This window comes from Passer montanus, unplaced genomic scaffold, assembly GCF_014805655.1.
Source record: "Passer montanus isolate IOZ18808 unplaced genomic scaffold, ASM1480565v1 scaffold21, whole genome shotgun sequence".
In the NCBI taxonomy this organism is placed as follows: domain Eukaryota; kingdom Metazoa; phylum Chordata; class Aves; order Passeriformes; family Passeridae; genus Passer; species Passer montanus.
Genome location: NW_024366703.1, coordinates 13,888,054 through 13,960,142, shown reverse-complemented (window position 1 = coordinate 13,960,142; position 72,089 = coordinate 13,888,054).

Genomic DNA, 72,089 nt, shown 5'->3' with positions numbered 1-72,089 from the left:
TGTACAACTGAAGAGGAGCATAAAAATAGGTTCAGACCAAGGTTCCTCTTTTGTTTGTAGTAGTGGGTGGATCCTGAAGGGTGGTATTTCCCTGCACAGCCTCCCTTTATCTTTTAAAAATAAAGATACAATCTGAAATTCCATGCAAAGCCTTTGGAATTCTTATGCCTTTGGTGTCCAAATGGCCTGGTGCTCCTGCAGCTTCCCAGCATTTGTACCATGGGCTGCCCTCGGAGTTAAACTGCAAACCAGAAGATTTGTGTCTTTGCTAAGAGTCTGGGAAAGGATATTTTTAAATCCCAGCAGGGCCCTGGGGAGGCAGGGCAGACGGAAGGACAGTGTGTCCATGGAGATGGTGCTTGGCAGCAGACAGGCTCAACCTGATGGCTGTGCCAGGGCTGGCACCCCAAAAAGGAGAGGGAGCAAGCACTGGGCTCTGCCAGGCACTGCCAGAGCCCTGAGATCCAGCAGATCCAGGCAGGAGCCCTGGGGAGCCCTGCCTCTGTCTGTAAGCTCAGCTGAGGAACCACCAGGATCCCAAACCTGTCTGAGCATCTCTGAGCATCCCTGCCTGCTCTGAGCATCCCTGCCTGCTTTGAACATCCCTGCCTGCTCTGAGCATCCCTGCCTGCTCTGAGCATCCCTGCCTGCTCTGAGCATCCCTGCCTGCTCTGTCCATCCCTGCTCTGAGCATCCCTGCCTGCTCTGTCCATCCCTGCTCTGAGCATCCCTGCCTGCTCTGTCCATCCCTGCTTTGACCTACCCTGCCTGCTCTGAGCATCCCTGCCTGCTCTGAGCATCCCTGCCTGCTCTGAGCATCCCTGCCTGCTCTGACCATCCCTGCCTGCTCTGAGCATCCCTGCCTGCTCTGACCATCCCTGCCTGCTCTGACCATCCCTGCTCTGAGCATCCCTGCCTGCTCTGAGCATCCCTGCTCTGAACATCCCTGCCTCCTCTGTGTTCCCCATGGAGCTGGGGAATTCAATCCCACCCCCTGAGGTGCCTGGGTCTCCCTTGCCTCTCCCCATCCAGCTCCTTGGCAGTGAGCAATCCTGTCCCTCAGTTATCACTGAGCTGTGTCAGCTGCTGCTTTATTAGGAGCTGATTTCATGTTTTTCTCCAGGAAGGATCTTACATAGCTGAGGAGAGATCACCATGGAGCTTCTTGGAAACTCCTGGGTGATGATTCCTTGTTTACAGCCACACCTGGAGCTTTGTCAGCTGGTTTCCAGGTGCTGCCCTGTGCCCCAGCTCAGGGCTGTGCTGCTGGGGCTCCTCAGCCTGTGCAGGCTGGGTGCAGCATTCTGTGGCAGTGCCAACACACTTCACCACTCTGCAGAGAGCAGCTCACACAGTGTGCTTGCTGTGGACACAGTCACAGAATGGTTTGGGTTGGAAGGGACCTTAAGGCTCATCCCATTCCACCCCTGCCATGGGCAGGGACACCTTCCACTGTCCCAAATTGCTCCAAGCCCTATCCAGCCTGGCCTTGGATATTCAAATTTAGGCACTGTTGTCTTACTGCAGCCCTTGGGCTGCTGGAGAAATGAAAAAGTGGATATTTTAGTCCATTCCAGCAGCAGAATAACTAAAGTGAGGTATAATTCAGTGTCATGGAATTTTGTTTATGAAACTTTCATGGAAAAAAACAAGGTTTCCAAAGACAGAGACAGCTTATGAGGGAGAAATGGATGTGTTTGCATTTCAAACCCTTGCTGGCATGCAGATTGCCAAGGACATGCTTGCTAGTGGTGGACAAGAGTGGTGATGAGGACATTTTACTGCTGGGGAAGGAGAACAGAAAAGGCATTGCTTGAAGGAAAAGTAAGAGCAGAGGTGAGGACATCGAGAATGTAGAGATGAGACAGAGAAAAACTGATTTAAATCCATTTTCTATATAGGCAGAACAATTGATGGTATAGGCCACTTAGAAGATATAAAAGCACATGCACAAATGTAAATGCAGATTTCCCATATGTCCTTGGATCCTGATCCTTTAAAAAGACAAGCTCATTATATCCTGATTCCGCTGAAATCAATGAGAAGACTCCTGCTAGTTTTATCTTTATTTATTAATTTTTAATAATGATTTTATTGAGATTATTGAGACACAAAAAGCCATTTTTGTTACTCAGGCAAAAGAGCAGCTGACAAAACCGAAAATATCTATTTATAAGTATGTTCAATTGTGAGAAGATTCCTCTACCATTCAAATTTCTGGAGGGTTCATCTTTGTTTTCCTCAGCAGTTTTGTCCTGGTACCAAATGATTGTAACTTTCTGGATGAGTATGAGTGCTCTTCCCTTTTGAAGTAAGTAGGATACAAATAAACACCATAGTGTCCTAAACTAATGGACAGCTTTTCTCTAAGTTTAACACCCAGATGTTACAAAAATTGAAAGTGCATGCTACTGAAAAGCAACTGATTTTGGAACTGATTTTATATCAGGTAAAAAAATAGCAATGATAATAAAAAAGGAACAGTGCTGTGATTTGGGTGGCTTTTTCTCTAAATGAGTGATGGTCCTAAGAGCCTAGCTATGTATTGGAAGCAATATATTTGGATATTGTGTACTGGAAGCAAAATGGTCCCTTTGAAAAGTGTACTTGTAAGCCTTTAGTGAAGTGGAAGTGTTTCAAATACATGGAATACATCAGTATTTGAACAGTTTTAAAACCTTATGGTTGGTTCAAAATGCTTCTTAGTGCTGTTTCAGCAACTGTAGCTATCAGAGCCATAAAGCTCAAGTGTCTTGCCCTTGTTGTAATAAAACATCTAAACCCTCTCATTTTACCGTTTCTGATTTCTTTTTCCCAGAAATTGTGAGAAATTTAAAAAATGTTACTGTTTTATTTTGGCACTTGCCAGGTCTTGCCCATTTCTAGATACGTTTTGCTGCTGCTCATAAAAACCTCCCACCATCAATTCATCCATGCAGAGCCCAGATGTTTCATTTAAAGTTATTTTGGTTGTGGCCATGGCTGTGGTGTGGAGCAACGCTGCTGCAATGACAGTGTCTGCAAGAGAGGGAACAGAGGTGAAATCCTTCCCAAAACAGGGTTATTTTTTATTAATTGAGTTTTAAAAATTGCCAGAATTCCTTCTCTTTAAGGCAGCAGACAGAGCTGCTGTGTTGTTTTTCAGCAATGTCTCAAAACATCACAACACTGGAATTCAAAGATGTTCAACATGCTTTGGAATAGAGTGGTGTACGAGGGTCAAAGTTACTATGAAACGAAACAAATGGAAATAAAATAATTGTTCTCAAATTCTGGGACTTACACAAATGCAGTCATGGTGTCTTTGACTTGCCATGAATGAATTTTGCCAGAGACACCATGCTAATATTTTAATGTGTAAATCCATAGCTGTATAATCCGTGCTGGACTGTCTGGTGGTGGTGCTGCTTTTCATTGTGTTTCTTTCAGCCTCACTCCAACCCCTTTCTCTCCCCAGTTCCTTTCAGATTTGCATCAGTCAAAACACAACCACACTTTCAGCACTTAGAGACTTTTTAAACAGGACAGAGATGTTTATGTCTAAATGTTTAGATCTACTCCTGGAAACACTATATGGTGTGGCAAACACCACTCAGATCTTTGGGATTTTATTAAATGCTACCTGAAATGCTGTCTGAGGGCAGGCTTTATACCTCTTGCTCACTGGATGCAGGCAGCTGCATCTATTTGAAGGAGGGTTTTTTGTAAAATATTCTTCATAATGAGAAAAAAGATCATGGGTTAGATTTTTAAGATGCTTCATTACAGTGTTTTTTCATATCACTCATTTTTATGTCTTTGCAAAAGAGCTGAAATATTTTCTCATGGAGGCTTCTGTTGTTTTCCTCCAGTGTTTGCTGGCATGTGAAGAAGAGATCAGACACATTTTTATCTCATTGTAAAGAGGAGACCTCCACTGAAACCACACTGGATGCTCCAGGGAAACCCTTTAGTTTAAGGTCAGAAATCAACCTGGATTTAGGAAAAGGAGCAGAGAGCAAGGAGCAGGGTAGGGAGGTGTGGCTGCTCACCCAGCCCCACTGCTCCTGTTGCTCTGCAGCAGGTGCTGCTCTCCGCTGTCCAGTGAGCACCAGCCCATAATAACCCGCTGTTATTTGAGCTATTTGAGCCATTTTTCTGCTCCCACAACTTGGTTGTTGAGCTCCTGTAGACACAGAGAGCAAACACAGAGACTGCCCACACTGGCAGAGGGTTGAGTGTGGTTTGAAGCACGTTGGCAGCACTGGCTGTGGTTGTAGCAGTGGCCAAGCTCTGCCCTCCTCCCTTCCCATGGCTCTGAGCAATGGAAAGCCCTGGTTTTTTATGTAACCATAATGTTTAAAACCAAAACAAAAAAACCCCACAAACTCAAAAAAAACCCACAAACCCCCCCCCAAAACCCCCAAACAAACAGAAAACTCAAACAAGAAAAAAATACCCCAAAAACTGGACTAATCCTAGGACAGCAGGAGTCCTGAAGTGATTTAGAAAAAAAAAAAAGAAAAGAAAAAGTAAAAAAAAAGAAAGGTGTATGAAATATGAAAATCTGGATTGGCTTTTACTTGCTCTGTGGAAAACCAGGAGATAATGTGTATAAACAGGGAGGAGAGAGATGTAGCAATAAGCCAGAAAAAACCCACCAATATGAAGCAATTTAAAGCAGATGGGACAATATTTCTGAATCAGAATGGTGGGAAAACAGCAAAATCTTTTGCACAAAAGTTCCTCGTGGTACTCTGTGCCATCAGGGGTGGAACTGTGAGCTGGACAGGGCTGGCTTTGCCTTGGTCTCACTGAAGCAGCACAGTCTGCACATGGTCTGGGGCTGCAGCACCTCCACTTTTACTGATCTCTAGTTAATCACTCAATTTCTCTCGTTTGTGACTTTGTCCTGCAAAAGATAGGAAATGTTATTTCACAGTTTATTCAGAAGTGAATTAGAGAAAGGTGGCACAGACTGTTGGGAGTGCCCAGGGGATTGGGTGATGCCTGGCTCTCCTCATTACTGCACTGAAGGGGTTTGGCACTCCCTGCCAGGCTCTGAGCAAATCCCTGCTCCTGCAGGGTCTGCTTCAGCTTCTGGGCACTTTTAGCTGCAATATCTGTCAGTGTAAGTGTGCAAATACTGAACTAAAAATGGGGAAAAGACACTTTTCCTGCCATGTTGGTGCCTGAGTACCTCAGTCTCTTTGATTTATTTCCTTCTTAATGTTAAAGGTGGGGAAGAGGTGGCTCAGGAGAAGCCAGAGCCCAGCCAGCAGGGTGGTACCTGAAGGTGGGAGAGGAAAACCTGTCCCTTGGTGCCCTGTGTGCCTGTTGACACCCAGCCATGTAACAGCTGCTCTGCTTGCTGGCTTCTCCTTCCTGATGTTTTCCAAGCAGGCTGCTGTTGGCTGGGAAGGCAGGGAGGAGGGAAGCAGTGAAGCCACATTTGCTGCAGGTGTTGCTCAGAGATCCAAAAGATCACTGTGATCCAGCTATTCCATGGAGGCTTTCAAAGCCAACGCTGCAGGGCTTGCTCCAGTTTTAGTCTTTACATTTTACAAGCATTGCTGTGACATTCATCCCTCTAATTCCTGAACCTGCTGCATCCTCCTGTGAGAAAGGGCATTTTTATCTCATTATTTTGGTGGGGCACTCCTGAGGTAGAACATGGCTATAGAATTTGTTCATAATCACCTGCTAGGGCTGTGAAAGAGCCAAGAATAGGTTTGTTTCCCCATAGTGGGCCTTAATCACAAAAAAAAAAAAAATCCTTCCACTCCAGTGGAGCAGGTCACGTCGGGGAGCTGTGTGCATTAGTCCTGCAGCTCATAGACCTCCCTCATTAAAGAGTCACATGCTGCAGCCTGAATGCCAGGCCAATCTTCCAGCCGTGTGCTTTCAGGCTGGAAAGGCAAATGCTGGCATGGAAAAGCTCAGCTTTCATGAGGCACTGTCTGAAATCAGCTAATCTCCTTGGAGAGCACACAGGAACTGGAACCACGGGTTTGGGGCTGGGGATTGCTGGGGGACACGGCCACAATCCTGGGCACAATCCTGTCCTGGCTCTGCTGGACCCAGCAGCAGCCCCCCACTGGCTGGGAAATGATTTTAGCAAAGCCAAGAGAGAGATGAAACTGCCCAGCACAGATACTGACAGCAAGTAAATAACAATGCCCTTTGGGAGCAGTAATGAATAAAATACTCGTGACCTTTGGTGTCCTCAGGGAGCTCTGCGCTCCCCAGGTAGCTTTTGTCAGGTGTCACTGCCAAAGCTGAGAGGGCTCTGATAAGTGATGAGCTGCTCTTGAAATATTTCTTCTCACATTACTAAACCCCTTTCATTAGCAAGTGGACAATTTGTGCTTTCCCTCTCTGGTGACCTTTGCTGGCACGTCTTCCCCGTGTGCCTCACTTTCTTCTGACTCTGTTTCTTTTAACTTCCCTCTGACTCCCTTTTCCAGGCCAGCTCTGGGGACCTGCTTTTCCACTGCTTTGGGGGTTGTGCCCACATTTCTGTGGGGTTTTGTGTGTGCATTTCCTCAGGTCCTTCCTCTGGGTTTGTCAGCAGCAGTGGCCACAGCAGGATCCTCTCCTTGCTCTGGGGTGAGCAGTGATGTCCCCTGTGCCTCTGCAGGGAGCTGCGAGCTGTCCCCATCAGCTCAGGAGATCTTTGCAGCCCTGGGCTCACCTGGGGGTACAGGATACATTGTGGAGGGCCAGAATCATCTCAGGTTTCATGTCTTCCATCCACTACCTGCAGCAATAGCTGTGATGGTGCCAGTCTTACAGGGGCTCCTCTACAGCCCGAGTGAGGGATGTTTTCTAAACATCTCTAGTGACCATTCATTGCTTCCCAGCAAGTGTGAGCTGCTGTTGGTCACTGTCTGATTTTTTTTTTAGCACAGCATCAGGAGATGCAGCTGGAGTGTCCTGCCTGGGGTGTGTACATGGTGTTGTAGGACTGGCATGTCACTGGCTCTGATTACGTTAGGGGTGTAGAGGAAAATAACTCAAATGTGAAAGGAACTTGTCTTAAAATGAGCATTTTCCTAAATGGATTTGTTCCTGTGATTCACTGCTCTAGTGCAGGCTTTCAGCCTCCCCAGAGCAGCTCCTTATTCACTCATTTCTGCTCTATTAATAAACACACACGAGTACTTAAATGGAGTAATGTACCTTGCAGAAAGGGGAAAAAAATAAAACCCAAGCAACACAACTTGCTGTCCCCATGGGAGAAAAAAACCCAACCATACCTAGACAGGTAAAAGCAGTGCCATTCCAGTAGATTCTTTTTGTTTACTGAAATGTATTTTATTTGTTGGCTTACCTCTTGAGGCTGTGTGGGGCTAGGGCAGTTTATACACTCTTATTGTTTAAGGTACACAACATCATTTCCCCCCAGATCTTTCCTTTCCTCTCTCTCTTCATATGTTGTTGTGTTCCATATCTGAATCAAACTGAGTACTAATTTTTTGAGGTTTTTTTTGAGCTGAGGTTAAACCAGTATTTAACAGGGGAGCTGGCTCAGGGTTGGAGTGTCACAACACTCACTGTGAACAGTGTGAGATAAAACAATGTTGGAGCAGGTCAGAGTGAAAGAACAGGCTGTGTGACATTATGAAAAACATTATTTCTGAAAACTTTGTACTTTTAGCTGAGGTTCCCTCTCCTTAAATGGCTGTGATGTAGATACGGAGTGGGTCAGCACCCCTTTTCTCCCCAGGTTTCTCCTTGCACATTGCAGTTTAGCTGGGATTTTTCTTCCACACTGGAAGAAACCTCACAGCAGCTCTGAAATTCCCCTTGCCTGGGGAGCCCTGTCAGGAGGTTTTCACCTGCGCAAACAACAGGCCTGAAGGGACCAACCTCCTCTGATCTCCTGGACAGGGATTGCATTTTACACTAATATTGAACTATGGTAATGACGGCACTTCCAAGAAGTTTTCCTGTTAGGCTGTGCTTTGTTTCCAGGGCAGGGTGTGTGTCTGTGTGTGTGGGACAGAAGGACAGCTGCCTCCAGGAGTGGCACTGAATCCCTGGAGCATGAAGAGTACCTGAATTTATCTTCTCCCCCTTGGAGAGTCCAAGCTGTGCTTCGCCCTCATTGTTGGGGTTCTCTTGTGCCAGCAAAGGGCTCATCCCTCCTCTTCCTCCCCTGCAAGAGCAGGGCAGCCTGCAGCTCCTCCAGCTCGCCCTGTCCCCTCCTGCTGCCCTCCCAGCTGGTGCAGGGGGCTGTGTCTGCCAGAAGGGCACCTCTGGCACTGCTGGGAGAAGCAGCAGAAGATCCTGGCTGCCCCCAGGCTCCCTTTGCAAGGGGGAAAGCAAAGGATCTGGAAATGAGTCCAGTGTATTAATAAGCCAGGCTGCCCCACATAGCAGGAGTGAAAGTGGGACAGTGAGAACACTGCTAATTTTACACAGGCCCAAGGGGATTTTTTTTTTTTTCCCAGGGAGTGTGTTATCATTATTTTGTGTCCTAAAGGGTCTAAAATTAGGGCTTGTAGGAAGCAAGACATAGTTGGAGGCTTCGTCCCATGTAGCCCAGGCCTGGGGAGAGCTGGGTCTCCTCATGAACATGGCCATTCCAGGTACTCCCCAGCCTGGCAAAAAAAAAAAAAAAAAAGAGGTGGAAGCAGAGGTGCAGAGGGGTCTGGCTGCAAGTCTTGTGCCCCTGGAAGGCGTTAGTCCCAGTCTGGCAGCGAGGGATGTCCCCTCTGCCCCCCAGTGACATCTGGGCCTAGCAGGGCTGGCCTGCTCCCCTGCTGCAGAGTGGGAGCTGTGGCCAGTGTTAAATCAGGGATGAGCTTTTCAGCATGAAGGCTTCCAGTCACTTAATTACAGAGAACATTTGCAGCTTCTCTTTGAATCCCAGCACTGCACCCCCTTGCACAGACAGACCCGGAGGGGAGCAGGGGACACATTGGAGGCTCCTCAGCCCTGCCAGGCTCCTGCCTCTCCCACCACCCTGCTGGGCAGCAGCCAGGGCAGCCCTGGGGTGTCCAACACCCTGAGCACGTGGCCTTGGACAGGTCTGGGGTTTGGGTCACGTTTCCCTCAGTTTTGTCCCCCTAACACCTGGGCTGGGTCCCCATCCTGCCATCCAACCCAGCAATGCAGTGCTCAGTCAACGGGTTTGTTCACATGCTTCAAGTTAAACACTTCGTTAAGTGCTTTTGCTTAATTAGGCCAGACCACGTTGCTCCTTGTGGGACTGAGTGCAGAGTGAGGCACACCAGATTAGAACCAATATTTTCAAGCGTAAAGCTGAAAATGAAGCACTTAGCCCCCAGTTCTGCAAATAATTAAGCACATGGGTAATTACTGATTTCATTCCATTCATCAGTTGTGTTGATTTCAGTGGGGCCATGAGATGCTGGTGGTTACTCGAGTGTGTGCAGGGTTGGCCCCCAGGTTAAGAGATCTCAGGGACTGGGGAAATGGATGTTTGCAGTGTCTGGCACACAGGGTCTGCGATGCCTGCACACATCCCTGGGTAGTGCCAGAAGAATCATAATGCCACATTTAAGTACTAATGATTTTTAAAGATGCTGAGCCCTGGCCTTACCCATGGAAATGTGGCCTGGGCTTTCTGTGGCAAGCAAGCCTCATCATTAATGGGGTAAATGAAACAGCATTTGATATCTGAACAAGGAAATCTGTAGCCTTGTGTCCACCTGAGGTATTATTTTGCCCAGGGAGGCTGTGGACTCCCCATCCTGGAGATGTTGAAGATGAGGCTCTCAGTGACCTCATCTAGCAGAAGCTTCCCTACCCATGGCAGTGGGGTTGAAGCTACATGATCCTTAAGATCCCTCCCAGCCCATACCATTCTGTGATTCTCTGATTATTTTCCAAAATATGAGTGTTAAAATAACTGTTTTCATTACTACAGCTCCTAACCCAAAAGGAAAATAGTGAAATGCAGGCTGAAGAAGTTTGACTCAAGAAGTCAGCAAGAAGGACTTCAGCTGATATTCTTTTGTCTGTTTGTTTTTCCCTGGGCACCATTTGTTTAAACTCCCTTTTAAACCAGGCACAGCTCTTATCTGTGAGGAAACACTAAATTCTTGGTATAATTTTGTTCGCCTGCAGATGATTTGGCAGCGATGTTTACAGTACTCACCATTTAGGAAAAAAAACCTGTGAAGGGAGGGAGGAATAGGAGGGAACTGAACGGAGCTGACCCAGGAGAGGCTCCTGCCACTCCACGAGCAGCTGTTAATGATGCCTTTGATAAGGTGCCATGCTGAGGGGACCCCAACATGATTTCTTCTCTGTATGCAGAGGGCTGCAGCTTTAAGCTGATTGTGTGTTCCCTGGGGGGTGTGACAGTGCCATGTTCTCAAACAGAGCCACCACCAAGCACCTCGTATCACAAACCAGGCTCATTAGCATAGCTCAGCAATTAAAGCCCCGCTCAGTCTGCTGTCCTGAGATAAAGAACTCCCAGTTTCTGGCCCGGTTGACTTTCTCTGGAGATGAATTGGCTGACAGCTTGCAGTGGTGACGTTCTGTCTCCTGAGTACAGCTGTTCACAAGGGTGATCTTTCAGAATGTGACTTTTCCAGAGCCCAGCCAAGGGTATTAGCACCAGCTAATTACAGGGAGAAGCCAGGGGCGATGGTTTTCCAGGAGTGGGAACATCACAGGTCCCAAACAGCTGGGTAGTGCCAGCGCTTGTCTCTCCTGGAAAACAACAGCCCTGCTGGAGGAGAGCTCCCCATCTGGCAAGCTCTTCTAATTCCTGTAATAAATGCAAATGATATTTATCTTATTTATTTTTTACTAGACTTTAATGAAGTTTAGAGAGGACTGGGCACATGTGGCAAGGCAAGGGGCTTCTCTCCAGAGCGAGCCTGTTGTAATGTTTGATCAGTGACATTGTGTTACAGGAGCTGTCTCCAGGTTAGTTTGTTTTCAATTTTATGAACATCACTTTCAGGAAAGAAGATTTCTTCTGCTTACATCTCAGTGCAGTGATCTTTTGCTGTTTGATTTTGCTTCTCATGGACTGAGCTTATGTAAAACAAAAGCATAGCAGGAGGTCACCACAGACAGAGCTGCTCAGCAATGCACGGGGACAGACAGTGGAGGGATGTGATGTGGGCAGGAGAGGGGACAAGAAGGTGTCTCTGACTGCTGCCACTTTGGAGAATGAACTCTTTGCGCAGTGATTGTCCATGTAAACCTTCTTTTTCTCTTACTAAAAAAACATTTCAGTGAGTACGTGGATCCCCATAGAGCTAATTTAAGGCCATTAACAACAGACTTGCTTTTCTTAATTACCCTTTGTAGAATTATCTCAGGATTCCCCGGGGTTCTTGGTCTGCAGGTTGAAAAGTGTCTATACATTGAAGGACAAGGTGTCTGATGATGGTGGTTGGGAATACAGAGCACAATTTCTGAATTAAGGATGACCCGCTGGTGTTTGTTTTGTCATGTTCCCTCTTATTCACCCAGTTTATAACCATAGGGGACACTGCTCTGAGTGAGAGCCAGTGGAGCACCACGGCCCAGGTGGCCACAAGTTCTGTGTTTGCTGCAGAAAATGTTGGTTTTGGGTCTGGGCCAAGCAGGGAGCCAGCCCAGCACTGAGTGGTGAAGGATGAGAACTTAAGACTCTGATCTCTGTTTGTGGCCACATAAATGGCAGCAGGAGCCTGGTGTGTCTGGGGCTGTAAGATCAGCTTGTGTTGACTCTTTTGCAGCCAACAAAAGTGCTGGTTAATCTGAGTGTGGCTACTTTGAAATGTCACTGCTGTTTTGTCAGTGTTGGCTCAAGGATTTCTTTGTGTGGATGGTGGTGGGGAGGGAATAAGCTGTGTACACTGATGGTTAACTACATGGTGTATTTCTTCCCAAGCTTGTGGGATGTTTTGGCTCTTTTCACAGCTTGTGTCTCCTTGGCACAGATGCTGGTAAGTGTCTGAGGAGCTCTGAGCTCCATGCACATGTTCAGGTGTATCCATAGAGAGCAGAGACGTGGCCAGTGGGAATCCAAGGAGCAGAACTGCCAGGTCCACTGCAGCATCTCCCTCTGCTGCTGTGTGGAAACAGACCTGGGATTCTGGGATTCCAGGACTGCTGCTTCCTGCTGCAGAGTAGGTATTGCCTGGCAGAAGTGCTTCAGGAATTAACAAAAAGCAGAATTGAGACCAGCAGAGCAGGCAGTCTCAGCAAACTGTCCAATGTACATTTTTCTTCATTATTTTCTCACTGAACCACGATGATGTCTGATGGAGCATTATGGATGGGGAGAAGGAAGGAAGTGTTAGCAAAGCTTTAAAACTAGCCACTGCTCTGGCTAATGAGGCAAAAAGGATTTTTTTCTGGCTGTAGCAGCAGCAAAGTCCAACAAGAGAGAATTGGTTTTAAGTTGGAGTGAGGGAGTGGAGAGTGCATGAAGACCCTTACAGCGTCAAACAAAAAACCTTTCACTTTATAGATTCTCCTTGTCTTCTTGTCTAGAAAATGAGCATCCACATGGCCACATAAAACTCACACACACTCACTGCATGGGTGGCTTGCACATGCAGGTGTGTGATGGTGGCTCCTCTAATTTGTTGCGGCTTTGATCCAAGAATGTTTCTGGTCTTTGGAAGATGAGGAAAATGAGGAACTGTGCTCTTACTGCACATCTGGAAAGAGCTGGAGACAGGAACCCTGACACCAGATAGAAATACACAACTTTTCACTCAAACCAGTTTGGTGAAGGCAGGTTTTGACCTTTTCAGTGTAATTGTGAAACCATGAAATGGTAAATGAAGGCTACCATGTGCTGTCCCTGTGGCAGTAGTTTCTCAATTATATTTTGGACAGATATGGTCACATTTTCTTCTGAGTGTCCCAGACCTCACTGCTGGAAAGGATTGCATTTAGTGCTCAGCTGCAGGCTGCAGCATAGCAGGGATCCTATGGTGTGAGCTTCAAAACAGCCCAGGCTGGTGCACTCAGCATCAGTTGCAGAAGTGCCTGGAGGTGTGGACAACTTGAAAATTCTCCAAGATTTTCTCCAGAAATCACATAGCTTCGCGGAGTGCTGGCTCTCTGTCTGGGTTAAAGCAAAGGGTTGGAGATGTAGCTGTGCTTGGTGGGCAGTGAGGTTGCAGTGCCTGGTTGGGAGCTGGTCACAGGTGCAGTAAAATGGAATATATTGTGCTCTGTCATGGTTTCTGTTACCACAAAACAGAGAGAGAGATTCCTTTGTGACTGTTATCACACACTGGTGAGCTGAGCATTTACTGCTGCTGAAAATGAGCACTCAAGCAGCATTGCTCACATCAGGTGAAACACATGGGTGAATAAAGAGTTTGGATTTTGCACTGCTGAGTTGCCAGGGCTCCATGCAGGGAGAGAGCTGTGCTGCCAGCCTGGAATCCTTCCAGGTAACCAAATCCACCTGCTAAATAGGACAGAGGGGTTTGCACAGACCTGGCCATAAACTGGACAAAGCCCTGCAGGAGCTGACGGTGTGCAGGTGACCCGAGGTCCCTCCATGCTCCCTGGCTTTGGAATTCCGCACCAGAATGTGGCTGCAGAGGTAAACACCAGCTGGCTGTCATGTGAAAGGGAGGCAGATTAGTGGAACTTGACAGCTCCTGGATACAAGCAGCAGTCCTGAATCTCATATTCCTTTAGAATGAGGAGATCAAAGAGCTGTGATTTGGAAGCAGCCAGGCAGCCTGTCACGGTGCATTAGGAGGGAACAACACCCCCGAGTCCAGGTGAAAATGGCTTTTGTGTGATTTGGTTTGTGGCTTTAGGATGGGAATCCCAAAATGCCCCTGGATTAGGCATACAATACACAAGTCCTTTGTGAGTTTGGCTAAGTGCTCTGCTGCCTGATGGAATTTGCCACCCTGGGCTGCATTCTCCAAAGCAGAGAATGAAGAGAGAGGCCCTCTCTCATGGGGGCCAGGTGGGGAGAGCTAAGGGGGTGCTGAGCTGGAGTTGGCACCTCTGTCTCAGGGGCTGGTGCTCAGCCTGGGGTCACCTCTGCTTTGGACTGACAGCTGTGAGCTGCTGGTGGAGCTGGGCAGGACAGCCTGGCCTGGCACCACGGCTGGGAAAGAGCAAGAGGCACAGAGCCACCAGAGACCACAGCAGCTGTGCCAGTGCTGTCCTCCCCCGTGGCTCCCCTTGCCCTCTGCATGGAATGGCCTTAGGGAAGGATGGATACACAACTCTTGCACACATCTATGCAAGGATTTCTTTCCTAAAGTACCTCCAGGCTCCTTTTTCATGGATTTATGCAAGGTCTTTTGAACCCATGTACACTCTTGATGCTCACATCCATAGGATTATAAGTGATGGCTGTGTGGTTGAAATCTTTCAGAGGGACCAGCCCTGAATGCCAGACTTTCTGGAGGATTTCTGTGCTTAAGTTACCTCTGACAGGATGCTCAAAAGTGCTTTGCATAAAGCCTGAGCTCTTCTTTTATTGGAGCTGCAGGTGCTGATATGGCCATTTAACAGGAGTAAAAATAACTTAACCAAAAGATGCCCTTTTATTAAGCCATCACTGAGCCTTAGGTAAAGTGTTCTTATTCTATAAATAGATGTCACTTTGCCCTAGGAACAGCCTGGTATTTTATTAACGTTGTCTCTTCACTAGAACCTACCACCTATCCTGTAGTGCTAAAATGGGAAAAGCTCTTAACTTTTACAGCCCATCTCAGTTCTTTGCTTCCAAGTGCCTCTAAGACCATTGCATTTGGTTTAAGGTCCAGTTATGACTTTTTTTTTAATGGACACTTTTTGGTTTTGTTTTGACTTTTCCCCTGCTATTGATTTGCAGTGCTACAGAAAATAACAGCTGAATTACATTTGGCTTCTCCTGCTTCCTTTCTCTTTGAGATGAGGTTACAACGACCTCATCTACCTAAATCAATAATGTGCACCCAAATCTAATAAAGATTTAGCAGGGCCTGTAAAATAGCATGTAGCCCAGATGGAAAGGGAGGCCCTAATGTCCAAGCCACTCATTAGCTATTTATCAACCATTAATGATGAGAATAGGAGTGGTGTGTGGGGAGAAGGACACAGAAGCAGGACAGCAGAGAACCTTCCTGGATATGAGGAGGGGACAAAGACTGTACAACACGTGTGCAGGCTGCCCTGACACTGGCTGGGGACAGGAAAGTACCGAAAAAGTGGAATTTCAGTGGGAGTTTACTTGCAGAATCAAAGATTTTTAGACAAACAAAAAATCCCCTGAAGTTACTGTTCAAGAGAATATAACTAAGAGTTGAAATACATCTGGCTTCCCATCAGCTGACCCTGCATCCCTTTGCAGATGTGAAAGCACAAAAAGCTGAATTTCCTGGAACTGAATATTATAACTTTTTTGATGTTTTTTCAGCAAAAGAGAATCATCTATGTGATAGTGGGCCCAACTCTTAATCAGTGGTACTGTTAGCAAAAATCCACAATTTCCTGTTTTCTGCTTTAATTCCAAGACTTTTCTTTCATCTGAAGGAAATCATCATGTTTTGAAATAAAATGAATTCATGAAATGAATGGCCACCAAAGTTTTTTTTTCACCAAGTTGTCTGAGTGCAGAATAAGGCAGGCAGTGAGTGCAAATAGAGAAATATAATTTTTCATCACTGTTTTTTTTTTGTTTTAGTGGTTAAACGCTTTTATATGGGTTTGAAGTTTTCATGCTTTTCTTGGGGGAGAGCTGTTGATATTTCTTGGAGATGGGAAATATTTTTTTTAAGAGCTGGAGCAGTAGCACAAAAAGGAATTTGGCATCTCTGGAGTTTGTGGTATGCACAAATACAATCATGTTCCATGAAACAATATTTCAGATTCCAGCAATGCAGAACATAGTAGCCATTTCAAAGAAAACAGGAAATAGAAATAATTAGTCAGGCAGGAGGAAGAATCCCAAACATGACTAGGATACCAAATGCTTCACAAAGCAGTCTCTTTGTAATTTGTCTTTTAATCTTTGAATATTCCTTCAATCTTGCTCTGTAGGTAGAAAGCCAGAATCTGTAACAGTAAATTTGAATTCTTTTTGATGAAGGCTGACTTCAAATTTATCTGTTAAGCAGCTGCAACGAATCTTTTCCTCTTCTGTAGTACTGACTGTCCCTTGCTGCACATCTGTGACCCGGCCATGGTGCAGAGCCAGGTGCCCCTTCACAGTGCTCACTGTGGGAGCTCCAGTCCCTGTCCCTTTCCAGCATCTCCCGTGCCTCCAGCTCTGCTGGGTGCAGGGGAAGGAGCTCAGCAGTGCTCCCTGCGGGCCTGGCCCTTGCTGGGAATGGGCCATTCACAGCAAAAATGCTGTGCAGCATTCTTCAGGATGGACTGAGGAATCCACTGCATCCTTTGCCAGCTCGCTCTTGCGGTTAAAAATCTGTGCTGTATTTTCTGTTTGAGGTTGTCTGGCTTTAGCTTCCAGCCATGGGTTCTTGTTAAGCCTTTCCCTGCTGGATTAAAGAGCCCTTTATGGCTGGTATTTTCTCTCCATGGAGGTACTTAATGCCCTGTAATCAAGTCACCCTTGGTCTTCTCTTTGATAAGCTCAATAAATCCTGCCCATCAAATTTCTCACTGGGAGCAGTTCCTCCTCCCCAGCCTTTAGATGGTTTGGTGGCAATTTTCTTCATCTAATTTTGGCAGTTTCTTGGAAGACAGTAGAGATCCAAGGGTTGTCTGTGGTCCTTCTGCCTGACCCACCACCACCAATGGAGGAGCACAAGGGCAGCCCCAGCAGTGCCAGGGGAGCACAAGTGCTGAGCTGAGTGACTGCAGCTGCAGAGGTGCTTCCAGAGGCACCTTGTTCCTCCCATATTGACTAGTATGGAGGAAACTACTCAAACTCGTGAAAAATTAATTACCCACAAAAATCCTTATCAGCTGTATTTATCACTCACACAAAGGGGGAAGTGTGGAGGGGCTTGACAGCTAGTCTGCAAGCAAAACTGAGTTAGTATAACAAATAACACTTGGTGATTTTTGAGTATATCCATAGCAAAGAAGAAGACAAAGCTGTCAACATAAGAGCAAATTAAAAAAGGTACATGGAAATTTTTGTAAGCTAGACTACATGCATACGTAAAGTGTACACATGCCTTATTAAATTTATGTAAAACTGTTACCAATTATATTGGTGCTAATTACTTTACACCAATAAATATAAGTTATTATGATGTAGTTAGTAACTTAAAATCATGCTTTGTTAAGAGTGTATAACCTAGAGAGCACACAAAATAAAAACTTTTCCTTCTTAAACCCTAATCACGTGTGTGTATATCACATCCAGCCTAACAGTAACAGACTTGCAGGGATGTTGGCATCACCTGCATTCCTTGTCCCTTGCTCTGTAATTGGAATAAATACATTTTTATGGATAAACCCAGCTTACCAGACAAGTCATTTAACTGTATGATTTCCTCCAGGGAAAGCCATGGATTGTCCATGGCTGTGAGGACCACTGTGGGACATGAATTTATAGAGAAGTTTTAAAGTTTGATAGCAGGTTTATACAGTAGGTATTTGTATGTAAATTTTGAGATAAGAAATGTTAATTTAACAGACCACTTTTGCAGAGCTGTGGAAATAGCACCTTTTGAGGAGCGACTTGGGAAAGGAGAGTTCTCCATGACCATGGCTGGCTCTGGTTTGGCAGAGAAAGGTTTTGCACATGGAAGGGATGGCTTGGCAGGAATCCCATGACACACCAACCTTCCCTCTGTGCTGAGGTTTTACAGCCAGAGGTTCTCCAGGAGGTGCTGGATGAAGGGGAGCCCCATGGGGTGTTCTGCAGCTTCTGTTGTTTTTTCATGGTGAAACGTGTCCTGTTTTTTGACTCAGTGCAGCTACTGGTTCTGCTGGTGGCTGCTCTGCTCCTCTGAGGGTTTGCATGGCTCACAAACAGGTTTTGGATGGAGTGTAATAATTTCCTTCTGCAAATACGCTCATGAATGCATGGTAAGTTTTCTTTGTCTGTCTTTCTCCATCAGGACTGCAAAGGTTTGGGTTTGTTGGGTTTGTTTCCCCACCCGGAGCAGTAAATCAACAGGCTGTAATTAAAGATGTGAAGAAGCTCCTTCATTTTCCAGTCCAAAGTTTCATTTACTGAAGCATCTCTAACTATCTGGCAGCTGAATCACACATTTTCACATATTTTTTATTCTCCTTTGTGGAGCAGGACACCACATGCAGAGACTCTCAGTGCTGCTGAGTGTATCTATCAGCCCAGGACACCTGTGGCTGTTCCCCTTCCCTCTTCCAGAGCAAAGCCTTTTTCACAGCACTGCTCCAGACCTGGATTTTTCCATTCCCTGGTTGCTACTGTTGTTCTCCTTTTGTTTCCAAAAAGAAAAAGAAAGAAAAAAACCCAAAAACAGATGGCTTTAGTGCTGTTTACCCCAGGAAACATTTTGAGCATTCAGTAATAAAACTGGGAGGAAATCCTTCACTTCCTTTATGCCTCCTAGCAAGTAACCACATCAATATGAAGTGAGGATGTTTTTGGGTACTAACCCAATGTCACTGATCAAAACACAGCCATAAATACTTTCAAGATGCAGCCTTGAATCAGGATGGTGGATGAGGAAAAGCCACTTCTGTTTTGGAAAGGAATTTTTTCCTTCTGCAACCACTTTCTAAATTGCACTGACATTTAGCAATTAACATACAAAAGCTTTTGTATCCGCAGGATCATTTTTCATGTCAATAAACACATTCCTTTGCTTTTTGGTGCAATGTTTAATAATTCTCATTTCCTATAGGGGAAGAGAGCCCTTGTACTTTATTTGTATTACACAAATTACATGGAAGAAACAAAGCCATATCTGATCATAATTATTAAATTAAGAACATTTGCATAAATCCTTTTTTTCCCTCCCCTAATCTAGTTTGCTGTTGGTAAACAGTGTGTTATCTAGGTTTAGCAAAGCATTTGGTTTCTAGCCAGATTTTTGCTTTCCCCTTGTCCTTTTTGAAGTTCTCTTGGCAGGCAGGATCTGCTTCTCCTAAGCTATCTGTCATCACACAGAGTGGATTCCAGCTTCAGACAACAAATGAGTTGCTATTCTGGATGCATGGGCTGAACTGTCATTAAGTCACTGCCTCTCTGCTCTGAGGTTTTAGGAATTGTCTCTGTTCCAGCCCGAAGCTCTGCTCTAGGGGCTCTTCATGAATGGTTTAAGTGGAAAGTTCTGTGGTGCTCCCTGTTTGGTGGGTCCCTGGGCTGAGGTTGTGGGGACAGCTTGGTGTGTGGGACTGATAAAAATGGGAAAAGGACTGTCTGGTGTCCATGGGAGCCCCTCAGATTTCCATGATGGCAGTTAGGATTGAAGAGAGAAGAACAAACAAAGAATAAATTAATTTCCTCCCCAAAACCCTGCCTGGAAGCGAGGGTGTGTGCTGACAGAAATGATCTAACACCTCCTACAGACCAGAAAGGACTAGAAACACCTGAAATACCCATGAAATGTTTGTGGCTGGCAAAGTGGAGCCCTGGGCTTGCTCTTGTGCTGTGGGGCTTGTGCTCTGTCTTGGTAAGCACGAGCAGCCTGAGGTGGCACAGTGCAAGTCCAGCAGGGAAGGTTGGTTTCTGCTGGGGCCTGCAGAGGTACAGAGAGCGTGCATGGGAGCCTCCAGGGACCTTTCTTTCCTGTCAGATGGCTTTCTGGGGGTGCTGGAGGCGTGTGGATTTGGGTGGATGGATATAAAGGCTGGGACAATGCCAGGCTGCTGTTAGTTAGAAGTTTCTGGGTGGTTGCTTGTAAGAGCTTTGGTGGGTTTGTGGGAGAGGCTATGGACTCCTCTCCCATTCCCAGTGCCAACTACTTTGGACCAACCTGATTTCCTTCTCCTGCCACCATCTTCTGCTGCTCCTCTCACTTCTTGGGGGAGTCCTTTTACTCCTCCCCAGCTCTGCTGTTGGTTATTCATTTTCAGGATTATTTCTTTCTTTACAAGGGAGAGAATTCAACAGCAATTCCAATCTTCACAACAGAGGTTTTTGCAAGAAATGGAAAGGACACTTGGTGTTTTTGAAGGCAGCATTTTGACCATCTCATAAATAGTAGCACTTTACTGCTCTAGGAAATCCTGTCAGATCCAAGCCTGGAAATCTTTTCCTTTAAAAGCTTTCTATTTAGCTGCTGGATACTTTTCCTAACTGGAGATGCAGCAGGCTCTGGAAAAGATGGTGACAGCCACGGGAGCAGGGGTCACCCTGCTGAGATGTGCACATCCCAGGTGAGATGTGCCCTCACTGCTGTGCCCTGGGGCTGGCTGCCAGGTTTGTGTGTCCAGAGCTGCAGCTGCTGGCTCTGCCTGCTCTGTTGGGCTGTTAGGATGGGCTGCCTTGTGGCCCTGGGCTCTGTCACTCGTCCCTTCCCTGCCCCATGATGTGGAGCTTTGCCTTGGTGAATGGGGGGAAGAAGGAATTCAGCCATGAGTGAAACTGGAGCTGAATCTGGGGCACACCAGCTCCCGCCTTGCAGGTACCTCTGTTGGTGCCAGATGTGTCTCCATGGTGCCTAAATTTGGGGCTGGAGCAGCTGGGCATCACCAGGTGGAGAGTCCACTTCCCCAGGGTGCAGCTGGCTCAGAGAGCAGCCTTGGGGGCTGCCACAGCACGTCCTGATTGCCTGGTGGCTCTGACACACAGAGGGGTTGGCACCGTGCGGTACCTGACAAATCCTGCACAGGAAGGGTTTAGGGAGTGTGAGGGAAAGGAGGGGCCCTGCATTTGTGGTGTCTGGTCCCAAGTACCTTTACAGACAGGAGGCTCACATTGATTTAAATGGGATCTGGACTGACCCCTAGTAAATGAGATCATTTGCAAAATTGAAGCCTTTGTTTGCTTGCTGGATTGGAGCCTGACTGTTGCTGGGGTCCCAGAGAGAGAGAGCCAGGCACTTAACTTGGAAATGACTTTACTGCAGTAATGTCATTACCTTTTATTGACCAAGCATTTTCACAAGTGGTGAAAGGGGATTATTGGGAGATTGGGATGAATGTGCATTATGTCACTTTTGAATCATATCCTGTTTGCAGGGAAGATGTGAGCCCTGATGAGTGAGCCAGCAGGCAGAGGGGGTTTGTGTGTAGGAGCTGTGCTACTGTGTGCATAGGAGCTGGGGGCTGCCTGGATGAAAGGTTCTGGTGGAAAACTCCAAAGCCATATCAGAGGAAATGCTTTCAGTGTATCTAAATCAAGATGTATGGGCTTTTATTTTTGCATGTGTTACATATCCCTGAGCTCTTTTTGCTCAACTGACAGTCATTAGACAAAGCTGCATTGCTTTGCAATTTACTCATTGCAGGGCTGTGACTTAATTGCTAACAGAATAATATTTTTCCTCATATGCAATTTATCATTTGTTGGATGTGCATCCAGCTCCTGCCATGGCTTAAAGTTGCAGAGAGGTGTGCCACTGTTCTCCAGGCACTGACAGCCTTCAAACAGCTGCTGAGCACAGCCAGATGTGAAGTGTTAGCACTGGTGCCTGCAAAAGCCTTTCCCTTGCACCCACACTCAGCTAGGAAATGAAATACAAGATCGCTGTGACATCTATAAAACATTCTATCAGCACGACTTGTAAGTTACCTGGAAGCTGAATTCCATTTACAGGAATGGCAGCAGAGTACACTGCCTGCATTTCTTTCCCCCAAGAATCAGTTTCTCTGATGGACTGCATTTGTGTTTCATCATGTGTTTCCATCACACTTCTGTGATTCTGTGTTAGGGAATCTTGTTTCCATTTGTGGTATTTTTATAAGGCTTATGAAAGTAAGTGATACTAAACCAGGAGGTTTAAGAGAATGGTTTTCAGGCAGAAACAATAAGACTGGAAAAAAATTCCTGTGTTTGTTAATATTCAGTTGCGTTTCAGTCTTTAGATCCTAATATTCTGCATTGGAGGCTATTCTAAAATTCATTGCTCAAAAGGGAACCTTTTGGCATATGTGTCTAAATATACTAAAACATTTCTCCTCAAAACCACCTAAATTACTTTTCCCACATTTTTGTGACTTTGATTGCACTGAACATGCCCAGCTTCAGTGATTCTTACACACAGGAATTCTTGGTAGGATCATCATAAGATATATGCCCTGATCCTCCAGGACTAGTGACATGAGCAGTGTGAGGATCTGAGGGTGAGCTTAGGGCCAGTCCAGAGAGCTGTAGAGGAATAACCTTGCAGTAAGGAATGCTGGGTCTTTCATTCCAACAAAATTTCTCCTTCAGTGCCAGGAGTGATTCTCTTGGATGTTGCGTTCTCATCTAAATTTATATTTGGTAAAGCAGAGGATCACAACTCACACTAATTATTTTGGGAAGAAGAATACGACTGAAAATCAAGTTTCTTTTATTCAGATATTTAGAATATTGATTAAATGTCATGCTTTAAATTATATAATTGTATAGTAATATTGTATACTAATATATAGTAAGATAACTGTTTTTTCCCTCCCAGTTTGTGATTAGGAAATAGCATTGTGTTCCTGCTTCTTCTGCACTGAACCTCCTCCTGGAGGCTGTGGTGATCCTCTCCCTGTGGCCACAGGAGCTGTCCCCAGGCAGAGGTGCAGTGAGGGCTCTGTGCCTGCTCAGCCCGTGTCCCTGCCTGGCTCTTGCCCATTTTTTGCCTGCTGTGGCTGCTGGCTTTGGGCAAAGGCACTGTTTGTGTTGGGTCACAGGGGCACCCATGGCTAAACAGATTGTGCAGCCTAATCCATGGCTGTGGCATGAAGTCACACATCTCCCCAAGTGATATTTTATCTAATCCATTTCTGGCTTTAAGCAGATTATAAATTTCCTTCACTGAGTTTCTGTTTTCACAGAAATAAAGGAAGAGTTGTGGATGAGTTTGCTGCTAAGATTTGTGTGTGTGCGTGTATGTACTGAGGATTTATTTATTAGATTTCTAACCATAAACAGTTTAATGTTTTTGAATTACTGCTCAGTCTCATTTAGTTTGGTTGTGACCTTGAGCCATACATTTCCAGGCTCTTGCTAATGGACCTTTTAAATGATGACAATGACATACACCAGGCTCTTTGATAGGGGAACCACTGCTGCACTGCATATTATTTTAATGTTATTCTACAAAATAACCATTATAATATCGTTATTATTTTTTAACTCCAGTTTTATTTTGTCACACCAACATTACAACAATCTACATCTGAAATATTTCCTCATTTGTGCAAAGCACATTTCTCTGCCAGGGGTAATGAAATGACCAAGCAGTGACCCTCATTTTTATGTTTCTCCTACTGTGAAGAGGAATTGAAGATGAAATGTAGAAGCTAATAGCTGTGCAGCCCCAGTGAATCTAGCAAATCTAAAGAGCCCAGCCATGGGATACATTTAAATATTAAAGCAGTTTTTATGTGCTCTAAACAATATTTGATGCAGCTCTCAGTATGCTTTAATCTGGCTAAATGGTTATTGTGTTATGTGTCCTAGCTGTAAAACTGTCGAGCTCTTTTGTGGTCAGGATCCTTCTCCCACTGCAATTTAGATTTGACATCGATAAACATAAAGGACCATTCTCCAAAATGTATCCTGAGCAAGTTAATCCTGCATGAAGCAGGGTGCTTAGAAACCATCCACATTTATTTAATGCTTCCTTCCTGACGTGCACTGTAACACTTGCTGGTAGGGTAGGGAAAGTGCTGGTTTTTCAAGGGGAAAAAAAAAGGAACTGGACACAGTTCAGTCCTACAGGGAGAGTGCACTGGCAAGATTCAGGTCTGAGGCAGGAAAACCTTGACTAGTGGCTTTCTCTTGACTGCTGACTTGTATAGAAACAATGACAAACCTGTTAATTTTTTATACCTTAATTGCCTCTGCCCACTCTGGCTGGCCTATTTCTTTGGAAAGGAAAATGCTTGCTGGAAGTTGGCTGCTCTGGCTGATGGAGCATCTTCAGGTAGAGGTGTTGGACTAGAAGAAATTTTTTTTGCATGTGTCAAGGCTGTGACTGAATTTCCTGCAGTTCTGTGTCTCTTGTGGGGTTTATTCAAGGCTTACAAAGACACCAATGGAAATTTCCTGGTTTTGCAGTCTTCCTAACTGAGTTCAGATTGTAGTATTATCTCCAGGGGCTGTAAAAATTTCTTGCCTGCTTTTTACCTAATTCATGTCCATGAGATATGTACGAGTCCTTTTCCCATTTTTTGGTCTCTCAAATGTGATTGAAATAAGGTAGTGACCTCAAAAGTGAAAAGGATCCTTTTATTTATTATTTAATTTTTTAAATTTAATATTTATTTATTATTCCATATTTCTTTAGAAAACCAGGCTAAATATGGAGAATATACACATTCTGTTTTTTTTCCCTCCTAATTATAAGAAAAACCACCACAATTTCACCTCCTCTTCCTTCTACCCCCGAAGAAACAAAATCCAACCCCCAGTGCAGCATGGCTGTAGTTGTAATAAGAAGAGCATTTAGTAACCTCTGGGAACAGAGCTTCTGAATGATCCTGAAATCTCAAAATTACTTTAGCAATCTCCTTTAAATCCCAAGTGGGCAGTGATCCATATTGTAAACCCTTGACATATAATTAAAAACAATTAGCAAATTCTACTTTTGAGACCGTCTTGTGACTTGTGCTGGAAGTGTTTCCTGCAGAGGGGCTGTGGGATGTTTGGGTCTGGGTGGAGGTAAGTGAATCAGTCCTGGGAGAAAGCTGATACTGTGAGCCTTCCCGGGCCAGCATGATGTTGATTAAAGAAAGTCTAGATTATCCACTGTCAAAGGAAATGTTTCCTTGTTTATGTTCCAGAAATAAAGCAGATCATTACACAGAATCCCAGTGCAGGTCTTTTCTGGACTCTGAGTTGCTTCTGGTCAAACCTGTTTTCCTTAAATAAAGTGATTTTCCGATTCCTGTAACTGACCTTCCTATCTCCAAGTCAAATGATCTTTGTCAGTCTGACTCCTTTATGATCTTGCTAATGAACTTTCCATTTTATGCTTCTTGTCTGATTAGCAATGCCAGAGATTTAACCAAGCAGAGATAATTCATCAGTCTGAGGCACAGCTCTGAGGGCACGGTGTCAGACCCTGCCTTCCCACTCCCTGCACTCCGTTAGCTTCTCCCTGCTCTGAGATCTTCTCCATTTGTTTCTGGGGGAAAAGAGAGAAGCCTGCTCCTGCTGCTTATTCCTTAAGTGTTGGTCATTCTTGACTCATTGACTGTGAAATTCACAGCATTGTTTAGGAAACTCTTAAGCTGCCATTTATTTTTAAAATCCATACTAAGGTTCATGCAGATCAGTGAAAACAGAAAAAACCCATGCATGGATTCTGACTTGCATTGTATAAAAATAAGCAATTGCTTGCATTTTATGGGTGCAGCTATGTTTATTTATTCTACAATACCTTCTTTTTTGATGTTTTAATTTGCTGCCCTTGAAATTCAGAAATGAAATATTTAACCTGTTTCTGAGTAAGGGGTGAAGTCAGTGCACTGTAAAGGAGGGCAGAGATTTCTCTGAGAACGACTATGTTTGACTCAAGTGTGTTGGTTTGGTGTTGAGATCCTTGTCTGCTGATTGCAGGGGGTTGTTTCCATTCTCGAGCTGCTTTCTGGGATTGGGGAGTAGATCCTCAGGGGATCAGTCCCTGTGCATGCTGCTGCCACACCTGCTATGGGTCAGTGAACTGTGATGGTGGCCATCTCTTGGTCACTCTTTTTAGCAGGCTGTGTCAGTTCCATGCCAGAAACCTGGTCCTGCCAGATGGGGAGTGTTGTGAGTAGGGAGCAGCTGGGATGCTGGGGATTCACCTGGCAGAAGGATAATCCTCCCTCCCCTCAGTGGCAGAGTGGGTTCTTTGGGGTGATGCCTTGTGAAGGCTGACCTAGAACAGAGACTAGATGGAGTGAAAGAATAAAGTAGAGATTTATTAGGAGGCCTCAATAGATCCACCTTGGGCAGTACAACTCAAAATGGCCACAAAATGCACAACTGGTCACGGGGTCTCTCATTTCTGTAAGTTCTGCTCCATTTGCATATTGCAGGTCATTGTCCAATTGCATGAAGTTCCATCCTTGTTTTTCTCTCTTTAGTCTGCCTTTTTTATGCTCTTGGGTCTGAAATTTGGATCATTTGTCCTTGGTGCCCAGCTAGAGCAGGAATTGTTTTGTCTCCCTGCTCTGTGCAGAGCTCACCATCCCCTCATGTGAAGCCCAGATCCACACACTGAAGCAGAAGACAATCCACAAATTACATGGGATAAACCTGAGGCATCAGGGAAACTTCAGAAAATCTTGTTTCTTCCTGGAACCAGAAGAAAACTTGGACCACTCTAGCAGAAAGGCTGGAATCAGAGCTAGTGAAACCTGCAGGGTGTAAGGATAAATATGGCCATGGGAGTCCTCCATGTCAGAACCTGCAACAACAGCCAGGTGAGATTTTTTGGCTATAAAGTCTCTAAGATAGTTTGGCTGTTCTGGCATCTTTCTTTGGAACTTTTCTTATTAGCTTTTGCCCAATTTCATAGTCACTGCAAATTTGGTAGATTCACCAGATTCACTCAAGCTGTACCAGATTGTGGCAGTGATATTTTTAAAGTTATTTCTTTGTAAGCAATGGGTGCAAACCTGTATTCCTTATGCACCCACAAATACCAGAAAAACCAATCATTAATCTGTCACTGACACAGTCATTGAAGTGAAAAAAAGAGACTTGTGATGTTCTGCACAGAATGCCATTTATTTATCAGCTCCATGAAAATCAGTTGTTTTGCAGTGTGGACACTACAACCATTGTCTCTTGCTGCTGGTTTAGCTCCTGTGTACAACCTGCAGGACATGCCAGACAGAGCACATTGGGATCTCTTTGTGATTATCTCCCCACTGCCTAACATGTGCCCTTCTCACTTCTGCTGCTGCTACAGAGGGTAGGCAGGCTCTAATTAAAGACCAGGAGGGATGGATCTGCACATGTTGTTTGTGTTTGGGGACTGTCTGGCTCAGAGGAGCAATAATTGGCTACAGGGCCTTTCACCTCTATGGCATGGCTTTGAATGTAGATCAGCTCAGTGACTTTTAATGCCATTACCATGTGACAGCTGTTTTACGTGTGAAATTAGCTGGTTGTTTGAGTGCTCTTCCTACAGGAAGCCAAGATCAATAATTACCACATCAAATGGTGCTATTAGGACTCCTAAAAAATATGTATAATTTTAAGTTTCGTGAACTTGCTTTAAGTATACATAATGATGTGTGCTCTAACAATACTGAAATAATTATAATCCACTTAACTCCATATTTAATGTATGTACAGGAGAAATTAATGCTGTAGGTAAGATATTGGAGGGCTCCAAGATGTCTCTGCATTTGTGGTCCCACGATAATATAGGGCATATAAGCCTATGATTAATTTAAAATTAGTCTGTGTGACTATCCCCTAAATGTGTAAAAATCACAGTGAAAAAGCATCAAACAGAAAAGGTCAAGGCAGCTGAGGGAAAATTCCTTCTTGATAAATGACTCCCATTTCCATGGAGGGAGCTGTAAGAAGAGAAATGTCATTTTAGGCCAGTTGATACAGCTGAATAAAACAGATAAGCTTTTGGACACATGGCCTCCTGCTTTTAATGTGCCAGCCCTAGGCTGAGGCAGCAGCTCAGCTCTTGTTAAAAACTTTTGCACTATTTTGTCAGCTGCAGCTGGTTTGCCTGAAGAGCAATGGTCCCTGTCCTCCTGGCTGGCTCCAGCCCTGCTGGTGGCTGAGCTGTAGATGTTTGCAGGAGGAAGTTTTGCCACTTGGGCTGTGAAGAAAAAGTGAGAGAGAGCAGGGAGATGTTCTGAGGTTGCAGGCTGACCTCACATTCTTTGTCCTCTGCTGCTTTTTGGAGCTGTGTTTTCCATGGCAACCCTACCAGCAGCAGTAATACAGCTGTGAACCCTTGCCTCATTCCCCCTCCCTCCCACCTGAGTGGGAAGCTAATGATGCAGCTGGGAATGTTGACTAAATGTATTTGTGCTGGAGAGCAATGGCTCATGAAAGTTAAAACCTTCTGTGGAAAAGGGTTTTTTTTTAATTTTAAAAAGAGCTTTTTTATTGCATATTCCTCCTGGACCACAGAGGAAAACAGCTCCAAAGAAGAACACAAGCTTTTGCAGGTTTCTCATGGGGTGGAAATCCTCAGCCCGGGTTACTGCTGTTCTTTGCTTGATATGATACTAGATTTGTGCAAAGAACAACTGATCCAACAGAAAAGGCTTGCTGAGGTAGACACAGCCTCACCCTGCTCTGAGGGATGAAAAGGAGTATCTGACACCTTGACATTTTGCATAACGTGGAATTCTTTTCTCCCAGCAGGTTCTTTTCAAGGTGGTGAAGGGAAATTTCTCAGCATGACTGTTCCTTGCTTATGATCTCTAGATTTTCTGCTTGCTTGATTCTGTAGGTTTGCATGCAATCCCTTCCTCCCCAGGATCATGTAATATCTCTATATTCATAAGTTATTATGGTAACTTGTTCTCCTCTGTGTGAAAATTATTAAACTCCCCATAATTCTGCAATCCCCCATAATACATTTAACCCCTCCTATTAGGTAATGAAGCCATTATTCACTAATAAATTAAACATGCAAGTCTGTGAAGGTCTTTTGTAAACAGATAAGGAGTTATCTGCTAGGGAAGAGAGCCTCCAGGCTATCACAAAACGGGATAATTTACATGATGTGAAGGATGTTCCTGAGGTCCTGCAAAGCCACAGCAATAGAGGATATCTTGATTTACAGTGGCACAAATGGTGGCTTCTCAGGCCCAGTTTCTTGGGGGTCTTCGGGGAGTGTTTTAGAATAGGTTAGAGACACACCTGTCAGGAGTGCCAGAGTCCCTGCCTGGGTGACCTCCTAAAGCCCTCTCCAGACTGCTCTTCTGTCCTAGATTCATGCCCAGGCAAGCACAGGAATAGATTTCTACCAAAGGAAGTGGAAATGTTGCCTAACACAATGAAAGGACAGGTTGGGGCTCCTTGGTGAGCCCTTTGTGCTTCCTGCTGCAGCCATCCCTGTCCTGGGGGGCACCTGAGCCTTTTATCCCTGGGAAAGCCAACTGACAGGGCCCCAAAGGAGAGACGTGCAGGATGAGAAATGCTGAACTGTATATTTGACCTGGGCTTCAAAAAGTCCAATTTTACAGGTGAAATACTTGATGGGAGGAGTCATAAATAGAGGGGTGTTGGTCATTTAGCAACAAGGAGTGGGAGCAGTGCTTTGTGCATGGGGAAATTAAGTGACAGGAATGGGAAGAAGAAACCCAGGGATGCATGTCACTGGCACAGCCACACTGTGTCTCAGTGGGGTGGAGATCTCTTTCATTAGTGCATCACACAAACAGCAGCCTGTCCTGCTCCAGATGTGCTCCACACCTTCATCACAGAGCTCTTCTGCGTGAAAAGCAATTCCCCTACAAATGGCCCTTCATTAGCTGAGGGGTCGTGTCAGGAGCAATCATCAGTGTATTGCTGATGTGGCCAACACATCTTGTGAACTCCCTGACCCAGCAGTCAGCAGGATTTCTTTATGTGAGCACTAATATGAAAAGCATTAGCATTAATAAAAGTGCTCTGGACCTGGCTGGTGTAAGGGGTCAGCAGAAGTTTACAGACACCTTTGCTAACATTCCTATCATGCCTGGCAGTTTGACTCTCATCTTGTTTTTCACAGGCTCTGGATGATGATATAATTCTCAAATCCTTCTACAATCCATCAATACAGCAGGAATCCAGCACAGCTGGGAGCCACCCTAGCTGCAGGAGATCACCCAGCTGGGAACTGCTCTGTCTCTTCACATTCACTCATCTATGGTGCTGTGTCAACTCATCACCCTGCTGGAAAACAAGAAAGGGGGTACAACAGATAAAGATGTGAAGATTATTTTTTTCTTTTTGAGAAGCCTTACCCTCATGCTTCTCTTGACCTGGCTGAATCTCCTCCATAGACGGGACAGCAGTTTCCCCAACATCCTTTGATCCAACACACTCATCTCAGAGTTCAAGACCTGAACTTGAACTCCCAACATGATAGATGCTGGAGGTCTTGAACAGTCCTTTCCTATTAAAAGAGTATTTTTAAAAAGTGCCAACAAATGGGGGAGGCAGAAGCTGTTGTGAAGCGTAAAAGCCTTTTTTACAAATATTTTTTCTTTAAAATTAGAAGTCAGCTTTTAAAACAAATAACTGTATACATCAACCTATTTTTTAATTATGAAAATATAGTTTGCACTTGGATCAAAGAACATAGAGGTAGACAGTACAAGCATCCTGATTGGTCTGCAGAGAAATAGCAAACATTAACTACAGAACTTGAATTGCAGGATGTTTTATTTTGGAGCCCCAGAAAACATTTGGGTGCCACGTGAGAGCCACCACTGTTCCCTGTGCTCACAGGGAGTGCAAAGTGGGGTCTGTCAGGTGCCCATGGCTGGGAGTTAAAGGTTTGGTGGCCCTTTGGGTATCTCAGCTCCCTGTGCTGGGGAGGACTGGAAATGTTTCTACGTGAATGGCAAACCAGTTTCAGCTGCAGAACGAGCTACCTGTGCCTGTATAAAAATGTGGCTAAACATAGTTTGGGTTCTTACATCTGTTTGGGACTCCTGATTCTGCTCTTTACAGCAGCAAGTGAGCGTATTATGCTTCATTTCTGCCACTTGCCTTCTTCCAGCCCCAGCTCTGATTCCCAGCTTGTGAAGCAGCTGTGAGTGGAGGAGCTCTCTGTAACTGTTTTGTCAGCCTTACAGAAGAGGTGGGATGAGTATAGGCAGGAACAATGACTCTGGCAGTCCCAAGACAATAGTATCTTTTTGTTTCCAGCCTGGAGTGCTCTCCTAGCTGTCTGACATCTCGCAGAGCTGGTTGTGTTGCAGAGGGGGAAAAAAAAAAAAGGATGCTTTGCTGTGCTGTAGGGATAAAAGTTCATTGCAAAACAAACAGTATTTCAGCTGCCTGACTTTTTGTAGGAGGTGTTTTCTTACAGCTGGAAGGTGATTGTAGCAGCCAGCATGAATTTTCTGTGTTCTTACCAGCGTGTTTTACTTTGATGGCAAAATTTAATTAGGTTTGTTGTTTTTTTTTTTTTTTTTTTTTTTTTTTTTTTTGTTTTTTTTTTTTTTTTTTTCCCAGTTGAACTGTTTCATACACTTTGCCAGGGTAGCCATATCCCAGCTTGGTTGAAAACGTGGGATAGCAGAGGGGGATGGTGATTCCTGACCATGGCAGCCCCATGGTGAGGTTGGCAGTGTCTCTGTCTGCTGTGTATGAGACTGACAAATTCACCTTCACTATCTCTTTAATTCTGCACCTGCAGGAGCTGCAGCCCTTCCAGGGTCACAGAATAGGATAGAAAAGCTCAACCACAAAGGATCCAAGGTGGGAATGCAGAAACTGCAGGACTTTGGCTCTTTGGTCCTTATTGCCCACAGCACCACCAGGTCCCACCTCAGAGAGACAGAGGAGGCTGTCTGGAGGGAGGTGTGGGATGTTTCATGCTCCCTTTTGGGTAAACATTGGCTTCTGTGGGAGTTGCTTTATTTCTGGATTTGTTATGCTTGGTTTGTCTTGCTGGTTTTAAATATTTGTACAAGTGACTAGAGCTATGCAAACTGTGCCTGAAGGAACTGTGAAACAGAGGAGAATTAACTGCAGGTACCAGAATTGGTCAGTATCTTAACTAAAAGTATTACATGGGGAACTGAAGGAATATGCCAGAAGAGCAAGGAAGTTCTTCCCTTCCCTGTGGAAGCAAAAGTCCAGGGAATGCACTTGTCTGACAGAGAGGCTAGTGGTGAGAGCTTGTCTTTAAATAGGTTTGTGATTTACAATGTCTCTTAAAGCAGTAATTTATTTGTGTTTAGACATAGTAGTAGGTAGGGAGGCTGCCTGTAACATCACTGTTCAGACATGTTGGCTTCTGCTGCTGATTTTTTGTCAATATTTACCTTGGTTTTTTTTAACATTTATAAAATGTGTGTTAACCTTTGAATGGCTGTGCAGATATGGTCAATACAGCCTCTGTCCCATAACCCACAAGGTGAGCAGCACCAAAATTGCTCTTTGCCATCACATGAGGCAGTGAAGTTTAAATTTCACTGGACAAGTTTGGGCAGCACTGAAGGGTTTAAAAATACCTAAGTGTGGGACACATCACCTTCCCAAACACACAGTTTGCTATCTGGTATATCAAATGACAGGATTACATTTCCAAGTATGATAATTCCATGTGGAAGCAAGTGGATGCCTTTAAAATTAATTGATTCCTTCCTGTCAGCTGTTGTAATGGAAGACAATGCTTGTTAAGAAAAATGTAAAACTGCCAAATGGAAAACACTGAAAACCAGAGATATCTTGATATGCAGAGCGCAGCAGTGGTGAATAGCTGCATAGAACACAAGTACACTGGGGGTTTCCTGGACTAAAAAAATTCCTTTATTATTGCTGCTGCCATGCCTGCTGGTTAAAAACAACTCAGCTGACAGGATTAATGGCATAAATCCATCAGAGTGAGAGAGAAATGAGGGAATGGGTTTCCTCTAATGGCATTGCTATGTAGACAAGCACCTGAATATCATTTTTAGCTTGTTTGCTGAAGAGGGAGGATGAAGACCACCTTGATGTGATGCTAACAAGATCTAGTTGCTGAATATCTGCAAGAAAAAGGGGTGGTAGCTGAGTTTCTGTGACTCTGCAGTGTTTGTGACCGGGCTTGAATAGTCTAACATTTTCTACTACACAAGGGAAAGCTACTTTTATAATTTTCCTCTGTATTTGCCACTTTTAATTTTTCTTGTAGAAATGCAGGAAAGAAAACAATTGCAACTTGGCATTACTTCTGGGTAATGCAGAGAGGAAAGTTTCTCTGCCTCATTCCCAATTCATTAACCTCTCAGTTCTGCCATCTAAAACTGTATTTTGATACGAATTAGGGTTTTGTTTGCTTGGTTGTCTCCAGACTGTTCACTGATTATGCTGAATTCAAGTGAGCTGAAATATCATCCAGTAAATAGAAATGTGTCCTATTGTTTCATGAAAGTTTAAAAGAAATAAAAGTATTCCACAGAGGGAAGGACAGATTTAACAGCCTGCTGTCCCCTTACAGCAGCATGTGACTCTTTCAGCTCCAGGGGGAACCTCAATTCATGCAGCAAGCTCCCCAAAGAATTCACATTTTGTGAACTGCTGCAGACATTTCTGTGAGCAACAACAAATCGAAGCTGGCAAAATCAAAGCCTGCCAAAACTTGCTGAATGTGAAGGCAAGATGTTTTCCATCTCTGCTCTTGCAGAGCAGAATGCCTCCTGCAGCTTCTGTCTCTGTGGATGAGCTGGGATTTATTCACCAACACACATGCAAATTTCCCTCCTAGGAGAACATGCAGGTTTTGGAAGACAGCACCCGACAGAAAGGACTCTGTCTTTTGGCTCTCACTTCCAAACCAATTTGTAAGCATGAGGAAAAAAAAATGCCTTCAGGAGGTTTAAAAATAGTTCTCATAGCTGGAATTTTTTGTATCATATTTCTACATAAGCTTATCCACTTTTGCTCCCCTGTTAAAAACTGTGATGGGAGAGGAATAGCAGGAGCAGCAAGTGTTATCTGATAACTATTTAATGTGATAGCATTACTATCTAACAGAATTTGAAAATGGTGCCTGGGAAAAATCCTAATTCTTAAAGCTTCACGTTCTGGCAAACAGTTTGCTAGAGATTAGCACTGTAGTTATGATTAAAGTACAATCTGCATTATTCCACAATTTTTCCTTTCACATAGCACATTATGCTAATCACTCTGTATTCCATTTTTCAATAAAAGGTCAACAGTGCACTGTTTGTGCAGAATGTGCAATTTAAACTTCATGTCTGTCATTAGAGATAATCTAGGTTTGCTGTATCAAGTGAGGTTGTCATAGAAACTAGACCTGAGATCTCTGTTTACAGCCTTTGGAGAATAAACACTTTGCATTTATTTCACTGAAAAATAGGGGAACAATTAAATAAGGTTTGAAAACAAAACCGTAATGGCCCAGAGAGAGATGTCATTCATCAAAAATCAATATATGTTATGCAGCTGGTAAACTCCAAGCATTCAAGCAGTTGACTGACAGCAATAGGGAAATATTTCCCGGGGGGTGGAGGGTGAGGGAGTAACTGATAGTGTATCCTAATGCCTGGAGCAGAATTAATTTAAATTTGCTAATAAATTTAGTTCCAGGAATTAAAACACTGAAGAATATTTGTTTAAATTTTTGCTGTATGTCACGTAAAGCTTTTTGTGTTGACTGTTTGGATCTTTTAATAGCACTGCAAAATATTTTACTTTTTATTTTTCTGCAACATCCTGTGTCTTCCTATACAGCTGCACTTTTAGTTGTGGATTACAACAATATAACAGGTTTGCAGGCATCCTAAAAATATCTCTGGTGTCTGCAGCTTCATTAGTGAGCAAAAGGGTTACAGCTCCCAGCTGAACACAGAGGTTCTGGCTTGCTCTTTCTGTGATGTGTTATCAGCTTGGAGAGCTCACCTTTGTCAGGCAAGGGGCTGTGGTGATGTTTCAGCAAAGGATGAGAGAACTGCGTGGACAAAGGCAGCTTCTGTGGTTATTGCACAGTAAAATCAGCAGGGCTATCAATCTTTTTTTCCTCAGGGCATAATGGTATTACCAGCTGGGTGTTTGTGGAGGGGTTTTGTCAATGTACAGCATTGCTCTGCTGATGACTGTGTGTCTTCTGCAGCACCTGAATGCTGCCCGATGCCACAGGACAGGGTCTCTTACAGGCAGGAATGCCCTGTTTGTCTGCCACACCCTCAGCCACAAAGGTGCACCTGAAAACAGGTGGGCTGCTGCCAGCTTGGCAGGGGAAAGTGAAACACAAAATTAAACCAGATCTTGGAATGACTCAGAAGAGAGCAGAACTCGTGGGTAAGGCAAGCTGAATGAAAAGCTTCTGATATTTGGCTTCTGTGTCAAAGGAAGGATTTTTCTCCCAGCAGACAGGGCAACTGATTTTTCCAAGTGGGAGGTATCCATGCTCTGCTTTCCAGAGTGTAAAACAAGACAGCAAAGCCTGATGTTGGCTGCTGGTGGAAGCTGTGCACAGCTCTGTTTGCTGCAAAGCATTTCTCTTAATTTCTTCTAGCAATGAATGTGACCTGTTACTCTCCAAGGGAGAGATATCTCATTTTCTGGTGAGTTTGGTCTCTCAGGTCTCTACAGAGCCCCATGCTCAAACCCTAAAAGAGGAGCTGCAATACTGCAGGCCAATCATCTTGTATTTGTAAATCTGCAAGTCCTTGTTTTTTCATGAATGCTCAAACCAACACGAGGTAATTCTGTAAATGCATTTTCTCTGCCTCTCCAGAGCAGAAAATCGTCCCATGCCCAATGTGTTTGCTCAGCACCACACACTTCCCTCCTAATTACCTGCTCTATTTGTATTTCTTGACCTCACATGCATCAGCAACACGGCAGGGCTGTGAAAAAAGTCCTGGCTTGTTGAATGGCCATTCAGAGAATTTTTATGATACAATATAAAGCAATATAGTGTTAGCAGGAAGCCAGACTTTGAAAAGCACTTTTTGTTGTGCCTGTGTTAATGCTGAGACTCACAGCCCTGCCTTTGGGTGACTGGCACTGCCTTGGTTGAAACACTGAGAAAATCATAACCCATAGTAAGTTGTTTATCCTGGCTTTAAGCTTCCCTCAGAGCCATTCCTGCCCCTGTGCTGCATTAGCACTGAGCCCCAAGTCTACAGACACCTTCAAACAGAGCAGCTAAAGCAGTGCTGGGGCTCACAGACAGCATCTACACTTGGCTGAACGGCCTCAAAGGCCTGGGAAAGCCCTGGGGACATGTGCCACTGGAGCTCAGGCCATGGCAGGGATCACTGTGCCTGCATTTGGGAGGGATGGGGTGTGCCTGCCCTTCTCTGTGTGTCAGCTTGCACAGGCTCTGCTCGTAACACTTTAATTTCAGAACACCACCCAAGCTTAGGTTGGTGGGTGCACCACATATCTGAGCTGGCAAACAGCTGTCTGGAAGGAATTCCACTGCAGATCCAAAGGAATTGCCCTTTTTTTCAGCCTGGCTTCATCCCACAGCTGATTTTCTCCCCTCCTCCCCCCAGGAAGAACATCTCCTCTCTGCTTTTGGCCCTGCTTTTCTTGGCTGCATCTCCCTGTGCCAGTGAGTGCAACCACGCTGGAAGGTGGGGAGGGAAATAATATTGGGATTATTATTGAAGAGAGACTGGAATGCTGATGGTTAATGACTCAATGGCCCATTTGTGGGCGCTTTGTGGGCAGGGGGTGAGGGTTTGGGTTTTGGGTGTGTGGTGGTGCTACCTGCAGCACAGGGGGGGTGAACACCCAGCCAGGCTTTGATAAGAAATTTTTTATCCTGCCAGTTGTCCTTCCCTAAACCTCCTGGGGAAGGTCACAGTCACCTCAGCCTGAGGGTGTTCATCCCTTTGGTATCCTGCCAGTTGTCCTTCCCTAAACCTCCTGGGGAAGGTCACACTCACACCTCAGCCTGAGGGTGTTCATCCCTTCTGATGGGGCAGAAGTGGCTCCTCTGTGCTCCCATGTTTTGGGAGGGGTCATAAACCATCAAAGACCCTTGAAGCACCCCCAGATTCATTTCTGGGGCTTTTCCTTCCCCCAGGGGAGGTACCTGGGTGTTTCCACCTGAATCTGATGCATGATGTGACATTGTCCTTCCAGCTGGAGAGACAACTGAGTGAGAAGGAGCATTCTCCTTTTCCTAGTTTCCTCTTTTAGTCTAGATGACAAAAATATGTTTAGTTTAAAAATCCTTGGTTTGGCAGGAGGTTGAAAGCTGTTCTGTCCAAAGCCTTACTAGATAGGGCTCACTTTTTGATCTCTGCTGTGCTGTGTTTTCTGACTAGGTAGGAATCTCTGCTTTTTATAAGAGATTGAGTGAATATTGGAGTGTATCACAAACAATCTTCTATTTAGAGAGGGAATTATTTCCCCTCAAGTGTCTTTTCATTTGGGTTTATTTTTTGTGTCAGGTTCTCCAGGTAAATGATTTGCCTTGTAATTCTCTGCATTGATGAGAGTTCCTTCACACTCAGCATGGACTTTTCCATTTCAGGCTGCTTCTCACTTTTATCCATGAATTTCTTCTCTCTAGTCCCTTCCATGTATAAGCTACTGTCACCTCTTTTATTCCCCAGTTTGCAACCTCCATGCATTTTGTTCTCCGTGATCCTTTCATGGGAAACACCTGCCCTGGCTCCTGTAGGAGGGAGAGGAGTGGGAAGAGCAGGGATTGCTCAGGTTGCACTGCTTTTGCTAAGGAATGAAGCCAGTATCTCATTTTAGAATATTTTCCCTGCACTTGGTTTGTGCTGGGCTGAAGGGTGCAGAGTGAATTGTAGACATTGGTTTTGTTGATGTGGCAGTCAAGAAGTCTGAGGCAGCTTTGGCAGTTAGCAGTGTTGATTTTTTAAAATATTTTTTATTTGAAGCAAGATTCTTCTCACAGAATGGATGAGAAATTGCTTGTTGTAACTGAGAAAATTCTGTTGTAACTCTGCACATTTCTCCAGGCCTTTTGAGAGAGCTCTGCCCGAGGGACTTCATGGCCTTATCCACTTGGTGGATTTTTGGTGTGGAGGGTGATGATAACTGTGTCCCAAACTTTGCACGTGGACCCTGAAGGGCAGCCTGGACATGGACACTGAGTGAGCAGTGCCAGATGTCAGGATTTGCCCTTCTGCTGCTGCTTCAGATCATGGACAAACAGGGAAAGACTCATGCAGACGTTGAATCAATGTGTCTTGGTAGCTCTCGTTGAAAACATGGTGCAACTTTTGTGATGGTCACAGTCTCTATCTCCCCAGGCTCCTGGGCTGTGAAAGCCAAGGCTGTGGCTGTGATGGTAATAATAATAATAATAATAATAATAACAGCAAAGCTTAATTACCCTAAGTGCTCAAACCTTTCCAAAGGCTGTGATGCCCACAGAGATGGGATGATCCTTCTGCCTCTCCTGCGAGGTTAATCCATAGAGCTGATGTGTTTGCAGGCGTGGTGAGGGATTTGTCACGTTCTCCCTGCCCCTTTCACTGTGACCTCCCCTCCTCTGTTTGGCCCTGATCCCTACAGAGTGTGATGGGGAGGCACAGCTTCCCCCAAGCCACCTGCCTGCTCCTGCCTCCCCCCTGGCTGCTGCAGGAATAATAAAAAAAAACCATTCAGTGCTTGCTGACCACTTCCCTCAGTTCTTGGGGTTTTCATTCAACTGCTCCCAAGTATTATTTAAAAAAAATTATGTTTGCAGCGTGTTTTACAATACTTTTGTGAAGGAACCCACTGCACATGGCACATGCTGAAGATGATTTTGAAGGGATCTGAAACAGAAAGTGGCAGTTGCAGATTGTGACTAGAATTTACTGGGAAAATTTTGTTCTGATTTTTTTTTTAAAGATATCTCTACAAATTCTGTTTGGGAAGGACTGGGATAAAATGTTACAGCTTACTGCTACCTGCCTCACACCCAAAGGTTTTAGTTTTAATTTTGATTGTCTCTGTATCTTTACTTTCAGTTTTAAATAAATAAATATTATTAAATGAATAAATAATTAAATATAATTTAAATAAAAAAATAATCCATGGGGTGAGTTTCAGTCTGCCAATAGTGTCATTTTCCAAGATGAAATAATTCAGGACAGTCAGTGCTTGGCAAAACTGGCACCTATGAACCAGGGAGACAAGAGAGAGCTCACGTGTGACTCCAGAGCTCAGCAGTTAAATGGTTTTGTCTCCAGCTTGGGCCAGCAGATTTTGTGCAGCCACTGCAGGGAGAAAGCAGTGGGGGAGGAGAGGGCAGAGGCTGGTGCTAATGTTTTTAATTTCTCATTTACTATCAGGCAGCACCATATGGAGCAGAACTGAGCATATAGAGGAAAGAGGGATGGATGCCATTTTTATTCCTTGAGCTTCTTGTCAGAAGAAAAGGAAAGTGAATTCTCTGCAGGTAGCTTGAGCCTTGCCAGAAAAGTGTTTTTTTATGATTGCTAATGCTGGTGAGGACATTATATTTAATCAATTTTGTGGGCTTTTGGGTATTTTTTTAAATTATTTTTGTTCTTCATAGGATGAGTAGGATGGACCTGTGCCTCTCTTAATATTTTCATAATGTCAGTGCATTGTTTTCTTGCTGCATTCAGAAGCATGCTAGGCACTTGTCACAATCAAATACTATTTATTTGGAGACTCGGTGGGATGCCCAGGCATCTGAATGCCTCTAAAAGAAGCACTGCTGCTTTGAGTGATTGTGCAGTGGCACTTCTCCTCCCAGCTGTGCCTCACAATCTCTGGCTGCCAACAGACCCGTGGTGAGCAGAGACTTTGTCCTGCTCTGCTGCTTCTCCTCTGACATCTCTTCCTCCCACTAGTTTATTTTATTGTTTATTTTTTCCCACTGACCACTCAAAGCCAAAATCTTTGCACTTGGTGGAAGGCTTTGAAATTGGGTGAGGGGAGGGAGAAGAACCAGCCAGAAAAGTGCCCTTGATGATTTTGTGCTGTAACTTGTGTGCAGAGTGTTCTTGAGAACTTCTGGGGGCTCTGAGCTGCCCTGTAGCACTAAGAAGGCACTGAAGATGTGGGTAGGAGTAAAGGCTTGGGAAAAAACTTTTTAATAAAGCATCTCTTTGGAGCTGTGCCATGCTGAACATAAATCTGAGCCCGGTCTGTGAGAACCAGGCTGCTCTGTGTCAGCAGGGGGGCCCCCAGAAGAAATCCCCTGCAGTCCCTGGGCCATGGGACCAAAAGCTGTGTGTGTTTGTGGGACCAAAAGCTGTGTGTGTTTGTGTGCTTGTTTAGGCACGCAGGGCTCATCCAGCTCCCCAGGGTCCCTGCTAGCAGGGTGCCTCCTGAGCCCCAGGGAGCAGAGAAATCCATTGGCACGGCTACGTCAGCTCTCCTCCAGCCTAGTGCAGCCTCAGCTCAGTGTGCTGCAGATTTAAATGATTTAAAAAGCATTATTTGCCAGCTTCCCCCTCTAACAGGGATTAGTGTATCTTCTATCTGTTCCTTGCGCTGAGGTCATTGCTTCATAGCTGCAAGGCTGCAACCTCATGACTCCATCTCTTAATTGTGTTTTAGGACTGCTTTCCTCATCCATAATGGATTTGCAGTGCAGTCAGAAATGAAAAGAGATGTTTATAAAAATATTAGGTTGAGGGTAGCACAAAATCCCCCTCAACCCTCTCTCATGAGTCTCACTTACAGCTCCACTACAAAAGATATACAGGCACAAGTCAAAAATGTCACTATGGTTTTGTAATGGAAAGAATGTCCAACTATTCATCTTCCCTTAGAAGTTTTACCTTCTATAATTCATTATCAAAAGCCTCACTGTGTTTTTTCCAAAGGCAAAAAGACATTTAAAGCAGGTCATTGTGTGCTGGGGTCTTGCCTATCCTGTGTATTCAGGTTCTTCAAGCAGCAGCAGTTATTTCAAAAAGCCTTTGAGGGAAGGGGGTGGTTAAGTGCTGTGATTGGTCTCAAAGTTCTGCTTCATGCAGCCTCTGTAAACCTAAAAAAATGCTGATAATCCTCAGTGAGAGACAGTGGAGGAGTGTTTGGTGCTTCTCACAGGTATGGGCTGGGGGAAATTAGTACCAAAAACATCTGAGAGAAACCTCAGTGTGGGTGCAAAACCCATCCTGGCTGATCTTGCAAGACTGGCCAAGACTCAGTCCCTCTCCTACATTTTGACTGGGACTTTCTCCAGCAGAGCTGGCTCCTGCCACAAGGCATCTGGGACTTTCCTGACCCTTGCACTGCATTATTAACTGCTGGTTCAGGCAGGGCCCACAAGAGGCTTGTCACTGTCCCAAAATGGACAATACTTTGATGCAGTAACATGCAGAAAACTGCTGTCAATGTGCATATTGTGTGTGTTTCTTACCTCTCCCTGGTGGCTGCCTCTCCTGTTTATGATTACAGCCTGGAGTAGATATGAAGGAACTTGTTTTCCTTGATGGAGACAAGCACCTACAGGTGAAAATCATCTCCTGATCAAAGCCAAAGAATCACATTCAGGGTTTCTGACTTGCTTTCCCTTTGAGTTGACTATTCAGTACCTTTTATTTTTTAATGCTCCTGCTGCAGAATGGTTTCAGTGCCTGAGCTAGAGCAGTGCAGCAACTCCTGGTGCTTCACTGGGACATGCTCAGGTAACACACACCAGGGGAGGTACCTGATGTGCCTGCTTGGGAGGGTGAGGAGTCCTGAGCTGAATCACTGAATGTTTGCCAATGCAAATTTGTTAAATCTTCTGGGAAGTGTTTAGCGTGCATGTTCCAACTCTCAAACTTCCAAATTTGTGCAGAAAAAAGGCCTGCTTGGACTCATTGCTAATCTGCAAGAGGTGCTGCCTTGCCTTGTCCAGCTGGCAGCCATCCCAGGTGCTGCATCCAAGTCCCCAGGCAGCAGCCTCAGATCACATCACCCCAGGGAAGGACCTGTGCTGGGCACAGCGCTCACCACAGCAAGGGAGGAGATTGCAAAGAAGCTTTCCAGGAAGAGAAAGGAGGTAGGTGACCTTGAACTGAAAGAGCCTTTATCCTATTTCTTATCTGAACCTTGCTGGATCAAGACTGGCTTAAAATGATTTTCTTCTGCTGGTTGCTCAATGGCCTGTGTGAAATGTCACTGACAGACTTGGCTGTGATATTGCCAAGTCTTCAGGCTCCCTGTGAGTAACACAGCCCTGGCCCCTGCTGTGTAACGTGAGGCACTGCTTACTTTCCATGATATTTTGGGGGAGGAAGGCAGTGTTCCACCCCACACAATGACTCACAGCTGAGAGGAGCACAAAGCCACAAGCCCACGCGCTGAGTTTCGTCTGTTGTTTCGCTTGCTGCGTGCGTCTCGTGAGAGCTCTTTGGTACCAGCTGCATTCACATCCGTCCCTCATTAGGGGAGCAGTGGGGGTTTGCAGCTTGGAAGGGTGCTTCAGATGATATTAGGAGTGGGCTGCAGGAGCTAGAATCATCACACCTAGCTGTAGGTGTTCAGAAGAGGTGGGTCTCAGCTTCTTGGCATCAGAGGAAAGAGACATTTGTGCTTTGAATCCTGGAACTGTTCAAGTCTCTGAGCAACACGGCGTGATGGTAGCAGTCCCTGTCCATGGCAGGGGTTTGGAATAGATGATCTTTGAGGTCCCTTCCTGTTGGAACCCTGGGTGCTGAGAATTTTGGATTTTCTCTGTTGAAAGGCACAGACCCTCAAGAGAACACTGCTTTTGACTTAAGGCCATGGAGAAGGCTTCCAAAATTGACTGATAGCACTGGGATTATGGGTGTGTAATTTGAATAGAAGTGTGTACTGTCACGTGGTGGAAAACTTAGAGTTTAAGCTTTTAGAATGTAGTGATAATTATAAAACAAGATGGAGGTTTTAGGGTGATGGCTGGACCTTCTTCTTCACCTTCTTTTTCATGGGTTTGGGTGGTATTTTGTAATTGGACAGAAAAGTCTGCATTTCAGGGCATGGGTGATTAGTTATTGGGTTAAAAGTAAAAAATAATTTAGGTGTCATTTCTTGGATATTTTTTCCTTAAAAGACCTTGTAGAGGTAGATACAGGGCCATTTTGTAGCTTGTTAGTGAAGTGCTGTAGAACTCATGGCTTGTATGACTGTAATATAGATAAGAAATAATAAATATCTGAGTCTGAACACAAAATAACAACTTGAGCGCTTTCAATCCTGACCCTGACAGAAAAATAAGATAAAGAATTGATACCTTCCAACCCAAATAATTTTGTGATTCAGTGATTTGAGAGGGTGACTCTACTGGTAGTTCCAGATGGGTTTGGGTAAGGTCTTGGCTCCCCTGCTGTTGCTGGCCCAGTGTTTGGGGATTGGCTCTTTATGCTCAGCTGGAATCTCTCAGCCTTTTGTGTTCTTGAGACCCAAGCTCAGTTCCTGCAGGTGATTCAGATGAACTTGTTGCTGCATCTCCCTAGAGCTTAAATCCCAGTCTGTTCCAGCTTTTGTGAGTAGTGGGGTGTTTGGGGTGGTTCCTCTAATTGACTGGCTCACTTAGGAAAGATTTCTCCAGAAGTGACTTTAATACAGAAACATGGATAATTGTGCTTCAGACTTTCAATGTACTGGTGACTTTTTAATGTCTCTTACAAAGAGAACACAAAGGACTGTGGTGTTGTTGGTGGGATGCACATCCAGTCATGGCAGCATGGAGTGGAAGTCCTGATTCAGCCCCTGGATCTCATCAGGATCCAGCTGCAGGGAAGCTGGCATATTGAGATAGGAAGCTGGATATTGTGCCAGTGCTGTTTTAGTGCAGTGCTTTCCATATTTAATGTGCCTAAATGAGGCTGACTCTTCAGGAGTGTCTCTGCAGGAAAGCTGCTTCCTGTGTGCCTGGAAACTGCCTCTCTGCTTGGGTAAGGTCTGATCAGGTAATTCAAAAAAACAAACTATTTTTTGAGGCAGCAGGTGCTTTTTACAAGGTATGAGTATTTCACTTGGAAATGGGGCACATCTTGGGCATTGCCAAGGAGCTCTGTAGTATTCAAGGCTGGGTCTCCATTCTGAGCCTTGACTGGTTCAGTTATGTCTAGAAATTCCCATTCAGTGAGGGTTTAATATAAAGTGAATTTGCATCTCATTTCCAATTCTTTTTCTGGTGCTACTGTCTGTCATATTCCCCTGAGACATCTCCCTGACCTCTAAATTGATCCAGAGTCTTTTTTCAGAGGTGAAACCTTGCTGCTTTTCACTCGGCATCAAGCAGGGCAGGACTCTTCCAGCATTTCTTGCAGCTGAGACCTGTGATTTGATCAAAGGTTTATCCCATGAAGTGAAAATCCTGCTTTTGTGCTCCTGCCCCAGGACAACACTTTGGGCTCTGCTTTCTCCCTGCACTTGGGGTTTCCAGCTGGCAGAGGAGGCAAAACCTGTGCAGGTGGCAAAACCCACCAAAGCAGCAGAGAGAGCAACAGGTGATAAGAGGGAGAAGGACACTTGTTTTGCCAAGCCTTGGAAAATCTTTGGGTGCCAGGAGATAAGGGTAAAGTCCTGAAGAGCAGGCAGTGAAGTCCAGCCCTGCAGAGCATCTCAGTGAAGCCCTTCATTGCCATCTTCCTCCTCTTCCTCTGCCCAAGGCAGCTGACACAAAGAAACTTGAAGGGGCAGCGTTTTCCACAGATGCTGCTACTCTGACTGCATAATTTAGCAGGCACTTTGGCAATTCCTCAGTGTCCAAAGCTGCTGAAAGTCCTCACTGTGGTGAGGGAAAACACAAACAAGTCAAAGGGTTCATTAGGGAAGGAGTCCATCAGTTGTGGCTGGGTGAGAGATGAAGCCCTTTGCTCTGCTGGGGCTGTGCCACAACTTTTCCTGCCATGTATCCTTTGCATTGGCCTCACCTTGGAGCTGCTGCTGGTGACCCTGGTGTAGCTGCCACACAAGCATAAATTGGATGAGAGCTAATTAACTGTCAAAACCCCGGGCAAAAGACAATAAACCCCTGCTTCACCTCCTGGTGGGTTTCAGTCTTTTCTCTTTGATGTGACAGCTTGTCCTCCATTCCTTTTGCAAACAGCTCACCATTGCAGAGGAAATGCAATACAGCAAGGCAATCACTTATCGCCAGTGACAGCAAATAAACATGAAAAATGGGCTTTGAAATACTAAAGGACAATGATCAGAAAGGTTTCTTCTTTCATCCTAAATCATGATGTTTAGCACTGTGTTGTAGCATTATAAGTTATTTATAAATGTCTTGGCTTGTTAGGAAATATATGTTTTTATATAAAGATAAATAATGTTTTTAATCAGATGATAGATGTGCATGCTGTGCATGGGGAGGGGGGAATGTGGAGAAACCAAATCAGACTCGGTGTAATATCCTCCTCCTAATGGGGAGGCACCTCACCAAGCAAAATATTGCACAGTGACATTTTCTCCTAGGCATGAGTAAAACAGACGTGTTTGCATTGAAGGAAAGCTCATTAAAGTTTCTGATGAAACAATTTTCTGACAGAAAATGAAATTTCATCAAAATCAGAATGTCTTACTGAGAGGTGTCAATGGCACAGATATTTGCTACCGAGGAACATTTTTGTTTTGCTTTGGAAAGGTAAAATCCTTGTTTCTGTGTTTGTTTGGGTTCTTCACACAAAATGTTGATATACTTTAGCAGGATTTAATTTGCTACATTGCTTTGATGTTCTCAAAACAAAATTTTAAAATGTATCAATATGGACGGATTCAAAACTGGATTTTTTTGGATTGTCACTTCACGAGAAATTAAAAATTTTTTTTTGGTTCTGATTCAATGGAAAAACATGCCAGAATGTCAGTTTCTCATATGACACAAGTTCTGTTTTTCACTCAACTCCAATTATAGCATTTGAATTTTAAAATTCAAAGAAGCAGAGAAAAACAGGAGGCAGGAACAAGATGTGTCAAAACCACCTTTTGTTCCCCCCCTCCCTCAGACCCATGAATCAGCTTCGGCAAACTCAGCGTTTTCCAGTGTTGTTATTGGAGTTGGAGTATTGGTGTATTATTATTATTTCCATGCTATTGTAGGCACAATAGCTGGGCCTTGCGGGGATGTACTTTTTTCTGGAAAAGCTCACTCCCTACACCTGAATGTGGGATGCAAACCTCCTCTTCCCACTGAAGGGCAGGTTTTACATGGTTGTCGGGGGTTTTTTTGTTTGTTTTTTTTGTTTGTTTGTTTGTTTGTTTGTTTTTTTTGGATTCCCATTTCTGCTGCTTGTTTGGGATTTGGGCCGTTTTGCTGATGGAGTGTCTGGAAGCAATGGAAGCTGCTGCTCTCTGCAGGCTCTGGGGCATCCTGCTGGCTTGGGGGATGAGCTGTGGAGCTTCAGGGTCCTCTGTACAGTGAGAGCTGCTAACAGCAGAAGGCAGCTGTACCCAAAATGAGCAATCCCACCCCTCAACAGCAGCTCTGTGCTGGCAGCTTTTATTTAAAACCAACTCCCAAATCTCCCCTGGACTGTTTCACAGTGGGAGCAGGCTTCTGGGTGATTTGTCTTCTTTGCAAAGAAGCTGTAACACCCTTTGGAGCAGCCTGTGACCAGGTACAGGTGCATCTATTCAAGGGTTGGTTTCTCTTGCTCTGAGGTGTAACACCTTTGGAAGAGTCCTTACCTTTTGCAAGCACACAGGCAAAGCAGGAATGCAGAAAGAGCCAGGTTGGAAACACAATTGCAGTTCTGCCCCAGCAGCCCCTTACTGCTGCACACCCTTTTGGATTATTTCAGTTGTAAGTCATGCTGGAAATGAGACTTTTGCAAAACAACAGGAACACAGATTTTCTTCATACAGGATGTTTTTGGTGTTTGAAAATAAATTCTATTCAACAAAGGCAGTCACTGCTTAATTACATGATTTTGACAGGTTTTATTCCAAGAAGAAAATGTCACCATTTGTCACAAGCCAGCCTGAATAAGACCTTGTTTATACATTCCTTTTCCACACTACTTTGAATTATACCATAGTAAATTTGGAACAGCTCTACTGAGTTCACTGGAAAGTGACTTTGGTTTTATACAGGTGGAATTAAAAAGCATTTTGGCCTGTTGCACTTGGATTTGTGGCTAATCTAAGACATTAGAAAGTCTTTGACCATCTTGACATCATTCAACTCATTGCACTGTCCTTCCCCACTTCATAAAAGAGATTTGCTTTTGTTTCCAGGGTTTGTTTTGCTCTTGAGGGAAGGAAGACTTTCACTGTGGTGAAAGAAGAAGGGGGAAATGGTGACCTTCAGCTGTGATTTTGTTTGGCTTCTGCGTGGTTTTCAGATGGATGGGGACAATGGACTTGGATTGCAAATGGTTTTTGGTGTGATAGACTGGCTTGCTGTGATCCCCTCCTGAATTAAGCCCTCCAGCCCGGAACAGTTTCTTGTGGAAGGCAGGGGAACAATCCTGCACCAGCAAAAAGCTCAGCAAATTGTGCAGTGTCCTGCAGGGAGCAGGCTGGGGTGCTGGGAGAGCCTGGGGCAGGGATGGAGGGAGGTGTGAGGCTGGGCTGTGCACTGTCTGATAAGCCTTGCAGGCTCAAGTCCTGCTGCAGGCAATGAAGTTGTTGGAAATCAGCCTTGCCCAGCTTTTTTTGGCTCTGTTGGCTCCTTCAGGGTGACTTTTGGTGGTGCACAGCTATTAAATGCAGAGTGGCTCTGACTCCCAAAGGGAAGAGAGTGAGGAGAAGGCGCAGTAACAGGGAGGGCAAAGATGTGCCTTGGTGAAAGATTCCTCCAGCTGAATTTGAGTTGTGTTGAGTTCTTCCCTGAGGGCAAATACTTGATTTTATTTATGGCTCCTGAGTTAGAAGAAAGCTTTTCATTTTAGAAAGGTTTCAGAATTATTTCTCCTCTCTCTCCCACTTGTTATATTTGACTGGCTGTGGCACTGACTATGGTTTCACCTGATAAAAACACTCTGCTATAGAAATCAGAAAAGAAATGAACCTCCTAATAAACTAATCTTCCTATTTCTTGGTTTCCAAATCAGGTTGCTGTGTAAATGCTTATACCTTGGGCCTTTTAAAATTCCCATCACTCCAGTATTTCCCTCCACTCAGACTCTATGTTAGACTCAAGCCTTTTAAAACGCATTTGTTTTCTGAAAATAACCATAGACATTTTTTGCCCAAAACCTTTATGCTCCAACACTGTTTACAACTTCAATAACGAGATAACCTATCAAAGTGGGGTGACCTATTTAACTGTTTCTAGCCCTGCTGAAATGCAGACAATTTAAATCTGCTCTTTCCTTCCCCTGGCAGCTCCCTTTTCCCCACCGACCCTGCTGTTGCTCCCTGTTTAGAGCAAATAAGCAGGATAACCATGTCCTTGGTTGGTATCTCACATTGTGCCATGAGAGCCGTGTCTCTACTTAGAAATGTGAGGAGAAAGCTTAAAAGGGGCATAACAGATTAGGGCAGCTAGAGAAATCTTGTTTTACATTCTTCCCTCCCCCCTCACCAGCACCAGAAACATGAGAAGCCCAAGGGAGTGAGCAGCCAGGCAGGTTTTGCATCCTCAGGACCCTGATCAGTGCTCAGCTTTGCCAGATTCCTGCAAAGGGCTGCACCAATCTCAGCCTGCCTGGTGCATCTGCCGCGGGCACAGCCAGAATCCAGGAGAGCTGGCTCCCTGTGTTTGGCAATGCCCAACCTGCTGGGCCTCCCTTGGCTCTGCTCCTGCTTCCAGAGCTGTGGGGTCACTGCAGGGCAGGGCTGGAGGGGCTGCTGGTCCAGCACGGTTTGTGCAGAGGTTTGGATCAGAGTTTTGGGGTCTCCCTGCACACTGACACACCTGCAGCAGAGGAGCAGACCCCTCTGATGGTCCCGTGGCTTCCCCAGTGATCTGTGTAAGACTCCTTTCCTGCCTTGGGAAATGGTTCTTTTGTCTTTATTCAAGGTCAGGTCTGAAGCAGCCTTTGTGGCTCTCTAAGGTGCAGCTTTCTGCACCATTCGTTTGTTGTCTGTTCCCACTTAAATTGCCAGTCCAGATGCCATATGGCTCACTTAATAGACAAATAAGCCAGTGTATGTGGTGTAAATATTTTCTTACAAGTTAGATTGCAAATAAGGAAGTTATTTCATGAGAATAAATTAAGTTTTCAAAGTGAGATTAACAAAACCACAAAAGTCTATTTTAATATTGCTCCAGAGGACTTCACCTTGAAGGGTTTGAATGCCTGAAACATCCTTCCTTTTTTTTAAAAAAATAATCTGACTACATTTTTAATTACTCTTTAACCTGCCCTTTGGTAAAGCTCACTAAGATCTAGTGGCATGTTATAAATAGCAACAAAACACCCATCTCTCTCTCTCCTTTTTTTTTTTTTTCCCAAGCAGTGGATATAGTGTAAGAACAGGAAATGTCAGGTGTAAGATTACATGATATAAATGGTGTAATGGAAAATATCAGGCAACTCACAGTGCATTTACTGCTGTTCAACCCAATACCCTCAGTTCAAAGCTTAGCAAAGCTGCAAAGGCTAAAACAACAGCAACCCCTCTCTCCCATGAACGTGCTCTGGGAGCAGCTTGCAGCTTATTAAATTATTGCAGATGCTATAAAAGGCTGTATCTCCAAGCTCATCTGTCAGATGTGCTCTCCTGTTGTGTACATTGAGCTGCTTATGGGAGGGAGAGGAGAGCCCTGATATTTACTGCCCTTAAAACACTTTGAGGATAACACAGCCCCATCCAATGCTTGAACTCTGCCTTTTTCCACAGACGGCTTTAACCTGATCTTGTAAACAGGGGTGAGAACAGAGGTGTTTAGAACAGAGATGCCAAGGAGCCAGTGGGGAATGAAAAATCTGAGGAGGGGGTGGATGGGTTTCAAGCCCATCCTCTCTGCAGAAATCTGGAGTAAGGCTCCTTGTTCAGGATGCAAGTCAATACATGAACATAGCTGAATGTTGTTTTAAAAACAAGGGTTTCATGCTGCCACCTTCCAGAGCTCAGTGTTACACAAGTCTTGGGGTTTTTTTCTTTTGTTTAAGCAAATTTTGCAACTATTCATGGCTAAGCAGGACTCCATCCTGCCCTGAATACCTCTGGAGGGGCAGAGACGGTGAGGGTCACCCAGACCTACCAGAGAGAAGATCAGAGCTGAAACATGATGTAGCCTTAGGTGACTTGCTAACATCTCAGTGCATTTAGGTTGTGCTTGGAAAAGTTCTAGCCTTTTCCTACTGGAATAAATTGTTCCTAAGTGTTAATGGCCTTGGGAGAGAGAGGACTACTGAAGCCCAGAGATACGAGGAGCATCTGTTGAGAGTCTCGTGCATTTTGAAATTTAGGCTTCTAGCTCAACTATTGTCTTCTGAAGAGAAACCATCAGGTTGAGGCAGCCAGAAAATATTTCAGGGGAGAAGTGGCTGAAAGAGCAGAGTCATTTTATCTAATCTGCCTTTGAGAAGCCAGGTTATGGCTGCCAGGTCTGCCACAAAATCCCATTTGGAGTTTGCTCTTGGAGGGAACAGAGTCTGTGTAAGGGACATGCAGCCACGTGCTGCTGAAGTGAGCTCTGAGCCGTGGGTTTGATTGGTTTGAATGGGATGTGCAGCTGGTTTGGGCTTGTGATTTAGCCAGGCAGGATTTTGCCATGGAGTGTGAGCAGAGCAAGCTGTGAAATGGGGATTTTGGCAGGTGGCCGGGGCTGTGTTTGCTGAGTTTCTGACCTTTGCCGTGTCTGGTGTGGGGCAGGCTGGAATTACTGTGGGCTGTGTCATCTTTTGTTCCTTCTCCTGGGCACTGCTGATTTAAGAGGTTTGAAAGCAAATGTCCCAGAGGCTGAGGTGGCTGGCAGAGGGCTGGCTGCCCTGTGGGCTGGGACTGCCCAGCCCAGCTCTGTCCCTGCTGGGACAGCACTCCTGACACTCCTGACATGGAATTCCTGCCCTTGGGTCAGCGGTGGTGGGCAGGAAGAACCCACTTCTCATCAGGCTGTGGGTCACCAGGGAGAGAGGTGATCCCAGGAGGATCCCTGTCACCTGGCAGGGAGGAGAGCCAGGATGTGTCCCGACAGAAATTCCAGCACTGTGTCCCTTCCAGACTGCCTGCCTCTTCCCAAAGCCTCAGGGTGTTTGACTAACACCCTGCTATGCCCTGTCAGCTGCAGAATTTTTCCCTGTTCCTGTTGTTGTGGCATGCAAAGGTAGTAGAATACTTTCCCCCTAAAATTCTGCCTCCGAAATTTTCTCTGTCTCCATCACTCTGATTTACTTTGTCACCAAGGATTTCCTCGCACCATTTTATAATAATTTTTGACACTAAAAGCAATGTTTTCAAAATGTTTGGCCAACCCCTGTAGGTCTCAGGGGCTTTTCCACAGCATCTCCTGTAGCCTGGAGTGTAACTAGAGCTCCCACTGTGGTTTTTGCAACTCAAAGGGTCTCCAGGTTGGATAAGAAGTGTAAAGAAATGAACACTTTGGTGCCCTGTGTCATATGTGCTCAGAATGATCTGCTGGCAGAAATTTAATTTTGTTTCCAGTAATTTGAGGTTATGGATAGGATTACATCTCCCAGTCAGAGAGAGACATTAATCAAGAAATAGGCCTCTTAATCCTCCTTTCAATTTTAATGAAACACTGTAAAAATGCCTTTCACCAGGGGATGTCAAGTATCAGTTGTGCTTTGATTAACATGCTTTTGTGACAGGTTTACTGTTGTACATGTACCAAGTTATTCAGCAACCTAATTTAAGCTGTCTGTCAAGGGAAAACAAGTACAAAGAGAGCATTATTTTCTCATTGGACTTGCAATAACAGACTTCTCTATCTACAAACTTTTTTTTTTTTTGAAATGCTGGTTACTCCACACCCGTTGTGACATTTTTAACCTTCAGAAAAAATGGGTAAAGGCTGGACGTGACACACATCACACTGTCCCCTGAATGACAATTAGGAAAGAGATAAGGAATCGGAAATGTTTTTGCAGCTGATGTAAGTTAAGCACTTGCCTTTCTCACAGCAAAGGGGAATTTGGATCAACTCTTCTGGACTATAATGGGTGTAAATCTGGGGCAGTTGAGAGGAGCACTGGGCCCTGAATCTCTAATCTTCTCTTCTTTTTTCCTGTCCCCCTTCTGAAGTCAAAACACATTTTCAATGGAGGTTTTGTGGTTTGAGTTGGGTTTGGCTTCTTATCTGCTCAGTCTTTTCTAATGTGGCTGGATTATATTAGATATGAACTTCCTCATGGCTGGAAGCCAGCACCAGACAGACTATTCTCTCTCCCAGCCACCGAAACCTGACAGGGGAATGCCAGGCCTTTTCACGGAGTTGGTTTATTTTTAGAGAGGGATGTTTTTGTTCCTGCCTCTTTAAAAATTGACCTCTTGGAACAGAGTGGCTCCAGACCATCTCCAAGTAGAATGCAGCTGGAGACTGGAGTCTTCCTGCAGATGTAGCCTCTTCCAGCTAATATGGCACACACAATTCCAGGAGCTGCCCCCACAGCCTGACACCCTCCAAGCTGTAACAGCTCAGTTAGCAGAGGGAAGTTTCCTGTGTGAGGGGGTGAATTGCACTCTCGAGCTGTGGAATACAGACTGAAAGCTTCACAGGCCCCTCTCTGCTGTGTCGGCTGCTCTGCGGAGAGAAGAAATTCATTACAAGATGGCTTTCCATTTGAAAAGCTTATAAGTGAACTCTCAGCCTAATTCTGATGACAAGGAGGCTGTGGCACCACTTGCCTTGCTTGGCTTCCAGGAGGGAAGGGCTGGTGGAGCTGCAGGATGTGGAAGCTGGCACTCAGGGCTGGCAGGTGTGGCAGAGGTGCCAGTCCCCTCTGCACTGTGCTGCTTTTCCCTGCTGACAGCCAGCAGGGGTTTTGCAGGAAGGAAAGCTGTGCCATGTCCTTGCCTTGTCAGGCTTCTCATGGCACCCAGACCTGCTGAGGTCCCCAACCTCTAACTCCCTCTGCTGCTGTGCCAGGGTGCTCTGTGCATCCTGCTGACCTGGGAGGGTGCTCAGGGGGTTTGTAACATCTTAATGGCCATATTAACACCTCTAATTGTAAATGACAGGGCAATTAGTCTCAGTGTAGCAGTTTGAGCAATTATGTTTGGCCTGCTAAAGTGACAGAATATTCATTAATGCAATAAGGAAAAAAAAAAAGGTCTCCTCAGGATTTGTTCATCTGAGGAGAGTAGCGTGGCTGTTTGTCTGCTTTAATCCTCTTGAAAAAATGCAAGTTTGTTTGCACTCTTGCCAAAAATTCTCAGCTGTCAAACCTGTTTATTCCATGAAACACACTGAGGGCAAGTGTGTGTCTACTCTCCACTCACAGGGAAGAAGTTTATGAGAGAGAAAAATGCCGAAATCTCTATTTTCCACAAGGCCAAAGATTCTTGGGGCTTCTTAGCTGAATCCCAAACTACGATGATGGAATCCACTGACAGAACCAGGGTGCACTTATTTAGGGTCAGAAACTGTGATGGAGGTTGTGCCAGGCCTGAAAGCTCTCAGTGTTTATATTGCCTTGCACTTGAGGTCTCATCCAAATCCAGAGCTGTTTTTCTGGAGGAGGCTGTGCTGCAAGCAGAGCCAACCCCAGCTTTGAAGGCCACGCTGCCTTCTACAAGACAGCCAAAACCTGGGGCAGCAGGAGCATGAGGGGGCCTGGACTGATGGTGTGTTACATTTCTGACCCTCTCCACCACATTTCACTGCTATTAGGCAAGTAAAGGCACGTGTGGTTTGATTTTGTCCATGAGACTTTTTCCCTGCAATGGAAGCTGCAAAGTAGTGGGTCGGTCTTTAGTCACTTGCAAGAATTCTGTTTGAAACCCTGGAAATGGTTACTTGAACTCATTGGTTTGGTTACCTGCTCACTTTCTGTCTCTTTCCTTTCTGATATGCAGCAAGTGGTCATTTTCCAGGGGATTTGTTTCACCTGATATTGCCATCACAGATCTGAGGGATCCTGTGGGATCTCCTTGGGCTGGGAGTTTTTCCAAGGTGCTGCTGAGGGATTTTGGGTGAAGGGCAGCCCTAAAGGCAAACTCATTTTCCCAACAACCTTTGTGTGGTACTGCTCTCAAACAACGTGCATGATGAAGCTGGGGATTCTTTAAACTTTTTTTAATGTCTTAACCAGTGAGCATCCTGGTACCTTGGATGAGGTGGCACTGGTTTGGAGCTTTATTTTGATTTTTCCTTTTGACAAATGCATCTGAAATCTGACTAGAGAGGTTGTGATTTTTTAAAACATAGCTTTGCTCCTAAGTGAAAGCTGTCATTGCAGATGTGGTTCAGTTCAGTGGAAACATCAGGACTGTGTTTGGGACTGCAGGATCATGACATCTTGTTAAGCACAGTGGGAGACAGATGGGTGAGCAGCCAGCTTGATGCAAGAACAATAAGAACAAATGAGCTTTTTAAAAATAGAACAATTGCATTTGGAAAGAGGATTGGAGGGGGGCGAAGCTGAGAGGGAAATAATTCTCCCATGATTCTATCCTGGTTTTTATATTAAACAAAACATGTTGCAACATTGTCTTCGTTAGCAATGAAGTGACAAACTGGAGCACTTCCAAATTGGCTGGCTCCAAACTGCTTTCATATTGACCTGAAATGTCAGCTGCTATTATGTTCTGCTGACCACTGATTGCTTCCAGAGTAGCATTTTCTCCTGTGAAATGAAAGAAGTTCCATCTCAGTGATCTCAGTGTCTCCTGGTGCTCGTGGAGAACGATAGTCATGGGAAATGAGAGTGCCTTTATTTCAAACCACTTCTCAGTCTGAATGAAATGAATTGTTAATATTGAAGTTATTCACGCTGTGAGAGTGAGTTTTGTGCAAGAATGTTTTGCTCATCCAGAAGATTCTCCATTTCACCTTCTTAGAGTCAGAAAACCAAGGTGATAAGTGCCTCTGATTTGCTTCCCTGCCTTCACTCACAGGTACACAGTGCTGGGCTTGGACAGAGCAATACTGAGATCCTGCTCTGCAGGTAAACTTCCAAATTTTCCTGTGGGACAATGTAAAAAACCCCATAAATATGGAGAAATGGTACTCCTGGTAGCAGTAGTTGAAGTTCTGTGATCAGGTATCAAATTATACGATGGACAGTATTTTGCTTAATTTTTTTTAATCCTCTTTAGAAGACAAGAGAATGTTCAGATAAGTTTTATTTCACATAATGCTGGCTTAAAATTATGTTAAAACATTGTAAAAGCCTCTTGGTCATTAATTCTCAGGGAAATAAACAATGTGATCTGCAAGGTTTTTCGATAATTCTCTTTAGCAAACCTGTGTAATATCACTTATTCACATTCCTACACTCTATTTTTCTCTAGTTATCACTTGAAAAAGTGATATCTTCAGGCAAAAGTGCAGGAAATGGGTCTGTTTTTTAAAAAAAAGATAAGCAGGTTTGTTATCTGCTAAAGTCCAGAATGAAATACACTGGACATATAACCCTACTGGATCTATTCTTATAAAGCAACAGCAACTAAAAAACTGTAGAATGTGGGGGAACTGAATGCATCCATGTCAGCTTGTGGCCTCCCCAGTTATCTCAGTGCTAGAGTGGATGGACTCTGCAGAGATGGGCTTTGGCCACGTCCAGTGTCCATTCCTGTATCATTTTCCTCCTCCTCTTTAAGGTCCTACTCTATAATTGTATTTACCTCATTTAAAGAACTAGAAATAATGAATTTCCTAAAAGGGAGATGAGGAGCATAAAGCAAAATGGTCATAATTTCCTAAGAGGAGTTGGCTGTCCTCTATTTTGTGTGTCAGGAATATGTGATTTTTGCTATTATTTTGTACTGTGAAATCTCTGTGAATTTTGTCCATTTAGACCCATTCTCTCTTTCTCTATTAAATTAAAATTAAACTAAAAATAAACTCAATTTGTGGCCATAAGCCACAACAGATTTTATGAGAATATTGTTTTCTGGTTTTATTTTTTGTAGAGCTATCTCCATTCTGTCTGATCAATTACTGAGAAGAAAATAAAATCTGCAGCATTTCTATCCATTCCTAGTGGAATGCTGAAGTATCTCAAATAAAGTAAAAACAAATCCTTGCTGAAGCAGTGGATGAAGAGTTGAGTATTTGCAGGACAAGAAAAAAAAGTTTTTTCACAGTGTTCTGCTTGATATTTCTGAATGCTGAGTGGAGTTCAGGTAATTAAAAGAGGAAATCCACAATATGAAACACAAAAGCAAATAGTTAATTGTGTGGAGAACAACAATAATTACCATGAGGAGGTTTCATCAGAAGGACAGAGATTCAAAGGTTCTTGTGATGGGGACCCCAAAAAACAGCTCAGGATGTTTTATTTGCAAAAATGAGTTATGTGACTTGATTAATGGCAGGTTCAAATTGTATTATTCAGGGCTGGGGGTCAATCTGTGCAACATTCCCCAAGGAAGTTCTTCCTAAATAAAACAAACTGTCCCTAGTACAAGCCAGGAAACCTCCCTGGTCTTCTGGGGAGCCTGGGATCTTGCTCTGTGCTTGCAAAGTGGAAGGTTTGGATTAGGAATTTTTGCAGTGTTGCCTTGGGGGTCTGCTGTAGTACCAGATACAACTTGCAGCTTCCAGCTGGTTGGGATTGCCATGGAAAAGAGAGGATTTTTTCTTAATTTTTTTCACTTAATATTTCCCTGACAGTGGGATGAAGGTTCACCTATGTTTGTGCCAATACTACTCTGGGATTAGAAGCAGTGTTTCAGAGTTTCTTTCTTTTTTTTTTTTGTTTTTAATTTCAAATCTTTTTAAAGGGACAAAATGGGTGCAGTTCATGTCACTTGCCAGGAAAGATGGCAGAGAAGGCTTGGATATTTTTCACCCCTCTGCTGAGAAGAAATCTGTTTCAGGAAGCTGCCGCTGCTTTCATGATTGCAACGGCTTGGATATTTTTCACCCCTCTGCTGAGAAGAAATCTGTTTCAGGAAGCTGCTGCTTTCATGATTGCAATAATCCATGGAGAGAGCAAAGGGAATGGGGACTGGATCTGGGAGGTGTTGTTCTCCTGCCTGTGAAGGGAATGAGGAGGAGTAGCTGCAGCACAAGGGTGAGGTGAGAGCTTCCCAAAGTGAAGGGGCTTCTGATGAATGGAGCCATGACTAACTGCTGGCCTTTGGAGAAGGAGATTGGTGCTGCCAAAGCATCCCAGAATAGCTTTGTTTACAAAACTTGCAAATAACTGGAATATTAGCAGCGCGGTTGAGTCACAGGGAGATGAAACAGTTTTCCAGCTGCTGTGATGATTCTTGTGAATCTGCAGGGGTTTGTCCACTGGGAGTTTCATCCCCAATGGTAGAAATAGCTGCTCTTACTATGAGTCAGGGCTCATGCTTAGCAGAAGGCGATGAGGGCATTGGTAAATTCAGTAAAAGTGAGTCAGAGCAGCAGCAGGAGTAGACCACAGGGCTCCTGAGCTGGAGCCCACCCCGCTTTTCTCCAGTCTGCTCCCTTACAAGCTCTTTCCCCTTTAAGCAGACTGAAGTCCTCCACAGAACTCCAAAACAACAGCTCTCCTGCAGCTCCTTTCTGTGGGTGTCTTTGCTGATGCTCTCTGAAATGTCCAGCAAACCAGGCATGAAGGGCACCGCAGGCATGATCCTCATCCTCTGGGAACAACGGAGCTCTCAACAGCAAGGCAAGGCTGTAGGGATGGGTTTCTGCTCCCTCCTTGGTTCAGGATGCTGGCCATTGGCAATACAGGTGAATAGATTTCCTGTCTCCTCCTGGGTTTTATCACAGTCTTCAGAGCCAGCAGGAATTTTGCTGGATCCCCTCGTTACAATATTAGCTGCACTTCACTGAGAAGTCTAATGCTTTAAATTCTGCTAAAATGGCCTCCCAACCCTTGCAACTGCAGGGGGAAAAATCCTGGCCAAATAAAGGATCTGTGAAAAGAAACATCTCTTTTTATATGACACCCTGTTAGCCTTAATAACAGTTTTCTCTCTGTAAGTGCAGTAAAGTATGGAAATATTGCTGTGCTACATGGTGCAATTTTCTGACAGTGATTTTCTCTGATAAAAGCCTTCAGAGAGTGCATTTTCCTTCCCACTTATCTGCCATCAAAAGGCAGCAAATACATTCAGCTGTCACTCTAAACAAAATATACAATTACTCTGGGTTGATGTTTTAAGCAGAAATAATTTCCATAGCAAAAACCCCTGCAGCTATTTCCTGAATGCTGTGGTGTTTGCTTCTAGCTTTTAGCATTACACATGTATCACCTGTTTTGGACATTTGAATGCAAAGATGAGATATCACAAGTTAAAACTTAGCACTTGCCAAATTAAATATTTGCTGGGCTGAGCCCAGTTCATTCCTTGACTGCTGTTTTGCACCAGAGAATGAAAAATCTTTTCTAACATGCCAAAAGTGGTTATTTTAGGAAGCTGACGAAGAGGGCAGATGTTATTCAGGTGGTTGGATAAGAAAAGGAAATAGTACATGTTAAGCCTTCTGTAATAACCAGGTAGGTGAAAATAAGTGGAAATATTCCTGAAATATGCTGGTTTGTTTGGACAAATCTAAGCAGAAAATATGAGATGGAAATTTGATACTTCATCTTTCACAACTTGAAATGTTAAATTAAGGCTGCTTATATCTCCTGTAGCTTGGAATAAATTGAGCATCTCTGAGCTTTGAAAGCTCCCAAAACCCAGAACAGTGTTCCTGTGGTGTAGTTTCACTTGCTTGGTTTTTTTTGGCATACAACTTATATTAGAGATCAAGAAGTTTCATGAAACTGTATTTAAAAGCTGAGATGGAAATTTTTCTTATCTTGTTTCTAGGGCTGAACCTAAAAATAATAGTAAAAAATCAACTTATCTTGGCAAAACAAATAAAACTTTCTCTTTTTGACTCAAATGGAAAGATCATTGGAACAGGCTATCTAGGGAAGTGGTGGAATCACCATCCCTGCAAGTGTTCAAAAAACATGTGGATGTGGCACTTGAGGACATGGTTTATTGGTGGTGGTGGTTCTGGGTAAATAGCTGGACCCAGTCATTTTAGAGATCATTTCCAACCTTAATGATCTCTTTTCTTTTGGAAGTCACTTAGGCTTTATTCCTCTTTCTGTCACCCCAGCTTAAAAAATTATATTTCATCTGTGTCATTCTGAAATGCCAGCTCAAAACAGTTGAAAACTTCTAAAAGTATTTTAGCACTTCCAAACTAGAACTGTTGAGTTTGGAAGAGAAATCTCCCCTCCTGCTTAAGGCAGAAACACTAACCCCCTTTGAAAACATGAAGAAAAAACCTATTCTGATACTTTTAGTGTCACAGAATCACATCATCATTTAGGTTGGAAGGGACCTCTGGAGATTATGCATTCCATCCTCCCTGCTCAAGCAGGGTCAGCTGCAGCAGGCTGCCCATGTCCAGCTGGGTTTGGTGTTTCCACAAATGGGGATGTCTTCCAGGTTTTTCCCCTGAAACTTGAATGTTAATGCACTACTAGTTTTTGTCTCTTCCCAAATTCCATCTCTGCAAATTTAGCATTATTCAAATAGAATATGAAAACCCCTTGCCATCTCACCTTTTTTTTTTTAAACTTTTTTTTCTGGGATATATTTTTCAGAACATACTGCCATTTGCTCCAGTTTCGGTTTTGTTTCTGTTGGTTACATATGTAATATTCTCTGGAGAGCACTGCAGCATCTTCTGGTTTTGTACAAGGAAGTCTGATTCAGTCTCCTTGTGGAATTTTCATATTGTAATTAAACTTGGCTTTTGTTCAGAGGGTCTCTGCAGTGGAGATTCAAATGTGCTGGTGAGGTCATGCCACCAGTTAGAGCTTCTGCAATGGAACAAAGTTCAGAATGCAGATCCATGGCCCTCAGTTAAATGATGTTAATTCAGTTTGGGAAAATGAGTATTTAGCATTTCGTGCTGTGTGAAGATATCATTCCACAGTGGCAGAAAAAGTCATTGACCTTCCCATGCAAGCAGCTTTGCTTGGTTATGGTGAGCTGAGCCAGCCCTGCTCTCCAGGTGGCTGTGGGTCTGTTGTGCCAGACCCTCACTGCTGGAAGGTGATTTTGGGTTTTGGTTCATCTCACACTCAGGTCTAGGCTGCAGAACCTCATCAGTGTTTCCTGGTCGGGTCACCAGTGCCTAGTCCTAGGGACAGATCATTTACCTGCTCCTCTCCTGATGATGTTGGAGCTAAGTCCAGGCTTAGAGAAGCCCAGTGCATAGCAGGACTCAGCCTGCAGAAGCAGGATTTGAAGAAGAAAAATAGAACAAGCCTTTTGGTGAGACTTAGTCAAGTCAGCTGCTCTGCTGTTCATATTTATCCAGCAGCGGTGCTCAGCTTCACAATTAAAATAATCTAACACACTTGCATAAAGGTCAGGCAGCAGATGCTGCATTAGACCTGACAGATTCACTGATAAGCTTCACTTCAAGGCAAAGCATTTAAGAAGAAAATTAATATCAACTTTTAGTGTTTCCAACCACACATGCACATTCACAAATATGTGTCTTAGCAGAGAGCTTATTCTTCATCTTCAAGTAGAAATATGCACTACTAAGGCTCAAACTTTTGAAAACCATGCCACACACAATAAATTAAATGGAGTTTCAAATAAGATATGTGACACATCTGATTAACAATTCTTTAACTACAGTCAAGTGTTTGTGTAGTTCACAGCAAATGTATTCTGAAGAATGAATGGATATTTCACTAATATACAGAATATCTTTGCATAGTAATAATGGAAGAAAAATCAAATTATTCCAGAGTCTGACTAGGCAATGAGTGGAGTTTTATGAGAATGTAAATTGGAAGGAGAAAGGGTCATATCTCTGTATTCTCACCAATCTTTTACAGGTAATGAATTGTTTAGAAAATTTAGCTACGGGAAAGCTTTTGAGTTGGAGCCTGACAGTCCTTCAGGCTATTCTTAGAGGTTATCTCTGCAAGGCAGGTGGATGAGGAAAGAGACAGGCTTAACCCTATAAAAATAATTATGATATATTATTAGCAACTAATGGCAGTCTAATGGAGTCTTTTCAGCAAAGACACCACTGGCTGCAATTTCTCTTTGTCATCTGCATAAAAAAGCAACTCTTAATGAAGCCTATATTCTGGTAATTTCTCAAACTCAGTGAAATTAGCAGGAAACTTTCTGCACTGGAAACTTCTCATGGCTCAACAAACCTCCACACTACCATTAATGGGAGCACCCCACCAGGGCAGCAAGGTTCCACACTGAAACCAGCATCAGAAATCTGTTCTGACCACATGATCTGCTAGATCCAGAGTGCACCTGGGCTTTTTCATTTCTTACCTAAATTTTTACTTTCTGACTTTCTTTTTTCACATTAAACAAACTGACATGACCTTATGATGGCTTACATATCAGAAGCTGTTGAATCATTTTACTTCAAAAGGCATAAAAAGTGCCTGTAATGATTGTGATTCTATGAAAAAAAAACCAGCTGGATTGAGGCTGGAGAACCTACACATAAATCAACAAAGGGAAGCAAAAAAAAAAAAAAAAAAGAAAAAAAAATTAAAATCACTGTAGGAATGGAATTTGAGAGACTGTAACCAGCAGACAAAGCTCCAGATGCATGAAGTCTCACTCCATTGTCCATTGCTTAAAAAGACTTGGGTAATGTTTGGAGAAAGGAAAGGGGAGAAGAAGAGGACAAGGATGACATTAGCAGAAAGCAGGGCACATTACACAGTCAATAAGTAATTGCTGCAATTGGAGCTCATCATCTGCTTAGCACTTAATGTCTTGGCCTTTTCAGAGTGAATTTTATTAATACTAATGTCTGAAGAAAACAGTACAGTCATTATCTCTGTTGATTCTTATGATGCTCAAAAGTGAAGCTCTTCTCTTCCTTTTGATTACTTGACTCTACCAAATTCTTCATGTTGCCAAGGGGCTCTCAGACACTTAAAACTTGCCCCGGGGGTCTCTGAGGAGAAGGAGTGTCAGCACTGCTCCCCTACAACACATACTACAAACACCAACTCCTCCCAGACACATTCTTTTCCTTCAGATGTTTGGAAATGGAGCAAAAAACACCAGGAGTCATTCCCTTCCCAGGGCTCAAGGTGGGACCAGCCAGCCTGTGGTTTTCTCCAGCAGATCTCTCAGAGGTGATGCTGAAATGCCTCACTGGACTAGAATGGCTTTTGGTCATACCCTGTTCTTTAGAAACCACAGCATGAGTTTCTTGTGTGAATTCTGCTGATCTTTTGCTTTTGTGTCTCTTCTGTTTCCTTCCATCAGTTTCCCCAGTTAGGAGCAACTATTTGAGGTGCTCAAGGCCCTTGCAGCAAGAGCAGAATCATTTGCAGTCCTGCAGAAAGATGTTTCCTGTGGAGTTTCTCTGAAATTGCTAGTCAAAAATCATTTGTGTGCTCTAAAAGTGGAGGTAAAGCAGAGGCCTTGGAATGAGTGTTGCAAAGACCTTATTCTGTGTCTTTTTCAAACATTGATTTCTCGAGGAAGGGAGATCAACAAGAGAACAAAACAAATCCCCACATGCTGTCGTGGGCCCATTAGAGGAATGCAGGCTCATTAGTCCTGCTAAATATGATACTGACTTTACAGTGTAAAGTCAAAAAAGCAGAGTGAGGTCTGGAAAACTTGGCAGGAAATCAGCCAAGATCCATTATATTCTCTTTCACACGGCTGAGTAGTGGTGGCACTAATTGAAGGCTGGGCCCTCTTCTTGCTGACTAACACGGGGCAGTTTTAATTTCACCTGAATATGTTGCCCTGTTGTAAGAAGTCTGACAAAAACAAGGCTTGTGGAGACTCCTACCAATGAGTCCTTGGCTGCCCAAAAGCTCTCTTGGAAGCTAAAATGTTTCTTTTAATAAGTGGACTGACCCATTTTTCATTTCTAAACATCCCAGAAAAATTTGCTACTGTATTGCTGCATTTCAGGTAAAGCTGACCAGATTTCTGTAGCTTATCAATCTGTATTTACTGAATGTGTGAAACTTTAAATATTAAAATGGTAATATTAAAAATGCTGCAACTCCTACCCACCCCCATAAGAAAATGACTTGAGCAAGACTGGCCACCTGAGGGCTGCCAAAGAGTGGGAGTAGATGAAATAAATTTTGTTCTAGGAAAAGACCACACAATAGTGGAATTGTTTTGGGAAAACTTTTTGTCACACACTTGGATAAGAACCGTGGTTCTTTGCTGCTTTTATCAACGTTATTTGTAATTTCCTCTTATATTTCCCCTGCTCTTTCTTTGCAGTTCCCTGAGCAGACCTGCTCAGCTGTATAATAAGGAGATGAGTTTTACCTCCTTTTTATCACTGTAAATCTGAAGTGACTCTGCAGAAGTCAAACAGATGTTGGCTAGGGGAGAAATTGTCCCACTAAAAAGCTTTCTGAAGAGAAAGATCCCCTCTCCATTTGTGGAACAAATTAACTACTGGAGGCATCCAGTTGGATGCACCTCTCTGGGGCCAACAACCAGAGAGATTTAAAAGTCCATGATGCTAATGCCTAATTCCTTCTTTGCACAGAGGAAACGTCCCAGCAAGCTGGGCTGTGGCAGGGTCCTGAGCTTCCCTCAGGGGAGGGATTTACATTTACAGAGAGGAAACATTTGGTGATTACGAGTACCAACTGTGTTAATCATCGGCTCCAATTAAAAGTCACTGATGAGTTGCTTTGGGATCCCTGTGGCCATGCAAGGGAAAAAAGCCAGAATGAGCCTTTCTGAGCAAACTCGGCGTGCCAGTGAGGGATCGTCCTGTCCCTCTGTTGAGTGCTGACACACTGCACAGAAATGGGGCTCTGTCACAACAGGACGGGCCCTTTCACGAGGCAAATCTGCCCTTTTGTTTCTTTCAGGGCACGACAGCGTGGAGGCTGCTTTGTTTGAGGGGTGTCAGTGTGTGGTGCCACAGGGATCTCGCTGCTGGATGGCTGCTCCAAACAGGGCAAAGTTGAGTCCTGCCTTGTGTTGTCCAAATGGCTTCTCCATGGCCAGAAGAAGCTGGGTTTGGTGGCCCAGCCTTCTGGTGGTCAGCACCCAGCACCCTGCTGAGGGATTTTTGGAAAGCAGGAGCAGCCCACTAGTCCCTTGAGCCATCTAGTGGTGCCTTCCTTGGCTACTGAGCAGAACATCTCGCTGAAAAAACCATAAACAGCATCTCATGAATGTGAGAACAGTGATTAGTGCCAGAAGCAGGCCAAGCACAATGAAAACATGTGTGCTTTTGGGGGGGTTACCAAAGCAACAGAAGTTCTGGCCTGGAAATGGCAGAGAAGATGAAGAGGTGGATGCCAACATGGGATGCTCAAGGCTAAGAAGATTGGTCTGTTGTGATCTGTTTTGTGCTTTTGTCTTGGTGTTTGCAGCCCTTTATGGTTCCTCACTGAACAAGGCTGGATTTAAAAAGCAAAGCTGAACTTTCTGACCTGAAACCTCAAATCCTTTTCTGATGGTTTTTGTAACTGGAAAGCGGAAATAGAGCCTTCAGTAATTCAAAAGCGATTTAATGATCAAAGCTGCAATTAAGAGCGTGGTGAGTCATCTTACAGTCCTCCATGTGCTGAAACCTACAGGCTGTGCAAGGGATGATGCTGTCATGGCTGGTTTTACTCAAAACCAGCAGAGAGGAGCTGCTATAGCTTCCAGCTTCAGAAACAATCTGAGCTCTGCAGACCTGTGTTTATAGAGCAGAAGGAAAGGCAGCAGTCCTGACTCCCCCGTCTGTGTATTTTATTTAGTAATGCTGTCTGCAACATCTGAATTCATCATGGTGCTTTCTTACTTTTCACCTTCTTTCACAGTGTCTGCTCTTGGAAGGAATCTCGATTTTTTTTTTTCATTTACACTAACAAATTACCCACCAAAACAAATGCAGAAGAGCTTATCTTTAGAGTATTATGTTGGTATTTTGCTTTCTGCAGCATGCACTAACAATGAAATATTTAACTGAACTTTCCACAGTATGTGCATTTTCTCAAATTAAAATTGCAAAAGACAAGGAAATGAAGATAAAAGTACCTAACCATGCTCAGAGGGTTTCTCAGAAACCCTCACAAGTAATCTAATATTTTTCTTTAAATCCTGTTGTTTTATTCTGCTCAATACAAAAAATAGTGCTAAATAGAATTTGGTTTTAGTAAAGGAGAAACTTCTTACTAAAAATATTTAGCCTGTCACACACAAAAGCAACTAAAAGGAAGCATGAGACTTAGTAACTCTCTACTGGAAAAATGTATTAAAAATTTTGATAATCTGCTACTAGTCTTGCTTTCCCTGTTCCTCAGCTCCCTTCCTAGTGGCAGTGAGGTATTTCATGTTTTATTTTCAATTTCTCATAATGGTTGCAATATTCAAACTCTAACCCACTAGAATGTGATTGCCTGCTTTACAGAAATCATTGCTGTAGCTTTGCTCCTACAGGTTTATTTGTAAAACAAGCTTTTTTTATCTTGCCATTTCTGACATCAAGTGCCTCCAGTCAGTGACAGATAGATGAAAATAAATGCCAGCTTTTACAAGAATCCCAAAAGGAACATCTAATGTAAAATATAATGCAATCAAATAAATTGGTGCTTTCTTTCCTAGCTTTATCTGAAAAGAGACCTGCTTTGTATGCTGAGAAACAAAACAGGTTATCAAATCTAGCAAATCTTACAAACAAGAAATTCAAATATCTTATCATGGATCAAATCCATTGTGGTCACTTCATTCAGTTGACATAACACAGCTATAGAAAATGCTCTTAAATCCTTATATTACTTTACAAATTCAATTGTTTAGCAAATGAGAAGTAGAATTGCTATCTCAGTGCATGAGAATGGCCTTTACCTACTGCAGTCACAGAGTTGGCACAGTTTAAGTGGGAAATAGAAGAAAATCCTGTTAAGAAAACATGGATCTTGAACTAAAGGATTTTATGGACTTTTTCTAGAGGTGGCCCAGGATGGGACAAATATTTGATGTCTAAATTTGGAGGGAGAAGCAATCCATCTAATAACTGGGCAATGTTTTGTATCATAGCTCTGCCTCGCCTTGCAATGGAGGGAATATTAGCAGAAGTGGTGAGAACTTCTCCAGAACTTGGATATGGATTTCCAGTAGTTCTGACAAAATCTTTGAAAGTCCTGGTGCAGTCTGAGATGGTTTGTACCTGCTCATGGATTTAAAAAGCTGCAATTGCTCTGCAGTGTTAGAGCAATGTCTTGGTCTTGATATTAAGAGCCAGGGCAAAACCCTCTCGAGGGAAGGGCTAGACTGTGCAACTTTGAAATTCCTACAGGAATTCCCACTGGTTGGCTGATGGTCTGGGCTAGCACTGCTTTTATACCTTGTTGATCATTTGTCCTCAGCAGTGACGTGGTGAAATTCTTATTATCCAGGCCAGCAGGGAATCTTGTGCAGTGGAATGACAGGGAGCTTCCATAACTCATAGAAATCAGTCCCACAAGCTCATAATGTAGTTGGTAAAAAAAATGTCATTGAATGTATTTGGAACTTTCCTCTTTTGCCCTTTCTAATTTCCTTGTATATCCCCTGCTTTTCTACAGCAGAAGAGGAAGTTATAGCAACTAACTGATGTTAAAGAATTTGATGAGGGAATATGAGAATCCACCCCATGTGCCTTTATCTTTTCATGAATCTCTGTCCTGTTCCACCATTCTGTGGTGGAAACGACTTTCTCTAAATTTATAAAGCCACCTCAGACATCCCAAACTCCTGTCATATATATTTAATGTGATAACTGTCCAGGCCACTCCCACATCCATGCAAGTGGGGATGGCTTTGCCACCAGATGTAATCTTGAGTGGATAACTTTAATCTTGATGAGAACTAAAAGCTTGACATTGAGGAGGAGGATTTTTCAAGCTCAGACACTGAAAACAGTGACAAAATTTGGCTCTATTATACTCACTTTTTATGTGTTCAAAAGAGGAAAAATACTTGCATTTTAATATCAGTCCAGCAATCTAAACTGAGAAGGAAGTAATTATACATGAAAGAAACACAGTCTTTTGTAATAACACTTTTAAAGTATCAGTTTCATTCTATCATAATATTTTTATGATTAGATTTACCTTCTAATATTTTAATAACTTTGGTATGAAGTAAGGAAGTCCTTTGTAGCTTATCTCAGAAGCCTGTCTAGGACGTCGCACTTAATGAGGTTTATAATTCAATATGTCCACATCTGCATCTTTAATAATGCCTAACATTTAATCTTCATTGCACCACTTGAATCAAAAGATCTAAAATTAAACCTACTGCAGCTTAATCTAATAATAAACATGCATGACATTTTGTGCAAAATGTGTGCCTGATCAGCACGGTGCACTCTTACAATTGTATCAGATGGAGAAAAACAGAGTTTAATCAGCCAAAGGTAGATGGTGACATTTAACTCCCGCCAATGCATCTACTTTGGGGAGCTCTAAGATCCTGACCCTGGAAGAAAGGGCTGGTTCTTAGATCATTACCAAATTTAGGTCAAAATCCCACCAGCTAGAAAAGCATTTACCTGTACCCTTAACTAGTGGTGGGATTTAAAGACCCTCTAACTCCAGACAGGTAATTTTGGTACCTTCAGCAGGAGCTGTGACTCCGTATGGAGTCAGTGGTAAGGTGTTCCCATTTCTCCGCATAATTTACTGGGGGATGTGAGATCCTGAGGCAGCTGAACATTGTTTGGCCTGTCACCCCTGCAATGCCAGTGTCCTTCCCACCTCAGCTCCCCCTCGCCCTGGTAAGGGGTTTAATCTTGCTGGGACCACGTTACCCAGCTCTCAGGTGGGAATGGGAATCTCTCTGCATCCCAGGAATGGACTTTCAGCCCCAGCCATGACATTTGGGAGCCACAGCAGTAGGGTTGTGCTCCTCCACTGAAGAATGAGGAACTGCATATGAGATGTTCATAGTTTTAATGTTTTTTTCATACGCAGAAGGAACTATGGATGAGAAGGTCCCCCCAAATCTGGCTTTGCACAGGGAGCCAGAGCAGAGGCCAATTTCTGCAGAGCTTTGTGTGGGCTCAGGGCTTTGCACGGGACCTGTGGTTTGCTGTTCCTTCTCAAGTAAATATTGCTCTGTAATCAAGAGCTGTGCTTTGAGCGTTACAACAGTTCTGCCTTGTGGCATGGACATTTATCTCTGCTGAAAGTGAGACAAACAAGCTGGAAAGGCAATATAACATGTAGAGACAACATTTTGGAGGACAGACAGTGTTAGGATTGTCTAGAACCTGTTCAGGTGAAATGATGAATCTGTGAAAGCTGAACCCAGGTATTTAATGAAAAGCTAAAGCTTCTCATTTATCCTCTCATTTATTCTTAGGTCAGCTACACTCATAATCACTGTTTAAATTGGTTACAGGTGCAAAAATTAGCAGTGTCTGTAAAATATTGGAACTTCTATTAGACATTGATTTATGTCCCTGTATATAGGGGGCTTTGGTTGTGGAACTGTAGAGCAGTTGAAGTATTTTTTAAATATGTATTTTGAGGCTAGAATAGTGAGCAACAGTGTAGTTCCTTCACCTGTGTGATAATCACAGGAGGACCCCATGATAAATAAAAGTTTTTCACCAAGATCTGATCAGGAGAGTTTGAAATAAGCTGGGTCAGGAGAAGATGCTTTGGAAGGGAAGAAAGGCTGGGGTGTAGAGTCTCCTGCTGAAGCTGAACCTTCACAACTCAACTGGGCTCCATCTGGCTTGAATTAAACAAGGAATGATCAAAGTCTACAAATCTCCCTGATCTCTATCAGCATGGAAAACTAAAGGTAAAATTTCTCAGTGTCTTTCTGTTCCTTTGAAGTCATTAGTGAGCTCCGTGTGAGGACACAAGTGCCATTTGGGCAGCTGCAGGTTTATGATCATTTTGACGTAATGTTTATGCAAGGGGAGGGAGAGAAGCTGCATCTTGAAATGATAACTTTGCAGCTGTGGGTCCCCTCTCCTCCCCAGACTGGTTTTATCTTTGGGATTTGCTTTGTCTTATGGTGATGCTCGAGGCACAATTACATCTAGTGAATCAGGGGAAACCATTGTCTTAGTTTTTCTTCAGCTATAAGTCACAAACTATTCCATTTTTGTACAACCATTTCCCATTTCCCCTCCTGCCTTCCTTGCATACTAGTGAGGTGAGCTGGAGACTCACTTGATGAAAACATCCTGAAGTAAACCAGCTGGAAATAGAGGGTATAATAAGCCAGCCTGCTGTCAGCCCTCATCTATTTCTGTTTGATCGGTATCTGGTGGTGATTGAAAGGCTGACTCTCAGAGTTAACCACCTTGAGCCCAACCTTGAAATCCTGTCACGTTTGGCTCCTCGATAGCATCTGAAGCATAATGTTAGATCTAGAGCACACACAGTGCAAAAAGAAAAAGAAAGCAAGCTGGCATCTTGCTACACTGCTCAGCAAAAGGCAAAGCAACGTGGAAAGAATCTGACAGACATGCAAGGAAATGGAAATGCTGCCAGGCAGAGGAGGAGCAGGTCCATGTGCATCAGCAGCTCTGGGCAGTCACTTCCCCAGGGTCCAGGCTGGCTTCATGTCTAGCTGCTGTTGCAGAACAGTGTCCCTCCTCAGCAGGGAGGAGTTGTGTGAGGGCAGCTTTGCCTGTGCATGGCTCAGCAGGGCTGGAATCAGAGCATTCCTGCAGATAACAGGATCTTGTTTGCTGGGAGTTGGGGTAGGGCTAAGGAGGGGATGGAGAGTGTGTTGATTAGTCATGTGTAGGATGCTTGTATAGGACACATGAGCAAGGACAACAAAATAAATTTTGATTATGTCGAATAAAGTCAGGAGAAAGTGGCAGTGACAGGTCTGCTACAGAGGAGACAGCACTGGTTGTTTTCATTCCAGTTTCTGTTTTCTGACTGACGGCCACAAATAATAGCTGTGAGGCCAAAAGATACAGACCTCCAAATCATACCTCCCTGAAAAGGAGGGAGGGTTGCTTTCAGGGGTTGTGTAACTGAGGCTAACAGCAAAAAGCCACAACAATGAGCTCCAGAAGGGAGAGTTAGCAAAGTCAATGCACCTGCTGAAAAGAGTGATAGTTCAGCACAGACACCAGGAATGGCAAGAGAAGAGTTGTGTGTGAATAACACTCACTTTACCTGCACTGGAAATGCAAAAGGAAGCTTGCTTGTGTTGCCATAAGTGTAAGAGATGTCATGGGGATTACTTAAAACGTGGCTTGACTCTGGGTCAGGGTGCTGTGTTTGATGCAGGGTTGCATTTGAAATGTCTCAAAATACCATGATAAAAAGATAGTGTGCTGCTATCATAAAAAGATACATCAAAGAGGTCTAAATACGGGCTCTGCTAGGAAATAAAGGACTTTTATAACACAGGAGTTGCAGCTGATATAGAAATGGTTTTCCCTTTCAAAACATTTTAACATCATTCCTATATTGGCTTCTCTAGTGGGTTTCTCACGAGGTGCTGAGGCCAGTCTCCTCTGGTATGTAATCCATAACATACCAGTGGTGCTTTCTAGTGCCCTTCTGAAAGGGAGGGATTTTTCCCTTAAATGGAAAATCCATAGAAGACCATTGTGATCAATGATGAATACATTCTATATGGGCAGCCTTTCTCTCTTGATGTCTGTTTGAGGATTTATTTTATTTTCTTAGGCACCAAAGCTCCTCTCAGCTTCCTGGCTGGGAGAGAGTGGTTGTGTTCTCACCTGCACAGTTCATCCAGGCAAGCTCCCCTCTGGCTGGGGGGATGAGAGGCTGCACACAGCTGGGCAGGTTTCTGCCTGACCGTGCACACGGGGTGAGCTGTGCCCCAGGAGATCAATACTGGCCATTGGACACGCTGGTGCAGCCACACGGCTGCTGGGGAGCAGCTGGGGCTGGAGGGAGGGGAGCTTTAATAAACCACAACACAGGGATAGTTTTACAGGGCAAGGAGGACTTGCCCTTCATCCTCTTTGTCCCTGGAGCTCAGTGCTAGGCTGAGCCTCAAACATGACCTTCAACTCCTTGGTGCCATAGGAGCTGGGGAGTGATGGGAAAGGTGAGGCTGGGAATTCTTTCTATTTTTTTCTGAATTCTTTTTTTTTCTGTATATTTTTTTCTTTTTTCTGTATTCTTTTTTTTTCTGTATTTGTTTTTTTCTGTATTCTTTTTTCTGTATTCTTTTTTTTCTGTAGTCTTTTTTTTCTGTATTCTTTGTATTTTTTCTGAATTCTTTTTCTTCTGTATCTTTTTTTTTCCTTTTTTTTCTGTATTCTTGTTTTTTTCTGTATTCTTTTTTCTGTATTCTTTTTTCTGGGTTTTTTCTGTATTTTTTTCCTGTATTCTTCTTTTTTTTCTGTACTCTTCTTTTTTTTTTTCCCTGTATTTTTCTTTTTTTTTCCTGTATTCTTCTTTTTTTTCCCTGTATTCTTCTTTTTTTTCCTGTATTCTTCTTTTTTTCCTGTATTCTTTTTTTTTCTGTATTCTTTTTTTTTCCCCTGTATTTTTTTCCCTGTATTCTTTTTTTTCTGTATTCTTTTTTTTCCCCTGTATTTTTTTTCCCTGCATTCTTTTTTTTTCTGTATTTTTTTTTCCTCTGTATTTTTACTATTGCAGCTAAATGTTAATGTCAACCCAAAGCCCTGAGAGCTTCAGGGCTGTCAGGAGCACTCTGTGCCTGCGTTGCTTTGGTGGCAGGGCTGGATGGCTCCCCAAGCCCCACCTCTCTGCCAGGTGAGTGTGCCAGCCCAGCACATCTGCACATGACAAAGCTCCCACCCCTCTGGCTGCTCAGCCCCACCAACACTGCTTGGAGTTTTTAGCTAATAGGTGCAGAAAAAGGAATGAAAGGTTCCCAATGGCTGTCAGTAAATTTATTTTGCAGTTAACAGCCTTTGTAATGCACAGCCTAACTTTATCTCATTTCACTGTGGGTGTGCTGGAATAATTGCTCAAGTACTTTGTTAAAAAGAAAAGCTCTCCACATTTCCATTAACTCCCGGCATGGTGTCTGTCTCACTTGGCTGCACTAGGTACCATTTACAGTTCAATTTCACAGTCATGATGGACTGAAACATATAAACCTGCTTTCTCCCCACTCCACTACTCACACGCCTTAATAAACAGAGGGATTCATAAGGTCTGTTACTTTTATTTTTCCTTTGCAAGTCTATTTTTATGAATTAAATCTTGAGCTTTTTTTTTCCTTGCGAAAACCAAACTGCCAGAGGAATAAATACAGTGTTATCTTATTCAGTAGGGTGTAATAAGCTACTATTTTAGGGTAGCAAGCCAGGCATACTGAAGTTGTTGCAAACTAAAAAGACAAAAAAAAAATCCAGCAACAAAGAATAGCATTGTATGATGTCAATCTACAGTATGCATGTGTTTATATAATCACATTGGAATTCACTTTGAACTTTAGCCTGGAAAATTTACTTAGTGGGGGGAAGGGGAAAGGATTTGAGTATCTAAGCACCAAAATAGCTAAGACAAAGTAGTAAAAGTGTGTGGTTGGTTGTGGGGCAGAACCACGTGAAAATGCAAAGAATCCCTTTTGTAACGGGTAGAGACAAGTAAGCCACTTGATCGTTGTGGTATGAGAT